This window comes from Marmota flaviventris, chromosome 3 (assembly GCF_047511675.1).
Source record: "Marmota flaviventris isolate mMarFla1 chromosome 3, mMarFla1.hap1, whole genome shotgun sequence".
In the NCBI taxonomy this organism is placed as follows: Eukaryota; Metazoa; Chordata; class Mammalia; order Rodentia; family Sciuridae; genus Marmota; species Marmota flaviventris.
Window position 1 is genome coordinate 96,556,993 of NC_092500.1, and position 72,089 is coordinate 96,629,081.

General features: G+C 41.6%; 2 protein-coding genes across 3 annotated transcripts; both read left to right on the forward strand.

Annotated features, from left to right (window-relative positions):
• Positions 1-5,463: 5,463 nt before the first annotated feature.
• Hebp1 (heme binding protein 1) lies at positions 5,464-41,103 on the forward strand. The gene is made up of 4 exons (XM_027955992.3): positions 5,464-5,629; positions 26,059-26,197; positions 28,773-28,953; positions 40,526-41,103. Exons 1-4 carry the CDS (start codon positions 5,552-5,554, stop codon positions 40,695-40,697), a joined length of 570 nt encoding a protein of 189 aa, XP_027811793.1. The 5' UTR covers positions 5,464-5,551; the 3' UTR covers positions 40,698-41,103.
• Positions 41,104-58,527: 17,424 nt separating this feature from the next.
• Positions 58,528-68,113, forward strand: Gprc5d (G protein-coupled receptor class C group 5 member D). Of its 2 annotated transcripts, XM_027955977.2 has the most exons (4): positions 58,528-58,632; positions 59,758-60,695; positions 66,718-66,785; positions 67,899-68,113. In XM_027955977.2, the coding sequence occupies exons 2-4, from the start codon at positions 59,801-59,803 to the stop codon at positions 67,968-67,970; spliced, it is 1,035 nt and encodes a 344-aa protein (XP_027811778.1). In that variant the 5' UTR covers positions 58,528-58,632; positions 59,758-59,800; the 3' UTR covers positions 67,971-68,113. The 2 variants fall into 2 exon arrangements, with proteins under 2 accessions (XP_027811778.1, XP_027811779.1); XM_027955978.2 differs by lacking the exon at positions 66,718-66,785 and having other exon boundaries at positions 67,899-67,981.
• The last annotated feature ends 3,976 nt before the right edge of the window (positions 68,114-72,089 follow it).

Consider the following 72,089-nt stretch of genomic DNA (forward strand, 5'->3'; position numbering starts at 1 on the left):
CTAGTGCAGTGTGCCTGTAGTTCCAGCTATTTGGAAGTCTGAGAAGTGGGGCCTCTTGAGACCAGGAGTTTGAGGCCAACCTGGGTAGCGTAGCAAGACACCATTTCATTGACCAAACTCTACTCAGGCTGTCATGAACTCTCTCTCAACTGGTCTCTGACTTTTGGACCTCTGAGTTCCATCTATGCAGTGTCTACTTTCAGCAAGAATTCTGTTAAGTCAGTTTAGCCAGAAAGCCAGAAACCCCTACCCTCAATATTTGATCACCCTCAATATCTATCGGGTTCCTTATCATTCACCATCCCCCAGGTGAGGTCTGGTTATCCTGGACTGTTTTCACCAAGTTTGGCCTGTTAGGTCAGTTAGCCAGAATCTTTCCTTATTCCTGATGTGTCCTCTGAATAATTTTTACCCTCTGACCTCTACTCAGCATCTGGGCTTTAAATTCCCACTCTTCCTTGTATTCAGAGTTGAGCCCCAACTCTCTTCCCCTCTTCAATGAGCCCTACACCGGTTGCAATAGGCTCCCCTTGAATAGCTTCCCTTACTTGCTAAAAATCTTCAGTAAGTGTCATGAATGTTTTTTCACAACAAGGCTCCATGACTTAGTCCTATTTGTGGATAAAGAATGTATAACATTGCACGTTCTCAATATAACATGCATTTTTGATTCGAGGGAAGAATAAAGGTAAAAATCAGGGTTAACCAAATGTGAACCCAAAGTAATGTTACATATGTATTTGAACCCAGGGCCTTGTGCATGCTGGGCAAGTGCTTGATTACTAAGCTACAAGCCCAATCCCAGCCCTCATCTTTCCTCCTCACACCAGTCTCAAACATAAACTCCCATAAAACCCTTCTGACTCAAGAAATTATGTTGGTTTAATGAACATTTCCTGCACAAAAGGAAGAAGGAATTATCTCATATATCAGAAAGAAAAATTAACCTTTAACGTGTCTTCCTGCAAAACAGTCCTCTCTTTTCAGTGGCTGAATATTCTCTCTGCCCCTGGCCAAGGCTGGGGACCAAGGTGACCTGGGAAATGCTGGGTGATAAGGTTTGAAGGGCAAGGGGTGGAATACAAAGAGAAGTACCCCCCACATCCTTGCCCACCCTATGGGAAGACAGTTAGGTAATCAGAAGACAGAGCCACCTCTATTCCATCCTTCTTCAGCTCCCTTGCTTTCTCTGTACCCCACCCATTCCAGGGTGCTTGGAAGCCCCAGAGCCTATATCCTGTACCTTCTGCTGTGTCTGTGATGTCCCTGGAAGTGCCTATGATCATGTGTCTCACTTTGTCTCTCTGTGGCCCCTCCCGACCAGGCCATACCTCTTCTTGTCAAGCCCTTCAGTATTGCTTGAAGACCCTTCCTTAGGTAAATATGACTAATTAAAACTCCTCAACCACCCATCAAAGATCAAAATTGCATCAACTTAAAGACCTTCATTGACTCTATTTTCTATTCTAGAATCAGGCAACACTTTGTTCTATAAAATAGAACAAGTGTTGCAATGAGCAAAGCAGAAAAGTTTGGTTTTATAGACAGAAAAGTGTTGAAGAAAACAGAAATAGGAAATGAAAATGAATTGGTCATCTTAAAATTACTTTCCTTATAAGGCAGAGGCAGGGAGATAGGACAATCGAAAAAGAAACGACTGGTTTAAATTAGATTAAAACTGGCCAGTTTGGGGAAGTTCTGTTGTTCTCTTCCTTATCCTGATTTCTCAAGTCAGAAAACAGCTTAGTTTCAGTTGACAACATAGAATTTAGCATGAATGACTCCATTTTGATTTTTACCAGTTCTTTTGGGGCCTGGTACTGGAGTTTAGTGCAAAAAAATGGCTTCCAGTAATTTTTATGTAACACATCTAAAAAAGAGAGAGAAAAATGTAAACTTCCCTTCACCCTCTTTCCCCACCTCTACCCACAGTACAAGGAATCAAACCCAGGGGTATTTTACCACTGAGATGCATCCCCAATCCTTTCTATTTATTACTTTTTTAAAAAATACTTTTAAGTTGTAGATGGACAAAATACCTTTATTTTATTTATTTTTATGTGGTGCTGATGATCGAACCCAGTGCCTCACACGTGCTAGGCAAGTGCTCTACCACTGAGTCACAACCCCAGCCCTCTATTTATTCTTTGAAACAGGGTCTCACTAAGTTGCTGAGGCTGGCCTCAAAACTGTAATCCTCCTACTTCAGCCTCCTGGAATTATGGGCATGCACTGCCACCTGCTTACCTTCATCATTTAAGAGGTTAGTTTATAAGAAAGAAGACAGATGAACTGGAGATACAATGTAACAGTGGCCCACTTTATGCTTTGAATATAGCACTTGCTGCTCTGCCATTGCAACTTATTTTTAAAATGGACATGTTTCTTTTTTTTTTAACCATACGATTTATTTTTATTTTTTTTTAGTCATACATGACAGCAGAATGTATTTTGACATATAATACATATATGGAATGTACATACATCAATCATATTGTCTATTCTATTCTATTGCACTTCCTATCCCCCCCTACTCCTCCCCTCCTCTCCCATCCTTTCTCACTATCCAATATCCAATTTAATGTGACACGCTTTTTTTTCTTTTTCTCATCACAACATCATATGTGTATTCTGTATAACAATGAGGTTCTCCTTCCATCTTTTGCGCAACTCCCCCTCTCCCTCTTTTTCCCTCCCATCTCTCTTCCCTATTTAGTGGTAGTCTTCTTCTCATGCTCTTCCTCCCTATCCCATTTTGAGTCACCCCCAAATGTCTTATCAGACATTACCTCTGAATGTCTTATCAGAGAAGACATTCGGCATTTGTTTTTTAGGGATTGGCTAACTTCACTTAGCATAATCTGCTCTAATGCCATCCATTTGCCTGCAAATGCCATGATCTTATTATTTTTTAGTGCTGAGTAATATTCCGTTGTGTATAAATGCCACATTTTTTTAATCCATTCATTTATTGAAGGGCATCTAGGTTGGTTCCACATTCTAGCTATTGTGAATTGTGCTGCTATAAACATTGATGTCGCTGTGTCCCTGTAGTATGCTCTTTTTTAGGTCTTTTGGGTATAGTCCGAGAAGGGGAATATCTGGGTCAAATGGTGGTTCCATTCCCAACTTTCCAAGGAATCTCCATACTGCTTTCCAAATTGGCTGCACCAATTTGCAGTCCCACCAGCAATGTATGAGTGTACCTTCCCCGCCCCCCATCCTCGCCAGCACCTATTGTTGTTTGACTTCATAATGGCTGCCATTCTTATTGGAGTGAGATGGTATCTTAGAGTAGTTTTAATTTGCATTTCTCTGATTGCTAGAGATGGTAAGCGTTTTTTCATGTATTTGTTGATTGATTGTATATCCTCTTCTGAGAAGTTTCTGTTCAAGTCCTTGGCCTAATTAAAATGGACATGTTTCTTTCTCTTCCTACCTCCCTGTTTCTTTCTAGGCTCTCCCCCTCCCTAATCTCATGGGAAACAGGATTATCTTTCTTCTCCATTTTAGGCAGATATATCTGTTCTTGTACACATCCATAGGAACCAAGTAATCCAGACTTGGGGATGGTACCAGAGGTTCTCAGAAATGACAAATATACAAGTGAATTACAACTCCAACAGGGAACACAGGGAATGTAGCCTTTGAATCACTTTTTTTTTTTTTTTTTTTGTACCAGGGATTGAACTCAGGGGCACTTAACCACTGATTCACATCCCCAGCACTTTTTAATATTCTATCTTTGAGACAAGGTCTCATTGGGCTACTTAGGACCTCGTTAAATTGCTGAGGCTGACTTTGAACTAGAAATCCTGCTGGGATCTTCCTGCCTCAGCCTCCCAAGCCGTACCCAGCTTTGAATCACCTCTTTAAAAGCTCCCTGTTCCTGCTGATGAGCAGAATCACAGCCTTTAGGACAGAAGTCCTAACAAAGCAATAAACCTTCTTTTTCCTTTTTTCTCAAAATCTTGTCCTCCTTATTGGATTGGCTTTAGGGACAAGGACCAAGCTTAGTGATAGAGTGCTTGCCTATCTCTAGTATGCTTGAGAACCTGGGTTCAATTCCCAGCCCCCACCCACGCATGCAAGTGCCCCCCCCCCCCCCCCCACACACACACACACTTGGGGAAGGGGTAGTTGGGTGTGGGGGACAGACAGACATGGCTGCAAGCAGAAAAAAGACTCAGACTCTTAAAAAGCAACATAACAATCTCTTATGAATTGTAAGCTAAATGCCATTTCATATTTTAAAGTCTCTGGATGCATTTTAAACCAATTGAATGTCATTGTTTACCAGGTAAACAATGTACTTGGCAGTACATGAAATAATAGTGCCTTTTACAATCAATGACTCTTTTTTTATTCAAAAAACTAAATAATTAAATGGTAATTTAGTAATTTATTTTACAGCAATGAACAAATATTTGTCAAAAAGTAAATCTTTTTATTCACAGTTAATAAAGTTACTGTTTTCACAAAGCTAGAAATCAGCAATTTCACCATTATTGATTGCCTCTGCTGGCTCAGGCTGGACTTGTGCTTTCTCCCAAGAGTCAGATACACAAGACAAGGTCCTTCAGCTAAGCTCAGAGTAGCCTCCACAAATTAGACTAAGAATTTTGTTAACAATTTCAAATGACTACAGATTTTATGTCACTTGGAGCAATGAGTTAAAAGTACATAAACAAACATCATATTCGCAGAATGTTAGAACAAACAGGATTACACAGTTTTTGTGAAAACACCGTGTTTGAAGTGTACTTACATAGAAGCCAAATATCAAGGGTGAGTCAGAGGGGTCACTGACCTGGTGGAGGGATCAATGTGCCTCAGAGGAGGAATATTCAAAGAATGATCGGAAAGCAATGTCAAATGTAGAGGTAGACATAGATCTGTAAAAAGCTGGGGTGACTGTGCAATCAAAGATTTTTGGACATTGACACCAGAGGCTTTGGTTTAAATCCTGGCCAAACTGCCCACTGGCTGGGAAACGTTATTTTGCCTCCTTTGTAAAATGGCTATAAAATGTTATTTTTAAAAGTAATGTGAGGAACTGAGATCATATTTGTAAAATACTGGGCAGGGAGCAGACAATGCAATAAATGGTAATAAAATTGTTTAGACGATTATATAAGAGAATATGCAAAGCTGCGCGGACAACTAACAGAATCTGTGATTAAAATAGATTGTAGGAAAGAATGCGGTAGGAAATTAGTGCAGCGGCTTTTCCAGTCATTTAGATGAGAGGTCAGGGGGCGGGAATTGTGTCCAACGCGGTATCTGTGGGTGCAGGTACAAGCAGCGCCCGGCTCTGCTCTGTCCGCCACTTCCAGGCAGCGCTGCACGCCCGCCCCGGTCTCCAGCAGGAGTGTCGTCCCGGTAGGCGGAGCCGCTGGCCCCGCCCCGCCCCACCCGCCCCCTGCCCGAGCGTCGTTCTGGTGGGCGGAGCGCTAGCGGCCCCGCCTCTCCCCTCCCAGCCACTGCCGCCGCTGGCCTGCGAGCCTTCTGCGGGTGGTGGCTGCTGAGGCCGGAAAGGCGCGGCGGCAACATGCTGGGCATGATCAGGAACTCGCTGTTCGGGAGCGTAGAGACTTGGCCTTGGCAGGTTCTGAGCACTGGGGGCAAGGTAAGCCCGTAGGGCTGCTGAGAACTTGAAGGAGGCCTGCGACTTCGCCTCATCCTGGCCCGGGCTGCAGGGTTTTCTGAGGACAGGTGGGATGGGACTGTGCCCCCCGAGTGTGCGTTCTGGTCTCTGCCGTGATTTGGCCCCCTACTACCCAGAGAAGGCGAGGAACTAAAGGTCCCGGGCAGCCAGACCAGGGGTCAGGGGAGAGGTTGATGGGCGGGGGGTGGGGGGGTATCCACCTTGGCGAGTTGGACACCGCCTGATGAAACATTTGTTCATTAAAACATTCTGAACATTTTTGTTTGTTGAGAGACACATCGTTGTAGAAATGGCTGCCCAAAAGCCCTTGCCGGCACTAAACTTCCAAGTACTAGAGAACTGAGTATTAAAGAATAAGTAAGGTCTGTACTGCATAGACCTGATGCATGATGGGTGGGGGTACACAGGGAAGGGAGCAGGCTAATTCTGATCTTCATAGGAGTGCCATGAACAAGGCCTCAGGGATGATTAAGAGTACACAAAATAGATTAGAGCATATGCAAAGGCCCAGAGCCATACTGTTGCTTTTGGACAACTGTTAAGAGTTGGCTGTGCGCGTTGGCACACACCTGTAATCCCTGCGGCTCCCGAGGCTGAGGCAGGAGGATGGCAGGTTCAAAGCCAGCAAGAGCAAGTTGCTAAGTAACTCAGTGAGACCCTGTCTCTAAATAAAATACTAAATAAGAATGGGGATGTGGCTCAGTGGTTGAGTGTCCCCGAGTTCAATCCCCAGTAGCCCCCTCTCCAAAAACAGGAACTGCTAGAATTGGATGAATAAAATGAATGAGGAATAATTGCTTTATTTCCCCAAATTTATATCAGTGGGACTGCCTCCCTGAAAACAAGGAGTGTGTTGCTTGATTATAATATCCTTTCAGACAGGCACTTTGTATAGTGAAGCTGTATATAACCTCCCAGCACACCATCTCACTTTTTTAAAGGACCATGTTACCTGGGGGCCAACTTCTGAAACAGTACAAGGGGCATCAAACAAAAGCCCTTCACTCAACTCTAGTCTGGACTGTTCAGCCAGCCAGAGGCTTGTCACTCATCCCCGTATCTAATTTTCCCCATCTATATGTAGACTGAGTAGTTTAAGGCCCAGTCAAGGTGACACATTCAGATGCCTGCAGCGCCCAGGCAGGTAATGGAAATGAACTAAACTGACTGTTTTTTACTATACAGCATGGTGGAAACAGAGGCAAACTCGAGAGAAAGCTCAGATTTGCATGTATAAAAGATGACTTTAACCAGTTGTTGCAATGCAGTAATGTGAAAAAGTATTCCTTTTTTTTTTTTTTTTTATTAGTGTTGGGGATTGAATGCAGGTTCTCATGCATTGTAGGCAACTGAGTTACAGGCCCAGTGTTGCCAGATTTTTAAGGAAAATCAGATATCCAAATTCTTTATGTGAAACCTCCCAATTTAATATTCATTAACTTAACAAATAACACATTTTTAAATGCCAGCGATGTGCCAGTCACTCTTCTAGGCTATCAGAATAAAGAGTAGACAAAACCAACAAAAATCCCTGCCTTCATGGAGTTTATGTTTTAGTGATTAATGATCAAATAAATAAGTAACTATATCCAATATCAGGTGGTAATCTGTACTATGAAAAAAAGCAAGCAGGGGCCCTTGGAGGTAGCTTTGGTGGTAGAACACTTACCATGCAGAAAGGCTCTGGGTTTCATCCCCAGCACCAAAAAAAAAAAAAAAAAAGCAAGCAGGGAAGGGGAGTAAGGAATCGGGAGCACTAGAAGTGATGCTTTGGCTTTGAGTCAGACTAACCATTAATAAGTGACTAAAAATGTTCGTAAACACTGCAAGGATCCTGCCTGGATCAGATCATGCCAGTGTCAAACCGGTCTGTGGTTTCAGCCCTGATAAGGTTCCTGTGGCTCCAATAGATCAGAATGTGTGTTACAAACCGCTCCCAGAGAGCCTTCTTTTCTATAATGAATGGGGCTCACTTGGTCTTTTTGGCTTAATGGTGATGCCCGTTCAGCGACTGAGCTGGTCTGTGGCCTGTACCTTCGATTCCTTTCTCACCCATTCCTAGCCCTGCTGTCTGTCAGTGTGAAGTCCAGGCTGAACCCTGTGAGTTATTTCCCAGTCTCAGCTGTCAGCTGACTCCCATCTTGGTTTGCCCAGTGTGTGTGTGTGTGTGTGTGTGAGGGGGGGGGGGTATAGTGAGAGACAGAAAGTCTCCAACACTAGATTTGGGCACTTGTAACTTTGGCTTCTCTTACACATGCCTCCATGGTTCTAGCTTCTACTCAGTGATCCAGATACTGAAGCCCAGGTAACAGGTAATCCTCTGTCTTTCTTAGGATGTTTACTAACCTCTGGGCTACCTCTCTGTCCTGTTTGGCATCTCAATTCTTCTGTTACCTATGTAACCAATTCCTTGCATTATAATGCTTCTGTTCTGAGTGCTCCAGTCATTCCTATTCCTATTAGAAGCTTATTAATAATGTCACCTGCCACTGATTTGTTACCTCTAGAGATAAATACATCTTTTTATAAGCATTTCCTGCCATGTTTGATGGGACCATGGGGCCATATGGGATATGATATATTATTCATACTGTTACCAGGCCGAAGCAAATCATTCGACCTGAAGGAATCCCAGTTTCTGCAGCTGGAATGGATATAAAAGTAGCTTTACCATCTACTCCCAGAGATACTATAATTTTTTTTAAAAATATGAAACTGTTTTATAAGCAAGTACTCTCTACATATAATAATTCAATTATGTCAGAACTTGCCTGTGCCCCACTGTTACAAGCAACTTAATCTCTGAAGCTAATCATGAGAGAAAGTAATAGTTCATGTCTTAATAGATGGTTTTGAGGTTTTAGAGAGATAATCAATTATAAATTGCTCCACAGCACACCTGGCCCTTGGTTGAGCACCATTACTGTTAGCTTCCCCCAGTTTTACAGGTAGTTTTAGGTCAGTTACTTAACATCTCGACCTCCCCGAACCCTTTCATTTCTCAATTCTGAAGATAAGCTGGTGTGGCAAATAATTAAATATTAAAGAGTCATGTAAACTTTTTTTTTCTAAATATTTTTTTAGTTTTCAAAGGACCTTTGTTTTATTTCTTTATATATGGTGCTGAGAATCGAACCCAGTGCCTCACACGTGCTAGGCAAGTGCTCTTCCACTGAGCTACAACCCCAGCCCATCTCCATGTAAACTTTTAATTTACAAAGCCAGTGTGTAATTATTTTGAAGACAGCCTCTGCCTGAAATTATGTCCCTTATTCTGGAAAGAGTTTGGGCCAGAAATTGTTGGCCACACTCCCTGGCAAATGGATGTTTCCCAATAGTGTGGGCTTCAGGCTCTCCAGATGCTCAGGCCAACTTCAGGCACACCGTCCGGCAGACCTTTTCAAGTGTCTCCTTCATTGCTTAGGGAATGTTATGGTTTGAATATAAGGTGTCCCCCAAAAGCTCCTGGGTTAATGCAGAAATATTTGGAAGTGAAATGATTAGATTGTGAGACCTGCAGTCCAATCAGTCCATGACTGGTTGGTAACTGAAGTCAGGTGGGGCATGGCTGGAGGAAGTGGGTCACCAGGTGTGTGACCTGAAGGTGCCTCTTCCCTGCAATCCCTTCCTTTTCCTTTTTCTCTCTCATATATTCATATTCTCTCTCTCTCTCTCTCTCTCTCTCTCTCTCTCTCTCTCTCTCTCTCTCTCTCTCCTCTCTGACCCTGCCATGAGTAGCCAGGCCACCCATCCACATCACCCCCAACCATGACTGCCACACTTTGGGTCCCAAACAATGAAATCATCCATCTATGGACCAAGACCTCTGAAACTGTGATCCCCAAATAAACTTTAACTCCTTGTCAGGTATTTTGATCACAGCCATGTAAAAGCTGACTAATACAGGTAGGGAGAAGGGTAGATAGCTTTCTGTGTGGGATTGGGTGGGTCTTATGAATGTTCAGAGCATGACTGATAATTAAAAACTTGGTCTTTATCAGATGTGCCCAGCCTGTGCAAATATGTTAGGACCCGATAGCCTGGGTTCAGTCCTGGTTCCACTGTTGGACTACCTCTCCAGTTGGCTCTAGAAATGAGTATTTAAAGCACTAAATTTCTCACAGACTTGATGGAAGAATTGAATGAATTAATTAATGTAAAGTGTTTAAACAATGCCAGACATAGAAAGTATTCCATTAGGATACTAATATTGGGTGCAGTGGCACACGCCTATAATCCCAGAAGCTTGGGAGGCTGAGGCAGGAGGTTTGAGAGTTCAAATCCAGCCTCAGCAAAAGTGAGGTGCTAAGCAATTCATTGAGACCCTGTCTCTAAATAAAATACAAAATACGGCTGGGGATGAGGCTCAGTAGATGAGTACCCCTGAGTTAAATCCCCGGTAACCACCCCCCCAAAAAAGGATACTATTATTAATAGTATAATGAGAAAGCAGGCTTCCATAGTCAACATGTATACCCCACATCAATAGCAACTGGGCACCCTGGCACCCGCCTGTAATCCCAGTGGCTCAGGAGGCTGAGGAGGGTTCACAAGTTCAAAGCCAACCTCATCAATTTAGTGAGGCCCTAAGCAACTCAGCAAGACCCTGTCTCTAAAAAGGGACGGGATGTAGCTCAGTGATTGAGCGCCCCTGGTTCAATCCCAAGTACCAAAAAAAAAAAAAGGAAAAAAGAAAAGAAATAGCAGGAGGCTGATGAGAAGGTATTCTGGGTGTGACTAGAAGGATAGAAAGAAGCTGGGTGGTGTCAGGATTATCCAGAATAGGCTAAGAACTCGGTGAACGAAGGCTTTTAGACAAGGAATGGGTGAACATGATTGGATTTATATAGATTGTTCTACATAGGTCCGTGGGCAGTTTCAACCCCATTTAGAATCTCCCTGTATACTGATGATTCCCCAAGTTACATCTTTTTGTTTATGCCAGCCTCCTGCGAGCTCCAGATCCCAGTATAACTAACTTCCCAATGGACACTTTGCTCATCCACCAGGAGGCATATGACTGGGCAGACGCATCAAGGCCCTGCAGTTCTAGACTAGTTAAATCTAACTTTTGTAATTCATAGAAAGGAGGGTCACTCAAATGGAGGAGGTGGTGTTGAAGAGCGTTCTTTAAGGATGGTGGTCTTACAGTGGGGGCCTTGGCAATCTGAGTTGAACCGGACCCTTTGTTGGCAGCCTTTCTTTCCTTGGTGTGGATTTATTGCCTAAAAGGCTGAGGGCCAAGATCACTTGTACATTCCCTAGAGCTCGTTCCTGCTCCAGGTCCCTTCCCTTGAGACTCACTGAGACTGACATATACTTGAAGAATCCTATGTTTATATCACAAAAGTCAGTTGAACTCATTTTTAAAATTTTTAATTTATTATTTTTAATTATACATGACAGTACAATGTATTTTGACATATTATACATATGTGAGGTATAATTTTCCCATTCTTTTTGTTTAATATTTATTTTTTAGTTTTCGGTGGACACAACATCTTTATTTTTATGTGGTGCTGAGGATCAAACCCAGCGCGCCGTGCATGCCAGGCCAGCGCGCTACCACTTAAGCCACATCCCCAGCCCAATTTTCCCATTCTTTTGGTTAAAGTTGAACTAATTGAGAGTAGATGAGTCTGGCATACTATCAGATCATCATCCTTGAACTAATGGCTAAAACTCCAGCTCCCTACAATAGCTGGTGAGTTCTTCTGAGCCAGAACCTCTGGCCTCTTGCTTTGCCATGGCTGGCTTAACAATCTTTGCTCCAGCCACGTATATCATTGTTTTTTGAGGTACGGGGTATTGAACTCAGGGGCACTTTGCCACTGAGCTACAACCACAGCCCTTTTGTATTTTGAACCAAGGTCATGCTAAGTTGTCTAGGCTGGTCTTGAACTTTAAATCCTCCTGCCTTGGCCTCCCTAGTAGCTGGGATTACAGGTGCACACCACCATGCCTGGCTGAACTTCTTGAATTCTTCACCATCATTATATTATCCTTGACCTCTCCTGTTTTGTTCGTTTAGTAATTTGTTTTAGTCAGCTTTTTTACCTCTGTGACCTAAAAGACCTGGCAAGAACAGTATTAGAGGAAGAAAAGTTTATTTGGTGCCCACAGTTTCAGAGGGCATTGCAGCCAGTTTCAGAGGTCTCTGTTTATAGACATCTGACTCTATTGCTGTGGGCCCAAGGTGATGCAGAACACCATGACAGAAGGAGGAAAGCAGCTCAGGATGTGACAACTGAGAAGCAGAAAGCTTCACTTACCGGGAACAAAACATATATCCCAATGACCCACCTCTTCCAGCCACATCCACCTGCCCAGTTACCACCCAGCTAATCCATTCCAGTGGACTAATGCACTGATTAGGTTAAGGCTCTCATAACCCAATCAGTTCACTCTATGATTTTTTTTGCATTGTCTCATACATGAGCTTCTGGGGGAATACCTCATATCTAAACTAACAAAACTGCTACCTGGAATCCATTCCCTAAGCAATCATCACTTACCACATCGTGTAATAATCAATTGTGTATTTCTTTTCACCACAGTCTTCATTATCATGTTAATCTCCAAGTTGTAGCATCTGGCAGAGGTTTTCAATGTATCTTCAGTGAATCAATGAAACCAGGACTGAACACACAGATGGGTGATCTATAAGCCCCTCAGAGTCAACAAGAGTTACCCATACATGTAAGCACACACATAAATGCCCCCATGCTAACCTAAGGAGTCCTATTCTGTGTTCCCACACTGCCCTGGCACTCCTCACCACTTCAGATAATAATCTTCTGTTTCGCTGGCTTCCTCCCTTATTAGACCCGGCTTTTCCTGGTGGTAGAAACTGTCTTTCATCTCTGTGTTGTAGTACCTGGCACCATGCTCAGAACATAGCAAATGCTCAATAACTGTTGATTGAATGCATAAAAGAAGGAAAGAAAGGCCAAAGGAAGGAGCCAGCTGGCTTTTCCTCCAGGAAGGTCCTGTTGTTGCTTCCCTGTTTGAAAAGAAGTAACTGCATGAAATAACTTGTAAGACCTTCATTCTGAGCTTGATACGGGCATACTGATGTCTCCCCAGATAAATAACACAGTGGCTAAAAGAGAGGTAAAATACTCACTTCACACCCAAGGGCAGTGGAGAGTCTTGCAACAAGCGTTAGTGGAGGCTGGGACTGGAATTCTACTTCCTGTTTTGCCATTTAGTAACCAAGCTAACTTGGGCAATTCAGTCTGTCTCATTCTTCATTTCCTTTTTGGTAAAATTAGTTAGATGAGGTGAACTTTAAAACCACTTGCAGTGCTGAAATTATGTGATTCACAGAGTAGCACTTCTGGAATTCAAAACACTACAAATGGCAAGATCAGTGGCATCTCAAACAAAGGGGGAGTTCTGGAATTCTCTGCTATGACAGAACTTAAAAGAGCAAAAGGCCCCAAGCTTACACAACAGTTTGCTACTGACGGCTCTTTGAAAGTGTAAGATGCAATGAATGGAGGGCATTGCAGCCATCTTTGGATTACCAGGCACAAGGCCCCAAAGTCAAGGCCGGCCGATTTGCTGCCTCTTGATTCTTGATCTGGTGCTTTCTCCCACCCATGTCTAGGAGAGTATAAGCATGAAATTGACACTCAGGGTTTGGTGTCAGGTGACCCTGACCTCTTTCTCACTATTCACCTTTAATTTTACATCACAAACATGATAGGTGTTTTTGCATTCCAGATATAGTTATAATATTAAATACATTTGTTTGAACTGCACAGGCCACTCACAGGCTCTCCTACCTAGTTGAGAATCTTCAGTCTAGGATACATAGGGAAGCCTGTTTGACCAACCTGAGGCAGCCAGGTGTTCTATCGTGTGTCTGTTTTTCCTAATCATTAGTAGAAGAGGAAGCTCCTTAATCAAATAAATACCTATTGAGCTTCTATCATATAAAGCTCTGTGGTATAGTTCCTGTCCGCATATACTTCATTGTAGATTTGTCAAACTGTAACAGTTTTCCATTAGCAGACTGTAAAATCAATATAGATCAACTTTTCTTCTTTAGTACAATAGAATAAAATTCACTCAAGCAGAGTCGGAGAAAACAGGACAGAGAAAAAGAATCAGAATACACCCCATCCCTAAGGGTAAAGTGTTGTTTTTGGTTTAGTTTAAGCATGTGTATATTCATGATAAGGCAAGATGTAGAAATATTTTTTTGGTGTGGACTGTGATTATTTTAAAGTTTACCTTACTAAATGTCCAGCAATACAAAATTATATCCTATGAGACACCACATGGCAAGGAAAAGGGGGCTGGGATTCTGAAGGAAAGCTGCATGAGTTGCCATGAATCCAGACACCAGGGAGAGGGTAGTGGATTTAGGACAGAAACTTAGTGCAGAGAGTGGTGGTGAGGAGGGTGAGGGAAGGGTTTGTGTGGGAAGAGAGTAGACCTGATCACTAAGGGCTTGGGAGGCTACCACACATGAGATAAGAGTTAGGGAGTAGAGGTGCTGGGGGGTGTATCTCAGTAGTGGAGCATATGGTTACATGTGTAAGGCCCTGGGCTTAATCCCTACAAAGAAAATGGCTTAAGGACATCTTTTTTCCCCCCATATAGGAGAGAAGACATGTGATACTAATCTTTCTGTGTCTGGCTTACTTACTTTAACCTGATGTCCTCCAGTTCCATCTGTTTTCCTTCAATGAAATGATTTCATTCTTTATGGATGAATAATACTCTATTATATTTCTTTATCCAATCATCGATTGACAGGCACCTAGACTTATTCCATATCTTAACTATTGTGAATTTTGCTGCAATAAATATAGGTGTACCAGTATCTCTTTTGTATGCTGACTTCATTTCTTTCAGATATATACCCGGGGCAGGTACAGCTGGATCATATGGTAGCTCTGTTTTTAGTTATTGAGGAAACTCCATACTGTTTTCCATAGTGGCTGTACTGATTAACATTCCCACCAACAGTATATAAGGATTCCTTTTTCTCCACATCCTCACCAGCATTATTTTTAATAATAGCAATTCAGACTGGTGTGAGGTACAATTTCAGTGTAGTATTGATTTGCATTTCCCTGATAGGTAAAGGAGTTAAACATTTTTATTTATTTATTGGCCATCACATTTTTCTTGAGAAGTTTCCATTCAAAGAGAATGATGTCTACTCTCACCACCCCTATTCAATAGAGCACTAGAAATTTTATCCAGCACAATTAGTTAAAAGAAGGAAATTAAAGGAATAAAAACACAAAAGGAAGAAATCGAATTATCACTGTTTCACATGATATAATCCTATAATTAGAAGATCCAAAAAGCTTCACCAGAAGACTGCTAAAGCTAACGAACAAATTTAGCAAAGTAGCAGGTTACAAAATAAACATACAGAAATCAGTAGCTTTCCTGTACACCAATAGTGAATCTACTGAGAACGAAATCAGGAAAATAATCCATAGTCACCTCAAAAAATTAAAATATCTAGGAATATCTAACCAAGGAGGTGGAAAACCTCTAAAATGAAAACTATAAAACGCTGAAGGAAGAAATTGAACAGCTGGGGTTGTACCTCAGTGGTAGAGCATTTGCCTTGCATGCTTGAGGCAATGGGTTCGATCCTCGGCACCACATAAAAATAAACAAATAAAATAAAGGCATTCTTTCCATCTACAACTACAAAAAAATAAAAATTAAAAATAAATTGAAGAAGATGTTTGAAGAAGGAAAGACCTTCCTTGTTCATAGATAGGCAGAATTAATATTGTTTAAGTGATAGTACCAAAAGCAATATACAGAGTCAGTGAAATCCCCATCAAAAAATCAATGAAATTCTCCACAGAACTTAAAAAAAAAAAAAAAGTCCTAAAATTCATTTGGAAGAATAAAAGACCCAGAATGGCCAAAGCAATTCTCAGCCAAAAAAAGCAGTGCTAGAGGCATCACAATCCCTGACTTCAAATTATACTACAGAGCTATAGTATCAAAACATTAATGGTACTGGCATAAAACAGACACATAGACCAGTGGTACAGAACAGAAGACACAGGGACAAATCGACCCAGAAGAGTTGTCTATCCTTGACAAAGATGCCAAAAACATACATTGGAGAAAAGACAGCATTTTTCACAAATGGTTCTGGAAAAACTGATTATCCATATACAGAGTAAAGAGACTAGATCCTTATCTCTTTTTTTTTTTTTTAATTTTTTATTGTGGGTTGTTCAAAACATTACAAATTTCTTGACATATCATATTCCACACTTTGATTCAAGTGGGTTATGAACTCCCACCTTCACCCCATACCCAGATTGCAGAATCACATCAGTTACACATCCATTGATTTACAAATTGCCATACTAGTGTCTGTTGTGCTCCGCTGCCTTTCCCGTCCTCCACCCTCCCCCCTCCCCACCTCTCCCCTCCCCTCCTCTCCTCTCTCTCTACCTCCTCCACTGTATAACCCTGAGGGTCTCCTTCCATTACCATGCAATTTCCCTTCTCTCTCCCTTTCCCTCCCACCTCTCATCCTGTTAAATGTTAATCTTCTTCTCCTGCTCTTCGTCCCTACTCTGTTCTTAGTTACTCTCCTTATATCAAAGAAGACATTTGGCATTTGTTTTTTAGGGATTGGCTGGCTTCACTTAGCATAATCTGCTCTAATGCCATCCATTTCCCTGTAAATTCTATGATTTTGTCATTTTTTAATGCAGAGTAATACTCCATTGTGTATAAATGCCACATTTTTTTTATCCATTCGTCTATTGAAGGGCATCTAGGTTGGTTCCACAGTCTTGCTATTGTGAACTGTGCTGCTATGAACATCGATGTAGCAGTGTCCCTGTAGCATGCCCTTTTTAGGTCTTTAGGGAATAGACCAAGAAGGGGAATAGCTGGGTCAAATGGTGGCTCCATTCCCAACTTTCCAAGAAATCTCCATACTGCTTTCCAAATTGGCTGCACCGATCTGCAGTCCCACCAGCAATGTACAAGTGTACCCTTTTCCCCACATCCTCGCCAGCACTTGTTGTTGTTTGACTTCTTAATGGCTGCCAATCTTACTGGAGTGAGATGGTATCTTAGGGTGGTTTTGATTTGCATTTCTCTGACAGCTAGAGATGTTGAGCATTTTTTCATGTACTTGTTGATTGACTGTATGTCCTCCTCTGAGAAGTGTCTGTTCAGGTCCTTGGCCCATTTGTTGATTGGGTTGTTTGTTCTCTTATTGTCTAATTTTTTGAGTTCTTTGTATACTCTGGATATTAGGGCTCTATCTGAAGTGTGAGGAGTAAAGATTTGTTCCCAGGGTGTAGGCTCCCTATTTACCTCTCTTATTGTTTCTTTTGCTGAGAAAAAACTTTTTAGTTTGATTAAGTCCCATTTGTTGATTCTAGTTATTAACTTTTGTGCTATGGGTGTCCTATTGAGGAATTTGGAGCCCGAACCCACCGACTGTAGATCGTAGCCAACTTTTTCTTCTATCAGACGGCGCGTCTCTGATTTGATATCAAGCTCCTTGATCCATTTTGAATTCACTTTTGTGCATGGCGAGAGAAAGGGATTCAGTTTCATTTTGTTGCATATGGATTTCCAGTTTTCCCAGCACCATTTGTTGAAGATGCTATCCTTCCTCCATTGCATGTTTTTAGCCCCTTTATCAAATATAAGAAAGTTGTAGTTTTGTGGATTGGTTTCTGTGTCCTCTATTCTGTACCATTGGTCCACCCGTCTGTTTTGGTACCAGTACCATGCTGTTTTTGTTACTATTGCTCTGTAGTATAGTTTGAAGTCTGGTATCGCTATACCGCCTGATTCACACTTCCTGCTTAGCATTGTTTTTGCTATTCTGGGTCTTTTATTTTTCCATATGAATTTCATGATTGCTTTCTCTATTTCTACAAGAAATGCCGTTGGGATTTTGATGGGCATTGCATTAAACCTATAGAGAACTTTTGGTAATATCGCCATTTTGATGATGTTAGTTCTGCCTATCCATGAACAGGGTATATTTTTCCATCTTCTAAGATCTTCTTCTATTTCTCTCTTTAAGGTTCTGTAGTTTTCATTGTATAAGTCTTTCACCTCTTTTGTTAGGTTGATTCCCAAGTATTTTATTTTTTTTGAAGATATTGTGAATGGAGTGGTTGTCCTCATTTCCATTTCAGAGGATTTGTCGCTGATATACAGGAATGCCTTTGATTTATGCGTGTTGATTTTATATCCTGCCACTTTGCTGAATTCATTTATTAGCTCTAATAGTTTCTTTGTAGAGCCTTTTGGGTCTGCTAGGTATAGAATCATATCATCTGCAAATAGTGATAATTTAAGTTCTTCTTTTCCTATTTTTATGCCTTTAATTTCTTTCGTCTGTCTAATTGCTCTGGCCAATGTTTCGAGAACTATGTTGAACAGAAGTGGAGAGAGAGGGCATCCCTGTCTTGTTCCAGATTTTAGAGGGAATGCCTTCAGTTTTTCTCCATTCAGAATGATGCTAGCCTGAGGCTTAGCATAGATTGCTTTTACAATATTGAGGTAGGTTCCTGTTATCCCTAGTTTTTCTAGAGCTTTGAACATAAAGGGATGCTGTACTTTGTCGAATGCTTTTTCCGCATCTATCGAGATGATCATATGGTTCTTATTTTTAAGTCTATTGATGTGGTGAATAACATTTATTGATTTCCGTATATTGAACCAGCCTTGCATCCCAGGGATGAATCCTACTTGATCATGGTGTACAATTTTTTTGATATGTTTTTGTATCCGATTCGCCAGAATTTTATTGAGGATTTTTGCATCTAGGTTCATTAGAGATATTGGTCTGTAGTTTTCTTTCTTTGAAGTGTCTTTGTCTGGTTTAGGTATCAGGGTGATGTTGGCCTCATAGAATGAATTTGGAAGTTCTCCCTCCTTTTCTATTTCCTGAAGTAGCTTGAAAAGTATTGGTATTAGTTCTTCTTTAAAGGTTTTGTAAAATTCTGCTGTATACCCATCTGGACCTGGGCTTTTCTTAGTTGGTAGTCTTTTTATGGTTTCTTCTATTTCCTCAATTGATATTGGTCTGTTTAGGTTTTCTATATCCTCCTGACTCAATCTGGGCAGATCATATGACTTAAGAAATTTATCTATGCCTTCACTATCTTCTAATTTGTTGGAGTATAAGGATTCAAAATAGTTTTTGATTATCTTCTGTATTTCTGAAGTGTCTGTTGTGATATTGCCTTTTTCATCCCGTATGCTAGTAATTTGAGTTCTCTCTCTTCTTCTCTTCGCTAGCATGGCTAAGGGTCTGTCGATTTTGTTTATTTTTTCAAAGAACCAACTTTTAGTTTTGTCAATTTTTTCAATTGTTTCTTTTGTTTCAATTTCATTAATTTCAGCTCTGATTTTAATTATTTCTTGCCTTCTACTTCTTTTGCTGTTGTTTTGCTCTTCTTTTTCAAGGATTTTGAGATGAAGTATGAGATCATTTATTTGTTGGTTTTTTCTTTTTTTAAGGAATGAACTCCAAGCAATGAATTTTCCTCTTAGAACTGCTTTCAATGTGTCCCATAGATTCCGATATGTTGTGTCTGTGTTTTCATTAATCTCTAAGAATTTTTTAATTTCCTCCTTGATATCTTCTATAACCCATTGATCATTCAGTAACCTATTGTTCATTCTCCAAGTGATGTATGCTTTTTCCTTCCTTCTTTTATTGTTGATTTTCAGTTTCATTCCATTATGATCAGATAAGATGCATGGTATTATCTCTACTCCTTTATATTGTCTAAGAGTTGCCCTGTGACATAATATATGATCTATTTTAGAGAAGGATCCATGTGCTGCTGAGAAAAAAGTGTAACTGCTTGATGTTGGGTGGTATACTCTATATATGTCAATTAGGTCTAGGTTATTAATAGTGTTATTGAGTTCTATAGTTTCCTTATTCAACTTTTGTTTGGAAGATCTGTCCAGTGGCGAGAGAGGTGTGTTGAAGTCTCCCATGATTATGGTATGGTGGTCTATTAGACTCTTGAACTTGAGAAGAGTTTGTTTGACGAACATAGCTGCACCATTGTTTGGGGCATAAATATTTATGATTGTTATGTCTTGTTGTTGTATGGTTCCCTTAAGCAGTATGTAGTGTCCCTCTTTATCTCTTTTGATTAACTTTGGCTTGAAATCTATTTTATTTGATATGAGTATGGACACTCCTGCTTGTTTCCGAAGTCCATATGAGTGATATGATTTTTCCCAACCTTTCACCTTCAGCCTATGTATGTCTTTTCCTATCAAATACGTCTCCTGTAGGCAGCATATTGTTGGGTCTTGTTTTGTGATCCATTCTACTAGCCTGTGTCTCTTAATTGGTGAGTTTAAGCCATTAACATTTAGGGTTATTATTGAGATATGGGTTGTTCTTCCAGCCATATTTGTTTATTTCTGTTACTAAACATGGTTTGTTTTCCTCTTTGATTATTTCCCCCCCCCCTTTACTGTCCTACCTCCCACTGTTGGTTTTCATTGTTATTTTCCATTTCCTCTTCCTGTAATGCTTTGGCGAGGATGTTTTGAAGAGATGGTTTTCTAGCTGCGAATTCTTTAAACTTTTGTTTATCGTGGAAGGTTTTAATTTCATCTTCCATCCTGAAGCTTAATTTCGCTGGATACACAATTCTTGGTTGGAACCCATTTTCTTTCAGTGTTTGAAATATGTTATTCCAGGATCTTCTAGCTTTCAGAGTCTGTGTTGAAAGATCAGCTGTTATCCTAATTGGCTTACCCCTAAATGTAATCTGCTTCCTTTCTCTTGTAGCTTTTAAAGTTCTCTCCTTATTCTGTATGTTGGGCATCTTCATTATAATGTGTCTAGGTGTGGATCTCTTATGATTTTGCACATTCGGCGTCCTGTAGGCTTCTAGGATTTGGGATTCTGTCTCATTCTTCAAGTCTGGGAAGTTTTCTTGTATTATTTCATTGAATAGACTTCTCATTCCTTTGGTTTGGACCTCTGTACCTTCCTGTATCCCAATGACTCTTAAGTTTGGTCTCTTAATGTTATTCCATATTTCTTGGATGTTCTGCTCATGGTTCCTTAACAGTCTTGCTGAGCTGTCTATGTTCTTTTCCAGTTGAAATACTTTGTCTTCATTGTCTGATGTTCTATCTTCTAAGTGTTCTACTCTGCTGGTAGTATTCTCCATTGAGTTTTTAAGTTGGTTTATTGCTTCCTGCATTTCTAGGATTTCTGTTTGTTTGTTTTTTATAACCTCTATCTCTCTGTATAGTTGATCCTTTGCTTCCTGGATTTGTTTGCGTAATTCGTTGTCGAAGTGATCTTTCATTGTCTGATTTTGCTGTTTAATGTCTTCCTTGATACTCCAGATCATTTGAAGCATGTATATCCTGAATTCTTTATCTGACATTCCATCTGCTGCAGCTGTTACCTCTTCTAAAGTTGTGTTGACCTGCATTGCTTGTGGTCCTTTCTTTCCTTGTCTTTTCATACTGCTTGCGTATCTTTCCTGCAGGTGCGGGCGGCGGCTCTGCTCTCTCCTTATTCCAATTGGGGTTTCGTGGCTACCACGCCGGCAGATCACTGGGCCTGTTCTGGGAGCTGGCGGCGGCTCTGTTCTGCCCCTGCTCCGATTGGGGTGACGAGTGTACCACGCCGGCAGGCCACCGGGCCTGATCCGCCGGTCGGTTGCAGGTTTGCCTACCCTGCAGGCGCGGGAGGCGGCTCTACTCTGCCCCTACTCCAAATGGGGTGACGTGTCTGTCGTACCGGCAGGCCACTGGGCCTGTCCCGCTGGTCGGTCGCAGATCTGCCCACCTTTCGGGCACGGGTGGAGGCTCTGCTCTGCCCCTACTCCAATTGGGGTGTCGTGACTACCCCGCCTGCAGGACGCTGGGCCTGTTCCTGGCACGGGCGGCGACTTTGCTCTGCCACTACTCCAATTAGGGTGGTGTTTGTACCACGCCGGCAGGCTCCTGGGCCTGATCCGCCGGTCTGTTGTAGGTCTGCCTACCTTGGAGGCGCGGGCGGCGGATCTGCCCTGCCCCTCCTACCACGCCTGCGGACCTCTGGGCCTGATCTGCAGGTTGATCACTGGTCTGCTCACCCTGCGGGCACGGGTGGTGGTTCCGCTCCGCCCCCACTCCAATTGGGGTCACGTGACCACCATACCTGCAGGGCCTGATCCGGGCGTGGCAGAAGGATCTGCTCTGCCCCTACTCCAGTTGGGGTGACGTGTGTACCACACTGGCAGGCCACTGGGCCTGACCCGCCAGGCTGTCACAGGTCTGTTTACCTTGCCAGCGCGAACAGCGGCTCTGCCCTGCCCCTCCTACCACGCCCATGTACCACTGGGTCGCGGGTCTGCCCACCTTGCGGGTGCGGGTGGCGGCTCCGCTCCGCCCCCTCTCCAATTGGGGTCACGCGGTCACCACGCTGGCGAGCCGCTGGGCCTGCTCTGGGCGCTGGCGGCGGCCCGGCTCCTCCCCTCTGGCTCGACGACAAATTGAGGAGACTCGGGTGACTGTGCCTCACCCCCCCTACCAGGAGACCAACTGCTTATGTCACCGCTGGTATTGATGAAGTTCTCTCCTCCACCGCTTTCTGCTGACATCAGATCTCTGCCATGTTGGTATCCTATGCGAATGGCAGCATTTCGTTCCCCTTGCCAGGCAACCAAAGCAATGGATGAGTCCTGACCGGCCCTCAGCAGGACCCGGACCGAGAAGCAGTTTCCGCGGGCTCCTAGCCCCGGGCCAGGGAAGTTCCGGGAGCCGGAACTCGGCCGCTCTGTGCTCTGTGTAAGCTCCTATAAGTGTAAGCTCCAAGAAGCAGTCCCCGCGGGCTCAGTTCCGGGAGCTGGAATTCGGCTGCTTAGTGCTTGGTGTATGCTCTGATAGGCGCAGGGTCCAAGAAGCAGCCTCCGCAGGCTCCGCAGCCCAGGGCCAGGGCGGTTCCGGGACTGTTCCGGGAGCCGGAACTCGGCCGCTCCGTGCTCTGTGTAAGCTCCTATAAGTGTAAGCTCCAAGAAGCAGTCCCCGCGGGCTCAGTTCCGGGAGCCGGAATTCGGTTGCTTAGTGCTTGGTGTATGCTCTGATAGGCGCAGGGTCCAAGAAGCAGCCTCCGCAGACTCCGCAGCCCTGGGCCAGGGCGGTTCTGGGACGGTTCCGGGAGCCGGAACTCGGCCGCTCTGTGCTCTGTGTAAGCTCCTATAAGTGTAAGCTCCAAGAAGCAGTCCCGCGGGCTCAGTTCCGGGAGCCGGAATTCGGCTGCTTAGTGCTTGGTGTATGCTCTGATAGGCGCAGGATCCAAGAAGCAGCCTCCGCAGGCTCCGCAGCCCTGGGCCAGGGCGGTTCCGGGACGGTTCCGGGAGCCGGAACTCGGCCGCCCCGCGCTCGGTGTTCGCTCCGATAGGATCAGGTTCTAAGAAGCACCCAGGTGCTGAACCCTAGCAATCTGTCTGCAAGCCGCAGGCGAATTGCAGCCTGAAATTACCTGATCTATGGCTGAATGAGCTGCGGTCAGTCGAAAACAGGGGTGGTGACGTCAGTTTACCAACATGGTGGCTGCTGGCCTCCTCTGTGGTCTGACCGGTGTGGAGAACTGAGATGGACCGCTTCCTTCCCCCGTCTCGAACCCAGAATTCAGCCCTGAGTACGGTGCTTGCGCGGCTGGCAGAAACTGCAGCGCTGTAACCCTGCGTCTCTATCCCAGCGCGCTCTGCAGACTTTAGCCGCGGGGCGATTTGCTGAATAAGCAGTGTTACCCTCCGTGCAACAAACCTCTCGCGTTTGAGTCCCCGTAGCCGATCCTCGTGCGATGGAAATCCTTCCTCCAGGTTCCGGAGCACCCCACTATTGCTGGAAATTCCTAACAAAATATCCTTTAGCCGTCCTGACTTGTCATACTCCCACACAGTGAAGCAGCACACGGGGACAATGCACTCCCCTCGCCGCCATCTTCCTTCTAGATCCTTATCTCTTATCCTGCACAAAAATCAACTCAATATGGATAAAAGACCTAGGAATTAGACCAGAAACCATGCAAATCCTAGAGAAAAACAGAGTCAACATTGCAGGATATAGACACAGGCAATGACTTTCTCAATAGGACCCCTAAAGCTCAGGAAATAATGCCATGAGCTAGTAAGTGGGACAGCATCAAATTAAAAAGTTTCTGCATAGCAAAGTAAACAAATAAGAATGTGATTGAAAACTTACAAAATGGAAGAAAATTTTACTAGCCACTCTTCAGACAGAAGATTAATATCCAGAATACATAAAGAATTCCAAACACTTTAAAACACAAAAAGCTCACAAGTAACCCAATGGGGAAATGAACTGAACACACATTTCTCAAAAAAAGAAATATACATGTCCAATAAACATATGAAAAAATTTTCAACTTCGTTAGCAGTTAGGGAAATGCAAGTCAAAACTAGACTGAGATTTCATCCCACTCCAGATCAGAGGGCAACCATCAAGAATACAAAAATAATAAATGTTGGAGAGGATGTGGAGAAAAGGGAACACATTAACACTATTGGTGGGATTGTAAAATAGTGCAATCACTATGGAAATCAATATGGAAGTTCCTCAAAAGACTAGGAATGGAATCACCATATGGCCCAGCTATACTTTTCCTTTGTATCTACCTATAGAATCAAAGTCAGCATACTATAGTAATACACGCATACCTATGTTTATAGCAGCATAATTCACAATAGCCAAACTATGGAACCAGCCATTGGTGGTGTCCATCAATGGATGAATGAATAAACAAAATGTAGTATATATACAATAGAGTTTTATTCAGCCATAAAGAAGAATGAAATTATAACATTTAAGAATGAAAGTATAACATTTGAGGTAAATGGATGGAACTTGAAGGTAAGCAAAATAAGCCAAATTCAGAAGGTCAAGGGTTGTATGTTTTCTCTCATATGTAGAAGCTGGAGCAGAAAAAGGGGGGAAAGGTGGTAATGGGAGATCTCATGAAAATCTAAGGGAGAGAGTAGAGTAAAAGAAAGGGACCTGGGGTGGGGAGGGTAGAGAGGAAAGGATAGAAAGGGAAGATACTTGGGGAATGATATTGACCAAATTATATTATTGTAATGTGTGCATGTACAAATATGTAACAACAAATTCCACCTGTGTGTATTATAATACAAAGAAAAATATGGAAAAAAGAGAAGAGTCTGTTCAGATCATTTGTCTTAATTGATTAGGTTATTTATTCTTTTATTGATAACTGCCTTGAGCTTTCTATATGTTCTGGATATTAATCCTGTGTCAGATGAATACCTAGTAAAAATTTTCTCCCATTCTGTAGGTTGTACCTTTATTCTGGTGTTTTCTTTACTTTTTAATTTGAGGTAATCCCATTTGTCAAATCTTGGTTTTATATCCTGAGCTAATTTTAGAGTTCTCTTCAGGATAGTGTTGCCTGGGCCTGTATCTTACTGTGTTTCCCCTATATTTTCTTCTAGTAGTTTCAAAGTTTCAGGTCTCACTTTAAAGTCTTTCATCCATTTTTTTTTTTTATGTGTGAATGAGAGATAGGGTTTATTAGGGAAGGGGAAGAGGACTGGGGGCAGGGGGAGAAGAGAGGGCAAGAGAGGGTCATAGGGAGAGTGGATATGATTAAAGAATGGAAATGTCGCAGTGAAATCCATTAATTTTTGCAATTAATTAACATGAGTTAATTTTTATAATAAAAATAATGCATTATTTTTTTAAAAAAGAGGGAAAGACGTCGTGTCCAGGAGTGTGGTGTGAACAGGACAGCTCTGATAATGGAATGGCTGATTTGGGGGCCTTTGACTTCTGTGGGACTGTTGTTAGTACTGTATTTTTTGTTTCCTCCCTTCCATGTTTTCCTTCTTTTTCTGGCTCTCCTGTTAGTCAGATGATAGATTCCTGGCTTAAGCCTCCTATTTTCTTTCTATTTTGGACTTCCTCACTTTACTTTCTGGCAGATTTCCTGTAATTTTATATTCCAAGGTTTCTATGGAATTTTTCATCTCTCTTATCAGATTGTTTTTATTTCCAAGAGTTGTTTTGATCTTTGAGTGTTCCATTTTTATAGTATCCATTGTTTTAGAATGCAGTTTGTTCTCTTATTTCCCTGAGAATATCAAATCTGAGAATTTTTTTGTTTGATTTTTGTTTTGGGGTTTGTTTGTTTGTTTGTTTGTTTTCAGCTTCTGGTATCTCTACATTCAAAGGAATCCAAGAATCTATTTCTGATGGTCCATCATACTCAGACCTGTCTCTTCTGTACTCTCACCATATCCATTATGGAAAGTTCTTTAGAATTTTGTACTTCTTATTATAACTGGCATAGACTGATACTTTATACCTCTCAATTACAATGTCTCCTAAATCTCTAGGAAGAAGTCTCCTATGAGGAAAGAGCCTGTGAAGGGGGGAAGTTTGCCACTGTGGAAGTGACAGAGAAGCCTGTAGATGAGGCTCTACGGGAAGCAATGCCCAAGGTCATGAAGTATGTGGGAGGTACCAATGACAAGGGTGAGTCTCCCTGTGGGATGTGGATCTGGTCTCAGAGGCAAGCACAGCATGATCTCACTTCATCAGGAGAAAACATAAGTGGGGGCTACAAGGCTCCCCTATCTATTTCAGTATCATGTGAGCTTCCTGTTGCTGCCTGAACAAGGGAGTTCAGCAGGAGCCACTCTCATGTCAGCCCAGCTATCCCTCACTATGAGGTTCCCTGTTCTGTATGAGTCAGTTCATGGGTTTTTCCTAATTTGTAGCCATAGGCTCCCCCCCCCCCTTTTTTTAACCTTACAGTGTTCATTGTGTCTTTGGAATGGTTGACTGAGTGAGGTATACCCAGGTAAGCCAAGCCCCAGTGCAAGGCAAGGCCAGCATCTGACTTGAGACCTCCATGGTGGCATCAGATTGGAAATACCAAACCAACTCCTGGTAGCTCAGACCCTGCTAGATACTGAGACCTAGTGACCTATGGGGATAATAGGTTCCAGACTTTGTTTTGGTAATAGAAGTGTCTGAGAATTCTTAGGATATTTCACACTTTTTTTTTTTTTAATACTGGGGATTGAACCCAGGGATACTTAACCACTGAGCCACATCACCAGTCATTTTTATATTTATTTAGAGAAAGGGTCTTTCTAGGTTGCTTAGGACCTCACTAAGTTGTTGAGGTTGGCTTTGAACTTGGGATCCTCCTGCCTCAGCCTCCCAAGTCTCTGGGATTACAAGAGTGTGCCACCCAGCCCAACTAGGTCACTCCACTTTTAAAAGACTTGGCAGTCCATGCTGGCTGACTCCTCATTTTCAAAATGATAGGTCTGAGTTTCATGTAAGGTCTACATATTTGAATATAAACCATATTTTAAAATGTTGAACTCTTAAGAAAACTTTCTAATTTGGTCAGCACTTTGGAATCACTGCAAACTAAATATGAGTCAGAAAGCAAGTGAAAAAAGAGATATTGGGTTTAATTTTTAGGTTGTTGCTCAAGCTGATAATTCAGAAAGAAAATGGTATTAACTGTAGTAACATTTTCTATGAACAAAGTAATCAGACCTTGGATTGGAAAATAAGTTGACAGAGAGGAGGTCAAGAAGAAATATTTTTTCCTTAGTATTTTCATAGTATCTTCTTAGATGAATATATGAACAAAAATTATAACATTTATTCTAAAAAATCCTGAAAATAAGTAGTATCTCTAATGATCACATTCTAGAGCAATCATTGTTGTCTTTTGAAGATATTTTTAGGGCTTTTTATTTTTTATTTATTTATTTTTTTAATATTTATTTTTTAGTTTTCGGCGGACACAACATCTTTGTTTGTATGTGGTGCTGAGGATCGAACCCGGGCCGCACAAGTGCCAGGCGAGCGCGCTACCGCTTGAGCCACATCCCCAGCCCACAGAACCCAGGGCCTCACATGTATGAGGCAAGAGCTCAATCACTGAGCCACAATCCCAGCCCCTTAATGTAATCTTAATAATCTTACAATAGTATATTTTACTTCTGTTAAATTATTATTTCATGATTACTTTCTACTATTTCTAAATAGTTTTCTTAATCACACAGTTTCTCATAGCTACATTATATTGTATCATGTGCCCATGATTTACTTAGATATATTCCTGGGGTTTTTGGGGGGTAGGTGGATACTAGGGATTGAACTGAGGGGCACTTGACCACTAAGTCACATTCCCAGCCCTATTTTGTATTTTATTTAAAGACAGGGTCTTGCTGAGTTGCTTAGCACCTCACTTTTGCTGAGGCTGGCTTTGAACTCAAAATCCTCCTGTCTCAACCTCCCAAGCTGCTGGGATTCCTAGGGTTTTCAGGGGTTTTTTTGTGGGGGGACGGTTTGAACAGAATTATAAATTCTGCTTCTGAATATCCTGTTATGTATAGCCTTTTCCATATTTTGGGTTATTTTCTAAAAGTAATGTTTAGATAGGAAGTAATTAAATATTGATATGTCTATAGTCTAGAGACATACTGCCAAATAATCTTTTTTAAGAATTGTACCACCATATTCCTACCTCCAATATATATAAAAATAAAAGTTGTTTGCATTTGTGTAACTATATAGTTTAGTGCCTGAATTATTTGTTCTTAATTTCTTTTTTTATTCTAATTTGTTATATATAACAGCAGAATGCATTACAATTCATACTACACATGTAGAGCATAATTTTTCATATCTCTTGTTGTACATAAAGTATATTCACTCCATTCATGTCTTCATACATGTACTTAGGTTAATGATGTCTATCACATTCCGCCATCTTTCTAATTTCTTTTTTTTAAAATATCATAGTCTTTTTAGTTCTTTTTTAAATTTTATTTATATATCTATTTTAGTTGTTGATGGACCTTTATTTTTTATTTATATATGGTGCTGAGAATCAAACCCAGTGCCTCACATATTCAAGGCAAGTGCTGTACTACTGAGCCACAACCCCAACCCTGTTCTTAATTTCAAGAACAAAAAATATTAGCATGAAAGAAAAATGACACTAGTTAGTGTGTTTTCCATTGCCCTGAGCAAGCTCTGTCTCTAATACCTACTTCATTCTGTGTTTTTATGTTCTCAGGAATTGGAATGGGGATGACAGTCCCTATTTCCTTTGCTGTATTCCCCAATGAAGATGGCTCTTTACAGAAGAAATTAAAAGTCTGGTTCCGGATCCCAAACCAGTTTCAAAGCAACCCACCAATTCCCAATGATGAAAGCATCAAGATTGAGGAGCGGGAAAGCATCACTGTCTACTCCACGTAAGGAAACTTTTCTGAAGGCATCCAAGGGCAGCACTTGATTTCCATTGCCACTCCTTAGATTATCTCCAGTTAGCACTTGTATTGGCTTTTTGTTGTTGCTGAATTAATTCAAGTAAGAAATATTGAAGCTTAACAATTATTCATGTTAATTTCCTCAGGTTGCAGCACACAGACATTTGTAATTTCTCTGAATACTTGCATTGGCCAGTTGCCAAACTGGTGGGTAACACTAGCTGCGTTCTAAGATACTCAGAATATCTAAGTCAAGCTGTGGTTTGGGGTCACGTATGCATGGGAAATATGAAAAGCTGGAGAATACCTGATTTTCACCCCACACTCCCTTTGAATGCCAGAAGGGCAAAGAACATTTGCCAGAGCTGGGCTTCCATATCCATAGTTGTTCATAGTCTGTGGCATGCATTCATGCTATTGTCATTTTGATCCTATTTCCAAGACCTCATTCAGAGTCATGTTCCCTTGACTGTAGAATGTAGCAGAAACAAATGGTTGCATATTTGTTGTTTGTATTGTTTTTGGCAGTGCCGGGGATTGAACTCCAAGCTTGATGCATGCTGAGCACGCAATGTACCTCTGAGCTATGCCCACAGCCCTGTTACATGTATTTATCCCTGAGCCCCAATCATTACCCAGTAAACAAGTCTCTTCTAAATGGTTAGTAACTCCCCACTTGTTAAAATCCTCCTGTGTGATTGGCACGGGACCAGGTACAAGAGAAGAACAGGATTTTGACCAGTGGTAACCGTGGGTTGGTTCTTTTCTACAACAACCTCATGAAAAATAACTACATATAATCTTGCACTGGACACAGTTTTGGTCCACTCCCAGGACCTCCAAACTTGGTTATTTGGCTTACCTACTCCAACTTTGAGGCTGACCTTGGGCCAGCTTTCCCTGGAGATAGCGCAATGCTTTGAACCTTCCTACTGTGGCATCCTTAGGCCACAGAGCCTCCCAGAGGACAGTGGACACAATGCAACTGCACAGCTGGCCTGGGAGCCTCCAACTCCTGTTTCCCTCTAATCCAGACCTGGTTCAGACTTCCCAGCCTTCAATGTAGAAGCTGCAGAGAAAGCAGACTCTGATTAAGCAGTGTCTTTTCTCTGGGTAGGAAAGTGAATCACCTAGGGTACAATTTTATTTTATTTTATTTTATTTTATTTTATTTTATTTTATTTTATTTGTGCTGAGGATCAAACCCAGCTATATCCTCAGCCATAGGATACAAAATTTAAAGAAGCATTCAGTCTCATAGTCTTCCAAGTGCAGGGTAGGCACTAAAAGTGAGCACCTCCTTGTCTTGCACCTTGAATATCTGCTGGTCTCATCCTTATTTCTGCTCTGTCTTTCCCATTCTCTTTCCTGTGCTTTGCGAGACAGCCTGGTACAATATAACAAGCTAGTATTTTATAGTGAGATTCTTAGCTCTGCTCCTTAGTAGCAGGATGACACTTGGGAAGTTATTAGGCCCCTTTAAGGCCAGTTTCCATGGGGCTAGGGTTGTAGCTCAGAGGTAGAGAGCTTGCCTTGTACGTGTGAGGCACTGGGTTCAATCCTCAGCACCACATAAAAATAAATAAATAAAATAAAGATATTGTGTCCATTTACAACTAAAAAATATTTTTTTAAAAAAACTTAAGTTTCCACATCTGCTAAGCACTGATAATATAATTTATTTTGTAAGATTATTGTTAAAGAATGTCTTTCAGTATTTACTAAGATATTATTTATAAATTAGTTAGTGTTTATAATCTGTAGTAGGTTTCAGTAATTATTCTTTTCTCATTGCCTCTTGTTTCATTAGGAGTGAGGTTGACCCAAATTAGTTCACTTAAGACTTCCTACTGATGAGGCTAATTTCTCATTATTTGTTAGACCAGAGCCACAGTGAAGAGTTGACACAATTCTTTTCTTTTCTTTTTTTTTGAGAGAGAGGTAGAGAGAAATTTTTAATATTTATTTTTCAGTTTTCGGTTGGCACAACTTCTTTATTTTATTTTAATGAGGTGTGAAGGATCGAACTCAGCGCCCCGCGCATGCCAGGCAAGCGCGTTACCGCTTGAGCCATATCCCTAGCCCTACTTCTTTTAACTTTTTAGTATGGGAATTTTCAACTTATAGAAAATAAGACAATGAAGCCATACGTACCCAGCACTCACCATTGAAAATTAACTCAGTGGCAGTTTTGTGTCATGTGTTGACATGATACCACCTTGGATTAATTTTAGGCAAATTTCAAACATTATATTATTTCATTCATAAATATTTTAGTGTGACTAGTGAAGATTTTTTTAAAAATATAATCATAATCCCTTACTACTCCTAAAAATTTAATAGGAATTTGTTAATGTTTTAATAACATAGAATAGACAGTGTTAGGACTTCTCCCATTATCTTACAGTTTGTTTTGACAGTTTGAATCTGGATCCAAGTAATATCCATCCATTGCAAGTGGTTGGTATATTTTACCCCCTCTTGGTTCTAGAGATTGAACCTAGGGGCACTTTACCACTGAGCTATATCCCAGACCTTTTCAATTCTTATTTTGAGATAGGATCTTGCTAAGTTGGCCAGGATGACCTTGAATTTGTGATCCTTCTGCCTCAGCCTCCTGAATAGCTGTGATTACAGGCATGTGCTACTGCACTTGGCCTGTTAGTGTGTGTGTGTGTGTGTGTGTGTGTGTGTGTTTTTAAATAACTTTATTTTATTTTATTTTATTTTTTTATGTGGTGCTAAAGATTGAATCCAATGCCTTTCCCATGCTAGGCAAGTGCTCTACCACTGACCCACAAACCCAGTCCCCTATTGGTATGTTTTTGAACTTTTACAATCCATGGCTTTTCTCACCATGGTGCTTGTTCATTTTTCCTTGTAATTTATGAATCATTTGTCCTATTTCCCACAGTCAAGATTTTGCTGACTTTATTTCTGTGGCACTTTTACATGTCCCTCTGCCTCCTTTGGTTGCCTATAAATTAAAGCATCTGAAACTAGAGATGTGTTCAGATTCAGGTTTTAGGATTCAGGGCAAGAATATTTCCTAGGTGGTGATGTACATTCCCATCAAGGTCACAGTGTCTGGTTACCTCTGTTCTTGTGATTTAGTGACCAGAGTTAAGGTAGGTGTCTTATTCATTAGAGCTTGCAAATTGGTAATGTTCTGTTTCCTTCTTCATTTATTAGCTGAAATACTTAAATAATGAGAAGCTTCCCTTATCTCTTGTTTGGTTTTGCAAAGGTAGAGTCATACAGAAAAAGCAAGATCAGTGCTTGGTATACCTTCTTTTATTTGCCAGACTTTGGAATAATAATTTAATTCCTTGACCTCCTCCAAAGATGAGGTGGTCATCGTCTTTGTTTTTTGAGTAGCAACAGAAACACATGAATTTAAACATGCCTGATGTGTTTCCTTTCTTTGAAAATTTTTTTATTGATGCTCATATTGTCCCTTGGGCCAGTACAGCCTCTTTAAGTTGATTTCTCAGTCCTTTTGACATGACTCTAATAGTCTTTGGTCACTTTCTATTTTCAAGCACTATTTTTTATTCTAGAGGAAGAATTAGCCATTTCTCTAAGAAATCCTATTCCTATGATGGAAAACATATAAATTTAAAAGATAGATTAAAGTCAGGTTTCTGTAAGTTTCCTTTTAATTCTCTGAAATCTCACCAGATGAAAGTATCAAATATGGTATTTAACTTACAAATATGGTATTTAGCCTGGCTCTGTGAATTTTTTAAAAAATGTTTTAATAGCATATAGCTGTTCCTCAACCAGCCACTTGATGTCACTGCACAATCAAATGTGCATTTAAAAGTACCCTGTGGTAATGTGTGCTATTTCTGATTCTGTTGAAAGGAGCATTGAGATGGTAGAAGGCAACAGTACTATTTCAAATACAAAAGTATAATTTCAAAGGATGCAGTGATGATGCTCCTTGGTGGTCTAGTGGTTAGGTTTTGGCACTTCTCAAATAAAGCAGTGATGTGTTTCATGACAAAATTAATTCTAAGATAAAAGTTTTACATCCGAATTAAGTCTTCTTTTTTTATGGTCTTGTGAAGAAATATCCACAAAGGGGATCGCACACTTATTGGCAGTATTAATTGCCAGTGTTTTTTTATTTGAGGGTGTTTTTGTTTGTTTGTTTGTATTTTGATAAATAGAATGCTGTGGGGGTAGGGGACCACTATCAGCATATTCTTAGTAGTCTTAGGAGGTAATAGAATTATCCTTGCACTTAGACCAGGGTTGATATTCCAGACCACTGACCTTCCTCTGTGTTCTCTAAAAGCCACTGATATTAGAGCTTGGCCTCCAGTACTGGGTTCTCCACGAGATCCACAGGGGAAAGGTTGGATAGTTTTATTAAAACTTTCACCATTTTAATGAAATATTTGCATATGAAGGAAAGAGCTGGAAACCAGAAGGTCATTGCCAGGGTGACCAGTGCTCCAATCCACTCACCATACCCACAGGACCACTGGCAGTAACCAAGCCTTGCTTTGCCTTATTTTCCTCATCTGTAAGGTGTGGGTAAGAGTGCCTAGCTCATATGGTTGTTGTAAACAGGAGATAGGACTATATCTATAAATGCCCACACAATACTGGGCATGAGGTAGACACTCAGTAAATCCTAGCCTAATCTCTTCTTCTTGACTTTATCTGCATCTGAGAATTAAAAAGTTTTATTAGAAAAAAACAACAACAACAACAACAAAATCAAAGTTACTATAGATACACTTGGGTTTAAATTTCAACTCTATTACCTATTAGTTTCACAACTTTGGGAAGGTGCTGAAGGAACATTAGAGAAGAAGCAACATCTGCCCTTGGAAGTAGGAAAGACATTCTAGTGGGAAAACAGACAAAAAGCAAATGTCTCCAGATACTGAAGGACTGCATTTTTCCAGAGATAAGAACTGGTATCCACAGACCAACATTATGGGGAAACATATTTCTACTCAAAGATAAAAGCACTGTGGCACAAGGTTCCTGACAGTAAAATGGACTGATGACAAGGTCGTGAAGTCCTCTCCCCCAGAGGGGTTCACATACCATCTGGAGGGGCACGTGATGTTGTGCTATGTAATGATGCAGATGAGTGGATGCTTAGTTCAGCTGAACAAGTGTTTATTGAGAATCTCTGATATTTAAGTCTCCTCACCTCTAAAAGCCTTGCCAATGATAAGATTCCATATCTAAAATTTAATTAAGCACCGTTTCATTTCCCACCGTGACCCAATCTGAGTTCCCCAGCCAAACTCGGCTTTCCTCCCCTAGTCTGATTCCTGTCCATGATCCCTGTCCTACCAACAGTCCCCTCCACCCCTGCCTACCTGGTGCAGATGTTCTCACTCCTTCACCTTCTACATGCATTGATTGGCCCAGTCCTACCACCTCCCAGCCTTACCTTTATAGCCATACTGTCACAAGTCTCTTTCACCTCTTGCCTGAATGATTATCATGGCCTCCTGATTGGCTCTGGTTTTCCCACCACTGCCTCCTCCAAATTACCCTTTTATCATTACCCACCCCACCCTAAAGCACAGGACCATTCACATCACCTCTACCTGCTTGGACTCTGAGCCCCATGGAAGTCTGCTGAGCTCTGGTTGTGGACATGTCCCTAATCATGATAGATGTCAGGGATTGGACCAAAGTCCAAGTTACTAGGGAGTTCCTCCATTCCCAGGAGGAGGGGTATGGGAAAATCTTGGGTCTCCCCATATATGACCAGGCGGTGACACCCAGTGAAAGTACCTTGTCATGGCATTTACCGCCCTCTACAACATGGCCCCATGTTGGTACTTCATTCCAAATAAGGAAATGCACACTTTATTGTGTCATTAAGCTACAGCTTAAATATAAATGTAAATAGCTGAAGGCAATGTGAAGTCGATGATCCTTGGTCTCCTCTTCATGTAAAAATAAAATGAAACCCAAGTATATAAACAACTGTATTCATACAGGGCATATAACTATAAATATAGGGCATCATATACTGCTCTATTAAAGGCATAAAATGTGGTGCCCAGCAGTAATCCCAGTGAATTCAGGAGGCCGATCCCTGAGGATCCCAACCTTCACCCAACTGCAGCCACTTCTAGACCTTTGCTCACACATCCGACTTTTCTCATTCCACTCCCAGTCTTTGCCTAAGTTCTAAGAGAATAGGAACTTTGTCATATTGTTCCCTGCCAGCATCAAAAAGAGATGCTTACTCTTGTCTTCCGTAATCACTCCCTTTATCTAGTAACTCAGAACCAACTATTTCCTATTCTTCTCTCCACAGTCTTCTGTATGTACCTTCTACCTCCATTGTAGAGTTTCTTTCTGTCCAGGGTTATCTATGTGTGTTTCTGCCCTAACCAATACAGTTGGACCTCACAATGATAAAAAATATATATATATCCTTCATCATCTTTCTGCTCTTATGGTGTCTGGTTGGTGCTTTGTGCTCAGTGATGGTCCATGTGGTAAGAACTGGTTTGATCTGGTTGAACAAAATTCTGCACTGTTAGTCCTTTTTCCTACTGATGGACTCACAGCTGCTACTCCGATACTCCTTTTGCCTAGCACACAGCTACATGCACCAGAGATCCTACACAAACTGGTGTTGACCTGTGGTTTGTTGATGTTTTAGACAACAGTGGATGGTCAAGCACAGTAAGTCCATTCCTCTTTCTTCCTCACTGCGTGACAGCACCAGACACTCCCTGAAGGATAAATAACACACAATGAATTTTTGCCACCTTGGACCAAAAGCCTGCCTCTCAGCCTCCTCCATACTACCTAAAGTACTCTCCTCCTCCCCGTCTTCCAATTCTCTCAGTCTTTTAGTCAGCTCCTTTTGTTTTTCTGGAATTGTGCGTGTGTGTGTGTGTGTGTGTGTGTGTCCTTTGTTCCCATGGTAACCAAATTCTTTGTTCTGACATTGGGTAAAATAAAATACAGTGCCCTAGAGAACTTCTTTGAAGATGGGAGTTAGAAACTTATTAACAGGCTTACAAAAATAATATGCATACTTTCTGTTTACTTCCTTTTAGGAGCTCAAACCACATTATGAGCATTCCTTAACTCACACTCAGGCATGCTTGTGAACTCAGGAGCTGTGGGCACTGTGTTGTTTTCCTCCGTGTCCAGCCTGGAAGCTGAGGCAGGGAGGAATGAGGCACCTTTTCTTGGATCACCAGCTGAGTCACCATAGACCAGCTCCCCTCATGTTCCAAGGCAATGTCCCTGAATAGGGTCTGGTTTTTTGGCTTGTTTCTGTGGCTCTGTGATTGGGGTCAGGGTGAGTTGGTTATATGATCAGAGAAGACAACACATGGATGTTTCCATGACTCTCCCAACTTTGTTTGCTTTCTAGTAAAATGTTTCCATGATGAAGCAGTAGGGAACTTTTAATCTTCATTATGAGCATCTTGGTCTGCCTTGGAACAAATGGAAAGAAAGAGGGGCAGTTCCAGTAGTGAATTTTTGGAATCCCTTAGTGAGATATTCTCCTGATTAACTTCAGCCGGATTTCCTCCTTCTCAGACAACCCTTCTCAATGTCCTTGCCACATCCTCTTTATCCACCCACCACTGAGGTATTAGGATTCCCAGGAGAAACCTTCTGACCCTCTGCAACATCAGTACCTGCATCACCCCTTACCATGACTGCAGCCAATGCCTATGTGGTGAGGATGCCCAATTTCTGTCACCAGATCCATCACTTTCCCAGTGGATATCTCTGACTCCAATTCTTTCCTGAGTCTAAGATTTTTAGTGTCAGACCACACATTTAGTACTCAGTTAATAACTCACATGAATGTATTTCACAGAGGCACCTTAACGTCATCATGCCCCCAGACCAGACCGTTAGTGCCCCATCCCCGCTGCTCCTTTCCAGAGTCACTCTGCAGCCTTTAATCCCTATTCCAGTTAGAGGCGTCTGCTTCCAACCAGGGGCTTACCTATAGCCCAGGAGAACCCTCTCCTCTCCCTCTCTTACCTCCCCTTCATGTCCAATCACCTTTCAAATCTGCCTTGCCCAGGCCTTCATCGCCTCATAATGGCTATTCCTGGCCCCCAGTGTCCTCCCACCCCAGTCCCCCACCATTTCCACCGTCTCTCCACTGCCACCAGAGGAATCTTTCTAAATTGCAACCTGCTCATATCGGTCCCTTGCCTTAAAACCCTTTTGTGGGTTCTTCTTGGCATCTGGGATTAGGAATTTGAAGAAGTTGCATGAGGTTCCCCTATATGGCTCTGGTCAACCCAGGCTTCCTGTTCTAGCTCCCAACACTGTCCTCTTGGTACGTGCTCAGAGGGTTATTAGGTGAATGAGTGGGTGAATTCGGCAGCATACTGACGTATTTAAACACTTAACTCAGGAGTAGGTCTTTTTTTTTTTTTAGAATTTTTTTTTAATATTTATTTATTTATTTATTTTTTAGTTTTCGGCAGACACAACATCTTTTGTTTGTATGTGGTGCTGAGGATCGAACCCAGGCCGCACACATGCCAGGCGAGCGTGCTACCGCTTGAGCCACATCCCCAGCCCAGGAGTAGGTCTTAAGTGCTATCTTTAGGTCTGTCAACCTGAAGACAATCTCTTTTTATTGTTTTGTCTTAGATTTGTTTATTTTGCCAAGGGCACTGTGTTAGATGTGCTGGGTACATCAGTGGATAGAAAGTGACAAAGATCCCTGCCATCATTGAGCCTCTAGTCTACCAGGGGGCATAAAACAATGAACATGCTTGGGCTGGGGATGTGGCTCAAGTGGTAGCGCGCTCGCCTGGCATGCGTGCGGCCCGGGTTCGATCCTCAGCACCACACATAAACAAAGATGTTGTGTCCACCGAAAACTAAAAAATAAATATTAAAAATTCTCTCTCTCTCTCTCTCTTAAAAAAAAAAAAAAAAAAACAATGAACATGCTACAGTTTAGATTTTGAATGGCCCATATGTTAAAAGGACAGTCCCCAGCTTGGTGCTGTTGAGAGGTGGCAGAACCTTTAGGAGGAGGTGCCTACTGGGAAACCTTCAGGTCACTGGGGATGTCCCCTGCAAGGAGATTGTAGGACCCTACTTCTTCCTTTTTTCCCCTTTTGTCACCTGGCTATGAGTTGAGCAGTGTGCTCTCCCTGCCATGACCATCCAGCACCCCCCAGAGAGACCTAAAGAGCAATGGGCTGGCTGCCTGATGGTGAACTAGACCCTCCAAAACCTGGAGCCAAATAAACCTCTATTTTAAGTTAATTTTCCCAGGTATTTTGCTATAGCAACAAAAAGCTGACTAACAGAACATAATAAGTAAATCTTATTGATATGTACTGGAAAGAAAAGGGAAGGAGGGGAAAATGAGGGAAGGAGGAAATGAAAAAGATTGGAAGGGGGGAGGTTTTATAAGGTTAAATAGGGTTTTGAGAGTAGACCTGAGAAAGTGAGAATTGTTAAATGAGCCAGTTCATGATACTACTTTAGATTACCATCATGTCCCTCACCTGCAGAATCAGGATTGAAAGCCTGTCCTGAGAGAATTGCAAAGTATAACAGGCCCTCTGTATTGGCTGGTTCTGCATCTTCAGATTCAACCAACTGTATGTCAAAACTGTTTGGGGAAAATTTTTCATCTGTACTGAATATTCACAGACTTTTGTCTTGCTATTATTCCCTAAACATAACAGTACTTACCATGCATTAGGTATTATAAATAGTCTAGAGATTATATGGGAGGATGTGCATACGATATATGCAAATACTGTGCCATTTTATATAAGGGACTTGAGCATTCACAGATTTTGGTACCCTAAGGGGGTCCTGGAACTCATCCCCATGGATACCAAGAAATAGTTAACAATAAAAGCTGCAGTGTGCTGTGAGTTTACTATCTTATAAGCTCTGGGTTGAGCAGTTTGCTGTCTTCTCTCCTTTTATCTTCTGAATCAGTGCTATCGTCATTCATATTTAACAAAGGATCTTAAGGGTCAAGAAGTTAAGAATTTTCACAAGACCATGAGTGGAAGTGGCAGAGCTAGAATTTGAGCATCCACATTAGCCATTTTGCCTCCAACTGATGAATGGCCACATTTGAGGACCAGTCCTTTTGGGCATTTCCAAAATAAGTAGTTTGAAGAGCCTTTTCACAGTTGGGTATCATTCACTGGCAGGGCCTTCAGGTAGCTTCAACACTTTTTCTCACCTCCAGCATCTTATTTGCTTCAGACAGGTGGTTCTCAATCTAACGATGTTCTGAATGAGAAACTTTGGCATCTTGCAGACTTTTATTGCTAGAAAAAAAAAAAACTTTCTGAATCTTCCTTCTCTGTCTACAAATCCAATTTCCCTTTTCTTGAGCCCCAATGAAACTGGAGTTCAACTTTCTTCATCTCCTTATACTCCTTCGTCAATATATTTGAAGAACCAAGCCTCGTCTGCTTGAAATTGGTCTCGGCTCCATCTCTCTTCTGTAGCTCTTGTCTAGACATTATAATAACCAATCCCTCACAGATGAATCCTGGGTGTTTTTCACATCAGCGACCCTGTAATCAACATGCTGAATGCTTGCTGAGCATGACTAACCACTTATAAAAGAGCAAAGCATGATTCAGAGAACTCCACCAAAAATAATGCGTTATTTGGCCTCGTCTTAGCCTGGTACAAATTCAGACTTTTGAGTCATAAAGCTCATTAGAAATGCCATGTATTGACTCTAATAAAGATTTTAGTGCAACCAGATTTAGAGTGGTATAGTTAGGGTAGGCTACAGGATGAATTTGGGTTCAGAGGCAGATGACGTCAGGGACATAATAATCTCTTGAAAACGAAGGCCTTATTACTTTTGTCCCCAGCTTCTGCCATCAAGAAAAACACCTGATTTGGGAGATGTCTCAACCTAATAGAAAAAGCAGGCTTTCGTGATCTGAACAGAAGGGATTTATTAAAAGGGGTTTTCTTATTTGGGGTATGTGTAAAACTGACATAGATCCCTCCTAAAACTTGCTTGGGCCCCCTGCCTTCATTAGCCCTGATTTAATGAAGCTGTCACATATCCCTGCTGGATGAGTTCCATCACTATAGTTGCTCTGCTTTGAAAGCAACAGTAGCTACTACCTTTAACAGCAGCTCCACCCTAGCTCCCTGATGTCCTCCTTCCTACTAGTGACAGAGGCCAGAAGAGGAGCAGCTAGAGCAGTAGAGGGAGCTAGAGAGAAGGGTGAAGGGTGGCCCTGGGACAGTTAGCTCACCACCTCTTTGGGAAATTGCAGATAAGGGAAGCTGGCATTTAGCATGGGGCTAACATGTTTGAGGCCCTGCATTATAGTTCTTCACCTCTGTTGTTGCATGTAACACTCATGACTGTGGAGGAAAAAGAAAATATATTATAGATTTTACAGATGAGGAAGCTGAGTCTCAGAGAGGTCCAGTTCTCCTATCTAGGAAGTGACGGATATAGTCTTACTACACTGAATGCTTGTCACAATGACCTTGGCTATGGCCCCCCTCTCCCCACTAAGGTCACATCCTTTCTTACCAGCCCTTGCTCTTGTATCCTCAGGCAGTTTGGTGGTTATGCCAAGGAAGCTGACTACGTAGCTCATGCCACCCAGCTGTGTGCTGCCCTGGAGGGCACAGCCACTTACCGAAATGACATCTACTTCTGCACTGGATATGACCCTCCCATGAAGCCCTACGGACGTCGCAATGAGGTCTGGCTCGTGAAGACCTGAGTGACTCATGGCATCGAGAGCTTCCTGGAAGTGTGCCTCTGCGTTCCCTGACTTGGGATCAGGAGGGGCCAATGCTTCTCAAGTTCCAGCTCTCCTTCAAAGCCAGTCACTGCCAGTTTTCTGAAATAAGTGCAGTCCGTATACTGAGGTTCTTTTTCTCGTGGTGGGGAATAATACAGCCAAGATAGGCAATATGGTTCTTGTTAATTTAGAATTTTCTGTGGCAGATCAGAAAAACTCCAGCAGTACTTTCTCAGCCATATGGGCCACTAAAAACTGATTTTTAAACATCACTGAATTTGTATTTCTGTTAATGAGGGAATATGTGAATTGTTCACGATCTTTCAGCTTGATTCTTATAACAGCTTGTCTAAAAATAAACCAAATATAAAGATCTCTGACTTAAGCAGTTGAGACGAATCTTAAGTATAATTATTTCCAAGGTTCTGCAGTCTTACAGATAATATAGTTATTAGTACTGTTGACAGTGTTTTTCACAGCAGGAATCCTGTGTTTGGAGTTCCAAAGTCCTTCCGAATGTTAACACAAAGACCTTGGGGAAGGGGATGTTCACCGTGTGCTTGGCTGTCTTTAAACTGGTGTTTACCAGGACCATCATGGAGCACGTAATATGCCCCTAAGGTGAGCATCACTGTGGCCCATGGAGGGTCCCAGAAGTCACAGAAGCAGACCAAGGAGAAAAATCACTTGCAATCACAAACAACTCTGGGGGCAGGGAGTTTGCCAGGAGGACCTATTTGGGATGATGAGATACAAAAAAGGCTGTGGTTCAATTTTCTTAACTAAAAGGAACAGAAATGACATGCAGTTTGGCTGCAGAGAAGGAAAGAGGAGGCGAGGCTGTGAGCGGGAAGTGCAGAAAGCTAGGCTGGATCAGGGCTGTGGGTGAGTGTGTGCACATGGAAGAGGTTGGTGGGTCACAAGGCATGTAGAGGGTGCTCCGCTCCTCCCAAGGCATACCAGAGTCTGAAGCTGTCCCCCACCCTATCTAGGACAAATGGAAAGGTTTTCCAGGAGAATCTCCACCTCAGATCCACCTGTGGCCCAACTGGGTTGGGTCCAACTGGGTTACTACCTGAGAAGTGAGGGCTCAGTGGGGTGCTTAGTAGGGAAAGAGAAAACAGCCTTCTCACCACAGAGGCTCTCACTGGACAGGAGTGAGGTTTCCCAAGGAGTGGAATGAGAGCTGCACATAACTTTTCCTAGATATCTTCCTGGGTCTCTTCTAAAGGCAAGTCATGGCCGTTTCTGAAGATCAGCCTTGATTGTCTGCCAGATATCATGCTGGACACCATGCATGCACCCCCCTACCCATATGTTCCATGCTCAGTCTCTAGGGAAAGGGAGGTACCATTAGATCCCCACAAAGAGATGAGGAGACTGGAGCTCCCATGGGTTTTCACACTGAACTCAGGGCCAAGACAAAAGGACACCACAGGGACCTTAGCACATGTCAAACAGTTTAGATTTTGTCCTGAGAAAAATGAACAGTACTTGAGTGAGTTTGAACAGGACATGATACCATCATGTCTTAGCAGGGAAATTCTGTCCATGGCATGGAAAATAGATGGGAAGGGGATGTGTCAGGAGGCAAAGAGACAAGTCGCAATGCTAGGTAAAAGATGATAGTGGCCTAAACTGGGATGGTGGTGGTGGAGATGGAACAACATGGACAGTTTGGAACAAGAGAGGATCACCAGGACTCGGTGAATGATGGGTGAATGAGATCAGGGAGAAAGTTTTGATGAGGATCAGAGCGTATTACCCTCAAGTATGTCATTTTGTCACATTGATTATTTTGAGCTAAAGGCAATTGAAAATAGAGACCAGAAGGTTTCTCTGCTCTCCCCTTTTCTACCTAAAGCAGAGTACATTTTTCCTGAGAAATCTGCTCTTCTTGTACCAGGAAGAGAACATTCATGTCACCAGGGACGAGGGGGGGTCAATGACAAGATGAGTCTGTACAAACAGTACTCAGGGGTTACTTTTATAAGGTAGAAAAGTTCTTAAAAAGTAACCTTATCTTCCATAAGTCATCCAGTAAACTTCCTAGTCTCTTTCCCATGATTTACCACCCCGAGCTCCAGCCCCTTTCTCCTTTGCCCTATCATGTCTCCACATTTGCTGTTCTTTGTTAAAATGGTATGGAAGCCCTGGGTCTAGCTCCTGCTTCAGGGTTTTCACTTCTTCTGGGAAGCCCTCTCCCATACCACATAAAAATATTCATATCAGATAAAGTGTGTATGCTTTTTCTCCTGCTAGTCTCCTTGGTCAGTTCAACCCACAGGCCCCAGCCATAGAATTTAGGAAGGTCACGTACAACATCCAGGATTTGGGCTTGGGCGTGTGAGTGGGTAGTGTCACCCCTCAAGGTAAAAACAGGTGGGAAGCAGCTTGGCTAGGGGATAGTGTCCAGAGGATGTATTTAGTTTGCAAAGCCTTCAAGTGAGGCTACCTAGGGGACGGCTGGGAGTGTGAGTCTGATGGTTAAACAAGGAACCTAACTCAGTAACTGTGTTTGGATGCCATGAGAGAGATGGAGTGGGTAAATAGGAACTCAGAGAAAGGCTGTGGAGGAGGAAGGAACAGAACATTTGAAGAAGAGCAGAGAAAAAGAGTCTGACAATGACAAAAAAGAAGTGGTAGAGGAGACATGTCAGAAAATGGAAAAAGAAACCCGCCATTGTGAGAGTGCTCTGACCCAGTCCTGAGTCATCCGGTGTCCTCCTTCACCTAACTCCTACAAGAGCCCCTCCCTGGCCTTTACACTTGCACTCCTGCCTCCCTTTTTCTACACAACATCCAGAAAGATCTTTGCTTTAAAACTCTTTTTTTTTTTTTCACTTAGACTGAGATTCAGACTCCACTTTGAGACCTGTAAGGCCTTGTGTGATCTGGCCCCTGACTTTTCTCCACGCTCCCTCATTTCTAGGCTCTCTTTCTGTCCTCCAGCCTTGGACACACTGAGCCCTGCTTGACCCTAGTAGCTGCAGTAGCTATTATGTCTGCCTGATTCCCTTTTTGTCCCCTTTTCAACGGCTGGGTCTTCTCATCCTAATAGTCCTAACTTGACCCCCTTCTCAAAGAGGCCTGCAATGGCCTCTCTGTCTAAAGTACCACCTCCCTATGGTGTTCTGTCACAGCATTTTTTATTGTTTTTCTTTATAACACAAATCATCACTTGTAATGTTTTGGACTTATTCACGTCCTTTTCTCACACCAGGTAAGTTTGGTGAAAAAGAGATTCATATCTGCTTTGTTCTCCATTAAATGGCCATCACCTACCTCAGGGATTTATCATTTAGGAGTAAATTAAGCTGTAAGTAACAGAATACTTAGACATCAGTAGCTGAAACCAATAATGTCTTCTTTCCTCTCATAGCAAAAAATCCAGAGGTAGGTTCTGTGACTCAATGCTGGCACCTCTGAAATTGTTCTCTTTCCCATGGGGCTGCAAGATGACTGGTGCACACCTGCTATCACAGTCAGTGTTCAAGGCCAGAAAAGGGGAAGAGGAGAAGATGCTGTATCAGTTGCATCCATCCCATTTTACAAGAAAACACAAACTTCCCCAAAGTTCCCAAAGCAGCAGGAGGCAAAGCGTCCTTATGGAATCAGTTCTATGTTCAGTTCTATAAACCAGTTCCTATATTTCACGGGTCAGAACTGACACATAGGGCCCCCTATAGCCAGAAGAAAACTGGGGAAAGTGTGTGTGTGGCTGTCCAACTTCTGTCATGAAAGCAGCGAGGGAGAAGGATGTTCAGAATGGCTTTGGGGTAGCTGGTCAACAGTGTTTTCTGGAAGGGGACAAAGAGTAGGTGTGTGTGCCTGGGGTCAAGAGTGTGGGAAGGTGGGAGGTGGGAGACATCTGGGAGTTGGGGTGAGGCCAGACTGCAGAAGATCCTACAGACTTGGATTCTGCATCTGGCTTCTGAGCCAATGGATACTGGTTCAGAGGCACTTTCCTACCTGCTCTCCCAGTGTCTCCTGCTCCCACCCCGCTCTCCTCTCTTCACCTTTGAAAAGCCAAAAGAATGGAGGATGGTCAAGGGAAAGAAGGGAGAAGTGATTTCAGCCACCTGCCCCACACGGAGGACATAGCAGGTGACTGGATAATGGTGATATTATAAATGGAGGGGGAAAGAGACAGGACCTAAGGAGATGAAATAAGTTCATCGTTATTCTGAATTTAATAGTGACAAACAGAACTAGAGACCAGAGTTTCTAATTGCCAATCTATGGGCTGGCAGAGCAGTCTTGTTTCCTGATTCCCCCCTCCCACACTCCTAATCAGTATCTTTCCCAAAATAGAAGCTGATGAAGGCCTCATCTCATTCTTCTTTCCCTAGGGTCTGGAGTAAAACTTTAGAATGCTGTACAACTAAGTTGGAAACTAGTCAACAGGAGACTGCAGACCAACAAATACCTAATCTACACTCTAGGCCTAGTGCCCAAGGTCACAGCCTCAAGGCTGAAGCCTCTCCAGAACTGATTCTGTAAGGATGCTTTGCCTCCTGCCAGAAGCCACCTTCCTGTGGCATTAATATTCCCTTGCATTTTTGTGAGCTCCACCCAGTAAAATTTGTTCTGCCTGAACCACGGTGCAATACCACATTCTTAGGCTTCTATGAGTGTTTAAGACCCTGGGATGATTGTTATAAACACAGGGGAACCCTAGGCTAAGTTCAGGGAGCTGGTTGGTCATCACTTGTTTCAGGAAGATCTTTTTCATTTACACTTGGCTTCTCCACTCTTGAGTAATGTTACTTTGATCTTGAGCACAGTAATTAAAGTTTCATAGCATGCCACATTGACAGGTATTTATTTGGTTGAATGCCATGGATTTTGCCTTTGAATTTATACTCTTGACTAGCTCTCGGCTTTTCCCTTAGAAATATTTTGTTTCTATAGCAACAATTATTCTGCCGGAATTTCATGCACCAACCCAAACAACATAGCCATCAATGCAAAATTAAGAACCAAACCAGGTGAGGTCAATGCAGAGTGGACTGCAGTGTGGTGACAATTGGTAAAACCACCTCTTATCTCTTCTTTATCATCAATCAACTAGACTCTCATCAAAAAGTCATTTTGTAGCTGCTCAGACCCCAGCTTCTTCCTATATGATGATTCTTCCTCTCTCCAGGGTTCCTTGTCCTCCAGTGGCATTGGGATAATTGCTGTTACCCGTAGGGTTCTCCCACCCCATTCCCTTCTGCATGCCTTCGTTCAATCTGCTCCTATACCTAGAATCCTCTCCCCATTCCTCAAGTCCAGTGCTAGCATCTTCGAATTCTTCCCTGATCCTTGCAGTAATACCTTTATTTTCTGTGATTTATGACCCCCACTTAATATCCATTGCTTAAGGAGATGTACATAGAAGATGCTCAGTTTTATTCATGTAGATTGGTTAGAATTTTAAAAATAAGAGCTATCAATAGCTAGCATTGAGCATTCACCATGTCAGTCACTCTGCAAACCAGTTACATGAATTACCTATGTTACCAGTCACTACTTCTGTGACTTTTACCCCTCTCACAGATGAACTAGGCAGCTCAGGGAGGTTCATCAGTAGCTCCAGTCCATCAGATGATTTGTGACAGAGCCAGACTTTGAACTGTGGCAGTTTTAACTCCAGAGCCCAGGCTCTTGGCCATTCTGCAGTGCAACACTATATACTCGGTTCAGTGTCTGCTTTCCCTGGCTGGCACGAAAGGCAGAGGGTGTACATCCCCAGTGAGTGTGCTGGGTGGATGCTTCCTCCTCCCTGTAGTATTTACTCTGTGGCTCAGCCAAAGTGCTGATAATATAATCCCTGTGTCCCCAGAGTTTATGCCACTGCCTGGGATGGAGAGGAAGAACTCCATGCACTCAAGACTCCAGAAGCAGCACAGACACCCAGGAGCAACCTCTCTGCCACTTATCCAATCAGCAGCCTCATCTTGTGCCTCTGCCTCTGCCTGTTGATTAAAATTCAGCTAATAGTCCTTGCCCCTCCCTCCTTTTGCTGAGAGCCATAGCCAAGTAGGAATGACGCTTGGCATTTTTGGTTGAAAGGTGACGCCAGCAAGCCATTGAGATGATATGATTATATTAAGATCTGCATTCAATTGGATATTAGACCCCTGCTGTCCGCCTCAGCCTGCTAGTTTGGAGCTCTAGTGGGACTCCCGGAGAGTTTCCATTGGTTGGGGAAATGTGGTAGGAGAGATTTCCGGAGGAGGGATTTTCCTGTTGGAGTAGTGTGGCCCGGGAGAATGCCGCATGTGTGGTTCGGCATTTTTCCCGGGAGCGTGCGTGGCATTGGCGGGAGTTTCAGAAATAAAGTTTGTTCCTGCTTGAGTGGCTCATGATTTTGTGCCCAGCCAGACTGCGGCATTAAAATCACGAGCCACTCTAGCAGGAAAATCCCTCCTCCGGAAATCCCTCCTACCTCATTTCCCCAACCAATGGGAACTCTCCGGGAGTCCCGCTAGAGCTCCAAACTAGCAGGCTGAGGTGGACAGCAGGGGTCTAATATCCAATTGAATGCAGATCTTAACATAATCATATCATCTCAATGGCTTGCTGGCATCACCTTTCAACCAAAAATGCCATGCGTCATTCCTACTTGGCTATGGCTCTCAGCATCCTTTGAGTCCTTTCTTATAGGTTATCAGATTGTGGATTCATCCAGGTGTTTTTCAGGTGGACCGAGTGTATTGTATGGAGACAGGTAGTGACAACACTAGAGGTGGAGTCTAGCAAATTCTCAATTGTTCTAAGAATCAAATGAAACCTGCAGCACTTGGAGTATTCATAAGGCCCCATGGAGGAAGTGGGGTCAATTTAATCCTCAGGTGAAGCTTATTGGCTACTGGAAAACACCATCTTGACTTTTTCCCCCTCCAGGGGATTAGGTATCCCATCTAAGTTTAGTCTTGTCACCTGTACTGGGAACCAGGTCCCTATCTCCTACTTTTTCATCTATTCTGTCCTTGAGGTTTCAATATCTCCCCCATCCCTGGTTCTTTCCTCTCAACAAGAAATCACACTCATGTCTCTCCAATTAGAACCAAAAAAAGAAAGTAAGAAATAAATCCCCCAGGAGATCTTTCCAGTACACTCCAGCCCTCTCATTACCTTCATAAATTACCTTACAGATTACTTTACACACAAAGCTCTTGTATCCTTTTCTTTCATTTATTCCATTTGTTGATATTTACTTTCTGAAATCAATCATCATTCAAGGTCCAGCACACACTGGTCTTTATCAGGTTGCATGGCTACTCCATATCATTTGACCCAGATCTCTCATTCTCCCTTCTGCTCCTCCTTTTATACCTGTGAATTGTAAGAGAAAGGTATAAAATGCAGAAATAAATCTAAAATCGCCAGAAGCATATGTCCAATGACCTACTTTGACTTACTTGCACAACTAAGTCACATATCGTAAAGTTACCATGGCCAAAACTGAACTCTTGATTCTCACCCTCCCAACCCCCAAAACCTTTTACCCCTCCATCTTCCTTGTCTCTAAATCATACCACCATTTACCTACTGCTCAAACCAAAAAACTGGAGATCAGTCTGAGAAAGATTAATCTCCCTTGTTTGTTGATGCCCTATGGTGTCCTTCTCCCCTGGTACCTACAGTCTGAGACCAGATGTTCCTCCAGTCACAAGACCATCTTTCCCTTGGAAAGTCCCATTTCTTCTTGATCATCCAGCAAGTTTTCTGACTTCTCCTAACTTCTCTTATGTAAAATGGAAGGATGGGTGGTGGGCAAGAGTGAGGACCCCCTCCTGGAACACAAACCCCAACAAAGCTTCCAGGCAGAAGTGAGAATATGGGATACCACATGCATTTGACCAATCCTCGCTTAAAATTCTTCCCTGTGTTTGTTTGTTTGTTTGTTTTGTTTTGTTTGGCATCAGAAATTGAATCCAGGGGTGTTCAACCAATGAGCCATATCCCCAGCCCTTTTTATGTTTTATTTTGAGACAGGCTCTCACTAAGTTACTTAAGGCCTTGCTAAGTTTCTGAAGCTGGCTTTGAACTTGCAATCCTCCTACTTCAACCTCCTGAGTCACTGGGATTATAGGCATGCCCCATCATGCCCGGCAACTTCTTCCCTGTTAACCATACTTTAGCCTGTACCTTGTTTATTGTATTTGGTTCCTTCCTCTGGCTTAACACAATCTTGATTCCTTATCATTCATTTACTTCACAAACCTTTATGGGGACCATCTGCATACCAAGCCCTGTTACAGGCAAGTAGATATATCAGAGAAAAAATAACATCCTCACTCCTGTAGAGTAGGGGAGATGGCTAGTGAATAATAAGTATATAAATGGCATATTACATTATGGTTTAGAAAGTAATAACTGTGAGGACAAATTTAAAAGCAGAGCAGGATAAAGAGAACAGGCAGTGTTGCGGAGTGCAGTGTGAGAGGAAGGTGTGAAGTCTTTGCTAATGTGGTCAGGGAAGGCCTCATAGAGAAGGAAGGCTGGAAGGTAGGGCCTGAGTTAGCCAGAGAGATATCTGGGGAAGCACATTCCTGGCGGAGGAAACCACCAGTGCACAGGTTCTTTTTTTTTTTATTATTGGTTGTTCAAAGCATTACAAAGCTCTTGACATATCATATTTCATACATTTGATTCAAGTGGGTTATGAACTCCCATTTTTACCCCGTATACAGATTGCAGAATCACATCGGTTACACATCCACGTTTTTACATATTGCCATACTAGTGACTGTTGTATTCTGCTATCTTTCCTATCCTCTACTATCCCCCCTCCCCTCCCCTCCCATCTTCGCTCTCTACCTCATCTGCTGTTGTTCAATTCTCTCCCTTGTTTCCCCCCCCTTTCCCCTCACAACCTCTTATATGTAATCTTGTGTAACATTGAGGGTCTCCTACCATTTCCATATGCTTAGAAGAGTGATATTATCAAACTCAACTTAAAAACAAATCCCCCTGACTGCTGTACTGATGACTCACTATAAAGGGGTGCAAGCTTGCCAGGTGTGATGGTGCACTCCTGTGATCCCCGAGACTCAGGAGGCTGAGGTAGGAAGGTTGCAAGTTCAAGTCCAGCCTGGACAACAACTATGGAAACCCTGTCTGAAAAGAAAAAATAAAGGGGCTGGGGTTGTGGCTCAAAGGTTGAGTGATCACCTAGCATGTATGAATCACGGGATTTGATCCTCAGTACCACATAAAAAATAAAATAAAATAAAGATATTATGTCCATCTATAACTAAAAAATAAATAGTAAAGAAAAAAGAAAAACAGCTGGGGATCTAGCTCACAGTTAGAGAGCCCCTGGTTCAATCCCCAGTACCGACAAAAAAGTTTTTGAAGAGGTGCAGGTTTGGGATTGGACAGATCAGAAGCAGATGAGCATTCAGGAGCTGTGTAGTAAAGCAGATGAGAGATGACAAGAGATGAGGGCCACCGAGACCCTGATGGTGATGCTGAAGTGGTGGGAAGTGATCAGAATGCATTTATATCTGGAAGGCAGACTGACAAGATCTCCTGATAGACTATATGTGGGCTGTGAAAGACCTCTGGAATCAAGGGGACTCCAAAACTTTTGGTTTCAGCAACTAGAGGATGGATTTGCTCTCAACTGAGATGTGAAGGGCTCCTGGTGGAGCAGGTTTGGGGCTATCAGGACCGTTTGTCTTCATTCTATGTCCCATAACCAAGAAGACCCATATTCCACCTCCAAAGTGTCTCTTGAATCTCACCAGCTCTCTCCACCACCCCCACCCAACCCTGGAGAACTAACAGCCACTGTTACGTCTCTCCTGGACCAAAGAGGGTCTCCTGCTTTTTACCCTGGTCTTTTCTACTCTGTTCCCAATACCTGGTGTCCCTTAGTACATTTGACAGTCTACAGCCAAACTGATCCTTTCACAACATAAGCTGGATCATGTCACTTCCCTGCTTGATGTTCCTTCTTGGTATTTTTGCATCAGACTACATTTCTGGGGTCTCTAGTCCCTGAATCATCAAGGCCTACTTCCAACTCCTCTGTCATCCTTTGCTGTTCCCCTTCTTGCTGCAGATACAAAGGACTTCAGTTTCTCATACACACTATGCTCTTTGGCATCTTAGCGCTCCCATTTACCTTGACCTCCCCACCTGGAATGCTCTTCCTCCCACTCTGCATGTTTTCCTATCCTTTGGGTCTCAGCTTGAATGGTGCCTTCTAAGAGAGACCTTCCTAACCCACCCTAACCCACCCTAATAAAGGGACCCAACTCCATTATCCTCTGCCACAATATCTGTTATAGCACTTTCCACTTTCAATAATTATATAAGTATGTTTTATTTGCTGTTCTGTTAGCTGCTCTCCCACCAAACTGTAAGCTCACTGGGGACAAAAACCATGTCTGCTTTGTTCATCACTGAACTTATAGCATTTAGTATAATGAGTATTATGAACATTCCTGAAAGATGTGTTGAATACATGAATGAATATTAAATACAATGCAATTTGTAAATTAAATGTAGCAAATTAAATTACTTTCAGAATAATATTCATACTCCTTAATATAGCACACCAGGCCCTGGGTAATCAGACAGGGGACCCTCCTCCCCTCTCACTATTCCTGCTCCCAGGACTTGCCTACCTGCATTTGGAAAAGAGGCTGTGGCCGGCCTCACCTTGACCTTTGTGCAGGCTGTTTTCTCCTCTGGATCACTCTTACCCCTCACTTCATGTAGCTTACACATCTCTTCCTCTGAAAGGTCTTCTCTGAGCCCCTTTTCTGTGCACCTACAGGACATTTGCTGAAAAGCTACTGATATCTTCCTTACTTGCTTACCCCCTTCCCTGTCCCAGTTGATAAGCAACTTGAGTTTGGGTAGTGGGACCTGAGTCTTGTTCACTGTGGTAGCTCAAGTGCAACAAGAACCTAGCACAAAATAGATGCTCAAAAAAGTCATTAAAAGAATGAATGGGCAAATGAATGAATTAACACTCACAATACATGTCTAGGAAGAAGGTCTAAGAGTAAATAAATGAACTACTCTAATATGTAAATCTAACACTTGAATTTAATATAACAGTTTGTATGTTGATAATTGCAGTTTAAAAGACCTTCAAAATTGTTAGCATTAAATAGTCTTATTTAACCTTTGATACAGTTTATGCTTTCAAAACCCTGTAACTGAGTTCAGAACAAATGATCAATAAAATCATTGATAATTTTCACTTATGTAAATATAGCATGGGGAAGAAGAAACATTTAAGTTCAAAGAGATGAAGAAACTTTACCAAGATCAGAGAGCCAGTTAGTAGCAGAGGTCCAAACCCAAGTCAGACTCCACTGCTCATTTGATGACACTAGTATTTTCAAACTTTTCTTTTGTTCCAAGCCCAGTCAGAAATACATTTTACACTCAAAAATTTTATGGAACAATATTTACTATTCCTACCAATGGTAAAGTTAATGCATAGAAAAATTAACATCAAACATTATTTTATAGATACTTATATATTTTATAAAAAATCCAAAATACAGTCTTAGCCATTTTGGTTTGTGTAAGTGCACTGTATGATGTTTGTACAATGATGAAAGTGCCTATGGGTTCATTTCTCAAAATGTATCCGTGCTTAAGTTGATTCCAGATTCTAACACCAAACAAAAATTTAGACATAATTTTTACTTAGAGAATGAACCTGTTTATAAATTTATTCCAATGGAATACCTGGGGACAAGTCAATATACATGTATGTATAGGACATTGTTCAACCTAGTTCTTTCCTTTTGAAAATCCAATCCAAGCTGTTACCCCAAAATTCATACACGCACATTGTGATTGTTAACAATAGCAATATATTAGTAATGTCAGCAGCCCTGGAAGTCTTTCTTGAATATTAATCCAAAAATATGCATAATGCTTTTAATCATTCTTCAGTACAATTAATGACAGTCACTATTCTCTTCTTTCTTCATGAAGTTTAATTAAATGACTGATTCAGAATTTTGAAAAGGAAAGATATTTTCTTTCAAGCTTCAGATTTTCTTCTAAAAAATAATCATTGTGACCTTGAGAAAAAAGTAAAATATAACAATATCTCTAATTTTATTTCATTCAAACTGATTTTACAATGTTCCCTTCTATAGGTTGCAACAGTGTTGGGAACACAGAAAAGTTATAATTATTACATTTATAGGGACAATTTTAAGACTTTGGAATGCACATCCTTTCGGAGGAATGCTGGTGTCTCTGGGTTTATCTGACCCTATAGGGCTATGTGCCTTTGGCTCTGACAAACTCTGTAGAAATAAAAAGTTAGCATGTAGAAAACCTATAACAATGCAAATAATTATTTCACAAGAGATGTACATGATTCTGTTCCACAGAGATTCAACTAAACAACTGGAACAAAAGGGTCAGTCCTACATGGCTTTCCATGCATATGGCTGTTGCTTTCATGGCAATAGCTGGAAGTCTGGGCTTCAGGCTCAGGTGGTATGTTGACCAGAAAACCTACATGTGGTTTCTTGTGTGGCTTGTAATTTTCAGAGCACAGCAGCTGTGTCTCTGGAGAGAGCATTTGGTAACCAAGTATTCCAAGAGACCAAAACAGATGCTGCAAAGCTAATTTTGACCTCGCCTTGGAATTCACACATCATACTCCCACTGCATTTTATGGGCTACAAGAGACTCACTAAAGCCATCCTAGGTTCAAGTGGAGGGGAATTAGACCCCACCTCTTGATGGGAAGAATGTCAGATAATTATAGCCATCTTTTAAAACTTTCAGGACTTTTGGAATCCTCAAATGTGTTTTGACATATTAAAATGAATCATACTTTTCTCCCCTAATTTAAATTTTGATGAAGAATGCTCCCAAATCAGCTAAATATGCAATTTATTACCCAGATACTATGTCCAAAAATATTTATCAAGTGAGATCATTTTTCAGTTCAAAAAAATGTAAATCTTATTTCTGAATCTGTATGCTTTTCCTAGCATAGTATTTTCCCTCATGGCAACCAGGAATTTGACTATTATGGTAAGTGGATGTGGTCAGCTCTGACATCTGAACAAATGATTTCTACAAGTTTTGTTTACTAGAATCTTACTTGATTTCAATAAACCCATAAAGTTCAATAGAATTTCTTTTGGTGTCAACGTCTGATGACAAATAAACCATGAGTGTTAGTGATTTTTAAATAGTTTTTAATTCTCTGACATGTTTTTGGTCATATTTGTTACCCACACTTGAAGTTTCCTTACAGTGTTTTTTAGTTTATAATTCCCAAGACAATAATATATATACATTTTTTTTCTTTTCTTTTTTTTTTTTTTTGTACCAGGGATTGAATTCAGGGGCACCCGATCCACATCCCCAGCCCTATTTTGTATTTTATTAAGAGACAGGGTCTCACTGAGTTGCTTAGCACCTTGCTTTTTGCTGATGCTGGCTTTGAACTCGCAATCCTCCTGCCTCAGCCTCCTGTGCTGCTGGGATTACAGGCATGCACCACCACACCCGGCAATAATATATTTTTATAGCTAGGAAAGTATAGCTAATCTAGTTGTGTATAAAATTAAATTTAAGCAATGCAACAAAATCTCTGTCAAAATTGTCTTTTCACTCAGATCTGATCAGACTATAAGGATTGGAAACCTGAATCATTAGTGCTTTCTCCAGATTTAACTATGAAATCTTTACCAGACTATAACTGTATTAAAAACATTGTCTCTTTTCAACTAACTATAATACGGATTTGCTGAGATATTATGGTATACTATTTAATTTATCTGATGATTTATCATTTTATCATCAAAATTCATATGTACCATTCCATACATCCTGGAAGAATAATTTTTGGCAGCTACATAACCTGTTTTTATTTTTGCCACCTGTTACACAACTAAATAGATAATTATAAGGCACTTACATCGATAGTGGCTGACAACTTAGAAATTATTAATAAATGTATATGATTTTCCTTTGGAAATATTGAGATGCTCTTTGAAAGAATATCATATTTTCCCCAGGTGTGTTTTTATTTTGGAGGTTTTATGCTTTCAAGAATTTTATTATAAATGACATTGAGTCTGTCATTTTTGTTAAGCCTTGCATATTTTATAAAATCACATCTAAATAATCTTCACTATAAGGTCCTATATCTACTTTTTCCTTTTTAGAATGTAACTCAAATAAAATTTAAAATTTCACTAGAGTCAACATTTTTTTCAGCAGTGTCAGATGTATACCTCCAGTTGCAACAGTTGAACTTGAACATAACTCTATCTATTTCATTCATCTGCTTTCTCCCAATAATAAAAAAAAAATCTGTATAAGAAAATGTATACCAGTTCACTTGAAATGGTATAATAGTCACAAACCAGAGGGGGAAATGTAGAATAACTTCTTTTTAAAAAAAATACCCTGACATTTATAAATGACACTCATTTGAGAGTCTTGACAATTTGCTAGTCCAGTCCAGTTGCTCTAGGACTTCACAGCTAACTGCACATTATATAATTAATACAATTAGACTATACAATGTATGCAACCTTTATACAATTGATCAAATTATCTGTCATATACCAAAAAAATAAAAATTGAATGAGATGTCCAGAGCATCATAATTTCTGGGGCCCAATGTAAAATGAAAATGTGAAGCCCTGCCTGAAGGTAGGTAAATCAGTTCCCCTTTCCAAGGGCCCACAGACTTAATCATGGCACACAGGTGAGTCCAGTGAGGGGCAGCAACAGTCATAGGTAGTAGCAGAAATGGGGAGGCCTGGTGACCCAGGGCACTAAGTGGTGGCATAGATTGGGTGGTCAACAGCCTGTCTCTGAGAGGCAAGGAGGCCATGGGAGACAGGACTGTGTTTGAGTGAAAGCTCTAAGACATGCTGAATGCTTTGGCCCATCCCACTTCATTTACCGAATACAAATTCAAAGATAAAATTACAAAGAATTTCAATATGGTGACCACCATTGAACTCTAAGCACAGGGCCCTACTGAGTGGGGGCTCTGTATAACAACACTGGTTGCACCCCATGAAGCCAGCCCTGGGGATATCAGTGTGTGAAAGAACAGAGGTCCCTTCCTGGCCAAGATCTCCCTCGTCCTTGCCTGTCCCCACACAGCCAGGCATAGCTGCAGGATGAAGGATACAATGTACTCTCATATTTTAGTACTTTCTTCTTTCTTTCTGATCATGACCCATGAGTCTCATCTAAAGGCTCATGTCTCTCTAAGGGCCTGTCCTATGAGGTGGATGTGTCAGGAGAGGCAGCCTGGTACGGAGGCAAGAATGTGGATAGGAGCCAGACAACCCTGGCTGTCCTCTCTAACATCCTATGCCTTCAACTCTCCTGGCCTCTGCTTCATTATGATGAAATTCCTCGCTATAATGTTGGTTTCCTCATTATTAATGAAAGGGCTAGGCTAGATGAGCTCTAACATTCCTTCCAGTTCTATTTCTGTGACAGAGAGACAATACAAATAGGTGTTTGGCAAAAGGAGTTTGGCCTCTTGGCTGTTTTACCTCCATTTTTAAAGGACTCATTGTAACCAATGTATTTTGATTCATCAAAGCCATATCTGAGCTGTTGGTTCTGATGTTGCTGCATAGAAGCCAAAAGAAAGGAGGTGTGAGTAATTTGGATGTGTGTAGGCAAAATGGGCCCTCATATCCTTCAGGTCTAGCAGCAGATGCATTAATTCTATCACCTTAGATTATAAAACAACAGTAATTAATACCTGAGCCAGGTCCTTTTATCTAAGGTGCTCAAAGGGCTTTGTGGTCATTAACCCACTAATTCACCTGCCTCAAGCCATCTGGAGGTCAGGAAGAATCTCTTACAATAAAGAGGGATGACCTGACTAACAAGCAGGAAGTGGGTATGAGGTGAAGGGGGTCACCAAAATAGTTCTCTTGGAAGATGGAAAACCCTCCTGTTGGTCTACCGACAGAAATTTAACCACTCACTAGGCTCTTGACATGAATTCTCATGGATGTCACATCTCCTCCTCCTGGAAATCCCTTGACCTTTCATGCAAGCTGTAGACTTACAGCTTCAGACAGACAACAGTGATGCCCAAAGCAAAGAAGGAGAAGCACTCCCATCCCTAAAATTTTCTTCTCTTAAAGAAGTAAAAAAAAAAGCTTTTTCAAGTTAAGGAGTCTCTAAAGAGAGAAGAGCACTTCAGAATGAGTTGATCACGGTTCTAAGGTCCTGACTTCTTTACAGGTGGTTTCCACTAAAAAGCATCTAATGAAAAACCAAAAGTGCTCAAAAGTATCTTCTGGCAGGTGCTTTTATCATTAGAATCATTTAGTTCACCATTCAGTTAGAATGGTTAGTCACCTAAGAGGTTCTCTGCATGGGGCCAGGTGCTATAGGTGCAAAAAATGTGAAAACTGACCCTCTTCCAAGCAGCTATTAATCTAACCAATTAAAGGAGATTCATACAAATAAAGTAAGTTGCTAAATTTATTATTTATAATTATTCATTTATTTCTACTTGTCATTTCCTAATTAATGTTATTGATAAATTAACAACAGAAAATAGGATTTCTATAATTTTGAATGGTATCGACCCCAAGTCTTGTACAGTCCTGGTGGAAGGTGATCAGTGAGTGCTAGAATGACCAGGGAAGGAAGGAAGAGCCTAGGAGATAAGATGAACTGGACCTTAGAGGTAGGGAAAGCATTTGGATCAGAATCAGGGCCAAAGGGACGAAGACAGCGACATCTAAGTGGAGTTGAGCAGATGGGAGCTTATTTCTTTGGGATGCTTTGGGAAAACCAACCTGGCTAAATCCTCAGGTCTGGAATTCAGAAACAAATATGAAAGGTAGAGCCAGGTCATAAAGTACCTTGAAACCAAACGAAACAAGCACTGACTTGGGGTCTTCAGAGTCGTGTCAAAATGCAGACATTCAGAAAAAGAAGCATACTTGCTTCTAAATTTAGAAAGGTACACTTGGTACAGGCTAGATACTATACTATGTGCTTTATCATATGTCACCACAGGAAAAAAAGAAATATGTAATTTCAGTATTGGCTGGTGACCTTTAATTGTGAATTCTTTCATCTCAGGACCTAGGAATGTCCCCATGGAGTGAGACCCAGAGCAAGAAAGACTTATGGAGGTGAGGAGGGAAGGATGGAGGGAAATTATAGACAAAGCCTTGAGCAGTATTAGGAATGGCTGGTCCAGGTAAGGGCCCATCCTTGATGGACCTCCACGGCCATAGGAAGGATTTCCAAGAGAGAAAAAGAGAGTAGTATAGGCAAAATAAATTTCCCCTAATTCACAAATTTACCTACCATTAGCCATTTGCGTGCCAGAGGTAGAAAAAGTTACTCTTCCTTCTGGTCCAGTAATAATAATCTTGTTACTGTTGAATGGATGCTCTTTTGCATCTTATGATTAAAATCAAGAGGTAAGGAAATCTCTGGAAATGGCTCTAGAGAATAGGTTAGAAGAAGAATAAAGTCTCCTCGTACGAGGCCAGTTGAGGGCCTCCTGTGGCTTCCTGAATACACTGGAATATATGTGAAGAAGCAGTTTCCTACATTCACACCCCCTTCAGGGAGTGTGGGTCCTCATATAAGTCACCATGTATCAAGACTGCATGGACTCCATGCTGTCTTGAGACCAAGTTGCCCCTGGTCGACAGTAGAATGAAAAATAATTGTTCTCACCAAAGAGATCTGTGTAGAAAAGTTGCTGTGAAACTGGAATAGGTGTGTCTTTCTGTCCTTCCGGTTCTTTTTATAGGCACTGTAGGAACCTGAGTGAGGGCCTACAGTCCTTCCGCCCATTTGGGAAGAGATTAAAGAAGCTGAGGTTGTCTCCTTCTTACTCATTTGCAGTAACAACCTCACCACCACTACAGCCTCAGCTTCCAGAGGGGACACAGAGGAGGTAAGTCGGAATTAAGGGGTCATACCATCTACTATAAACCAGAAGCACTGTGGCCATCTGGTTGGGGAATAACTGAAGAATAGGGCTAGCAATATTTGATTGCAAGGTGTCTTTTGTTTTGTTTTTCCCCCAAATGAATATGAAGGGTTTTTTTCCCCCTAGGTCACCTCAGTCAAGACATGGGCTTTGGAACTAAACTATTCAAAAAATTATTTGAAAGAAGGGACAATTTTGTGTAATTCTTTGATGAACAAATAGCAGGTGTTTAATAATAATCTGGTGCATTGGATTGACTTGAACTGAAAGAACAAACAGTCATTAAAATTACTGAGGGAAATCATCCACCTGTCTCCTTCAAGCAGTGCATCAGTGTTTAGAATAATCCAATGATGCATTAAGCCCATTCTATCCCATCGTTCCAGATGTGGAACACCAATAAAAACTTAAATTGAGCAACAAATATTAACCTATTTTAATGCACCTGTGCTATTGAACTATTTGCACAATTAAAAACTTGGGTCTTAAAAGGGTTTGTGTTGGCAGTCTTTGTTAGGGAACCTGATATAGCTGGAATTCCATCAGTCAGGCAAATTGTCACATACCATATTTCATGAAAAAGACCCCATATTTATGTTCAAAAAGCCTTAGAAATTGTGATGCAAAAATTGATGAATGATCTGGAGCCTCCAAGTGTAGTCTGTTCTGCTTTTCCCAGAGAAGGATGGAGCTAAGATAGTTTTGAGAGGTTTAGATTGGCTTTCTCATCTCCTTTCTTAACATCCTCTAAACAACTGTCACAGCGATAGGGGGTAATATTTGTGACAGCATTTCCCATCCCTATAGACCATATTGGTATGTATCTGATTCATACCAATATGCCCATCCCCATCCACCACCATCCACCGCCAAGGAAGCTTAGCATTTAGAAAAGTATCAGGAATCAAACAAAATATAATTGGAGTCCTCTCCAGTGTCTGCATGACAATTTGGTATAGCCATTTTTTTCATATGCCCGTGCGTCTTCATTTGGAATGTGAGACTCTATGGTGCCCTCTATAGGACCCCCAATGTAAATACATGTGAAATCTTAAGTTTGTCCCATCTTTTTTTTTCCCCCCCTCGCAGGGGACCAGAAGACCATTCTTGTGAGGTCCTCATATAAGTCACCATGTATCAAGACTGCATGGACTCCAGTGGAGACTATTATTTCCTCTGTGACAATGAGGGGCCATGGGGCATTGTTCTGGAGTCCTTGGCAATAATTGGCATAATAGTCACGGTGATTCTACTCTTGGCATTTCTCTTCCTCTTGAGAAAGGTTCGAGACTGCAGCCAGTGGAATGTTCTCCCCACACAGATCCTCTTCCTCCTGGGTGTGCTGGGACTCTTTGGACTTGCTTTCGCCTTCATCATCCAGCTCAATGAAAAAACTGCTCCTGTACGCTTTTTTCTCTTTGGGGTTCTCTTTGCCCTCTGTTTCTCATGCCTCTTGGCTCATGCCTCCAACCTGGTGAAGCTGGTCCGGGGTAGAGTTTCCTTCTGTTGGACAACGATTCTGGGCATTGCTATTGCTCTCAGTCTGTTGCAGGTCATTATTGCCATTGAGTATGTGACTCTCATGACAAGTAGATGCATGATGTTTTTGCACATGACACCCTGTCAGCTCAATGTGGACTTTGTTGTCCTCCTGGTCTATGTCCTCTTCCTGATGGCCCTCACATTTTTTGTCTCCAAAGCCACATTCTGTGGCCCATGTGAGAACTGGAAGCAGCATGGAAAGTTTATCTTCGTCACTATACTCATCTCCACCATTATCTGGGTGGTGTGGATCTCCATGCTGTTGAAAGGCAACCCACAGCTCCAGCGACAGCCCCAGTGGGACGACGCAGTCATCTGCATTGGCCTGGTCACCAATGCGTGGGTTTTCCTGCTGTTGTACATCATACCTGAGCTCTGCATTCTCTGCAGATCCTATAAGCAGGACTGCCCTTCACAAGGCAACGCCTGCGCAGTCCCAGTCTACCAGCGCAACTTCCGAGCGGAGACCCAGGAGCACTCCAGAGGTACTTCCCGCGGTCTTGGGGGCAGGGAGGGTCTTTGGGAGAAATAGGAGAGAAACAGAGCAACAGGAAGAACCCAGAGGGATCCAAAGGGAATGGTTAGCTTTTTGGTGGGTGATTTCGTTGTTCAGATATAGAGATTAAGACTACCAGAATCATGGTTAAATTTTTATGAAAACTTCGTTCTTTCAAACTTATAACTTCATGAGGAGAGAAACAAGACCCTAACACATCAAAGGCCCTAAATAATGAAGGTGTCACTCTGAGTGCTCGACCTGGGTAAAGCAAGGCACCCTCTATAAAACGAGTTAACCAGATCCAGATGAGGCTTGGACTATGCAGTCGTATAACATCAAATGCTAAGTCCAGATGTGTTGGCTGTGGAGGACAAAAATCAATCCTGGCAAGAGTGATTTGCATTTTTAAAATTTGAGTCTCAAAGCTAGTTTGCCCAAACATAATCTTAAACTGACTTGTTGGACTTACCACTCATAAAAGTCACAAAACCCTGTAGCTTCTGGATTTCTACTTTTCAAAACATTTGCTGTTTACAGTCTTTCAAGGTTCACAGAAAGCAATAGGAAGAGGCATTTAATCTAAATTCCGAGAAAAGGTTCAGATGTATGATCATTAGTAGACATAAAGCAAGTTGCTTATGCAACATTTTTATAACAATTTTATAGTCATATTTTTATCGTTATGTAATACCAAGACATCTGAATGTTTTGTTAAGGAATAAAATTTATTATCCGTGACAACAAAGATGCTTGGTCCCTAGCAACATGAGGGAAATAGTGGCTAAATTTAATTATCTGGAAATATATCAAAACTCATCAATTCCTTTTCTGAAAGATCTGGCCTATTTTTCATAATCCAATATCATAGTTTTGCATAATTTTGTGTCTTAATAGGCAACTGATTTCTCACATTTTATTTCTAATGTATAATGATGTTATTTTATATACACATATATATAGCATACATAATGTTCTCCAGGCTCAAAAAATCAACATTCGCTTTCCTTTTAAGTGCATATATTTTTTTGAGCTGTAATCTATGGCTAATTGCATATTCAAACTAAATCCTGTTTAGATAAATGCACCCATTAATTCTTTTCTGTTCAATTGACCAAAAGTCGGAAACGGACACTATACATCCTTCCTATAAATTTTTTCACTGCTTGCTGATGATGCATAATCAGATCACGGGGGTTTCTGGCAGAATTGCAGAGCCCAGCTTTCTTGAAAATTCTTTTCATAGTTCTTACCAGAAGATAAAAGTTGTTGTGTTTGCTTTTGTTGTTGCGTGTTTCCAGGAAATGAAAGTTGGAGAGAAAGTTCCTATAGTTTCACAATAACCCAAAACACCCTCTTAATGTTCAATATTCCATCCCCAAAACACTGGGCACATGTTTAAAATGCTCTAAGGAGTGTCTTGGTTGAAGAGTGAGGGCTTGCAAATTTCCTGACACTAACCTATTACCCAACAAAGTTAGAAAACCAGAAAATAGCCTGTCATTATAGTCATTGCCAAAATAGTTTGATATTTGGGTAGGTGCAGGGAGGAGTGCCTATCAATCGTGTAAAATATATATTGCTCTCCACGACTTCAGGGTCACCTGGAAATAAGTGCAAAGATAAAAAATTCAAAGAATAATTAAAACTCAATCAAAAGTGCAGGATTACAGCTGGCTAGGAAATACATACAAACAGACTAATTAAGATCATAGTAACATTAACTTGAAAAATCCTGAGTGTTACCCTGGGTCATGAACCCACATTGAGAAAGCAGCTGTTTCTATTTGCTGAAAACAATCTCAGGTCTATGTAAACAGACATGCAGCTGGCAAGAACAACGTGCCCTCATCCACAGCACTGGTCAGCAAGAATACCCATTTCAGGCCTGGGATCCACTAATGAGAAGTGTGGGGAACTTAGGGAGGCTCTATGGAAAACCACAAGGATGATTAAAGGGTTACAGCAAAAGACTGTGTAGAAGGGTTAAGAGGAGGAAACTGACAGGGCAGTGTTGAGCTTGATGTGTTTCTGTCATGGACTACCCAAGTCCCCCACTCCCTTCTGTACTAAAGCACAACATTCTGCTCTTGCCCATGGGGTGTGCAGTTAGTTGTCATTTGACTCTTCTGACTAATGCTGTTTGTAGCTGTGGCTACAGCTGCATAATTATTTGATTTACCTCTGAGTTTATGAGGCCAGGATTATTCAGCTGAAAGAAAAGTAAGTCAAGGGGTGATCAGCAGAGAATTTCCTAAATACAAAGACCCCTCTCCAAGAGACTGTTGTCTGTTGTTTTCCATATTCACTTAAAACGATGGGTGGAAATGGGTTTGAGCAAGATGTGAGGGCCTTAGACTAAATATGAAAATAAGAGATGGTAAATATTTTGCTGAAACACATCAGCAAAGGGGATTAAGGACTCCATTTCCCTGGAAGTCTTTCAAAAGATTAGACTTATCTCTCTGAAGTGGTTTATGGACTTAGATAGAAAAACATCTGGTTGGTGAGTGGCAATGCAATCAGGCATGTCACTACAGAACACCAACAAATGGACCTAAGTATTCTTTGCCCTACATTATAAATGCCTTCCTAAAAACTGCATTGATTGAACTTTTAGATCAGTTGCTCTTCATCAGAGTCTTGAGCCAAAAATATAGATACATCCTTTCACAGCATTTCACAAGCTCAACATATTAGAAACAGGAAGCTTTAACTAGAAGATACCTGAGAGTAAGGCAAAGAGTTTGTGTGTGTATAAATGAAGTATTTAAAGTGCAAGATAAAAAATGAATAAGTCATTTCAAAATTATGTTAATGTTTAATTAGGTCATTTATGAACTAACTAAATGCATATGGGAGTATGCACTTTTTTAAACACACCCTTTATTAATTACATTAGTTAATGGATATGTTACTTGTTTTGTACTTGAAGATGGTGAATTTTGGGATAGTTCTGATTCTGAATAAAGCAGAGCTAACCTCCAAAAATAAATGAACAAATTACTTCATTAACTAAATCTGTTGCTCTCCTCACTGAGTTACAAAGATCTTAAATACAGAATATCAAATATTTTATGTGGAAAGAAAGCTCCTTTTCTAATTATTGCCATCTTTTTTTTTCTGTTTTAGATCAATTAGAATATTGTCATATCAAGCTTGCTAAAAGCAAGACCCATCCATAGTCAACGGAATTACATATGGGCATTTCTTTTTACTTACTTTATTTTTTTATATGATTTATTTATTTATTTATAACAGGGATTGAACCCAGGGTACTCATCCAATGAGCCACATCACCAGCCCTTTTTGTTTTTTTATTTTGCGACAGGATCTAAGTTGCTAGGGCTGGCCTTGAACTTGTGATCCTTCTGCCTCAGCCTCCCAAGCCACTGGGATTACAGGTGTGCACCACCACACCTGGCCACATGGGCATTTTACTATGCAGTGTTTGAATGTTTACAGACAAAAATAGTATGGTTCTTTTTGAAGGCACTACAAAAAAAGAAAAAACTAATGAGATTACATAATGTAAAAGTGAGTCAATGAGTATAAAATGAGGTGAACCAAGAAAAAAATTCCTGAAAAACAAAGCCCTTCAGGTTCTTTTTCCTAGAAAATATTGACTTTTGTTGGGTGTAGTCCATTTTGACAGTTCTTAACACTGTGTTCAAGGCACACACACCTTACTAAAAGAGACCCATTAGAATGGTTCCATGTAATACCATTTTTGTTTGTCCTTTGACAGGTATTTCTTTCTCAGGAGTTACAGTGATCTTTAAAAGTTTATTTGTTAGAAGCTAAGAGTAGAGTGGTCCAAAGGTGGAGAGAGAGAGAGGCACAGGTGGACGGAGGCTGACCAGTGCCATCTAAGCTACAGTTAGACAGGAGCAAAGAGCTCCAGTGTGCTGTGGCATGTTGAGGGGCGCTGCACACTGTACATTCTTTTAAAACATTAGAAGGAGCCAGGCATGGTGGCACATGCCTGTAATCCCAGTGGCTTCAGGGGCTTAGGCAGGAGGATCAAGAGTTCAAAGACAGCCTTGGCAACTTAGCAAGGCCCTAAGCAACTGAGACCCTGTCTCTAAATAAAATACAAAAGGGGCTGGGGATGTGGCTCAGTGGTTAAGCACCCCTGGGTTCAATCCCCAGTTGAAAGGAAGAAAGGAGGGAGGGAGGGAGGGAGGGAGGAAGGAAGGAAGGAAAGCACTAGAAGAGAGGACTTAAATATTTTCACATAAAAAAAAGGAGACACATCTTTCCCTGGATTTGAACACTATGCCTTGTGGGCAATGCAAAGGATCACATGGCATCCACAATATGTACAAGTCTCGCATGTCAATAAAATAAATTTTAAAAAAGAGTTGAAGGTTGCAGAGAGAGAACTAGCTTACATCAGGGAAGAAGACAGTGGGTCATGGACAGGTAAGGTGAGGATGATGACATTCCTAATACCTGAGCAGCAGAGGGCAGCAGAAAGAGCTCAGAGTCAGACCTCACACACCCTGGCTTCCAGACTCAGTCAGCTCTGCCTCTTACCACCTTTGAGATCATACAAGGTCCTTAGCCTCTAGGAGACCCAGGCTCTGTTTTTTTGTTTGTTTGTTTGTATTTTGTTTTAATGGTAGTTATAATGTCCCTTCCTGCCTCCCCCACATGTAAATGTCAGGTCTTACTGAACTCATGTTTGCCACCATGAGGAAGTTGTAGGTTTGATATAAATACTCAGCCTTTCGGTCAATTCCTGAACAATAACTGGCTGAAAAAATTAGGCTTTTCTAATTTATGGTCTAGTCTGATGAGAATGTCGGGTTAAATTTGGTTACCAAGGGAGTGAGTTTGAAGGAGTATTATTATGCCACAAGGAACAAAGTTAAACCAAGGATCCAGTTTGTTCTGCATTGGAGGAAACATGAGTATTTCATCCTTCACAGCACCCAGTCCTCCAAAAACTATGTTAATAGAAGAAGGTCGTCAGAGCGTCAGCCATAACTATAGCAGCAACACCAGTAATATCCAAAGGACGGTTCAGACAGGGATTTCTTTGTATCATGCTCTGATCCAAAGGTTATATATATATATATATATATATATATATATATATATATATATATATATTAATTGATGGAATCCTCAAAACAACCCTATGATTTACCATTATGATTATCATTTTTTTTCCAGTGAAAGGTTAAAGAAACTTATCCCTAGGTGACAGAGGTGAGGGACTGTTCCAGAATCCATCTACTCAGCACGACAGCTCCTGAGTGTGGTCACAATGACACAGTCACGTGTGTGACCATCAAGGCACAAATGTGGTGCTGGGGCTGTAACTCAGTGACAGAGTGCTTGCCCAGCATGTGTGAGGCACTGGGTTCAAGCCTTAGCACCACATAAAAATAAAATAATAAAATAAGGGCATGCTGTCCATCTATAACTACAAGAAAACAATTTTAAAGGAAAAAAAATGTGTATGGAGTAAGTTCCTGGCTTGGAGAAACACAGGTTTATCTTCACAGAGCTTACAGTCTGGTTGAGACTGACATTAAGCAAATAAGTGTGTGCGTGTAGTTATTCTGTGACAGTATGGAATTGTCTTTAGGGATCTTTTTTTATGATGTCCAGCTTTGAGAAATGAATCTAAGCTGCAAGCGAATAAACCCTAAAGATACTATTGCAAGAGTGAGATGCCCATGGTTATGCAGTTAATGCTAAGTGAGCAAACACTCTCACCCAGGGCTAGTGCTTTCTCTAGAAAGTGAGAGAATTCTTCAGCCCTTCAGTTTCTAAACTCTGATGTGCTTCTCCTGAACACATGTACGCTATCCGTATACAGCCTTCCTCATAAACTTCTAAAGCATCCTTTTAAATCATCAAATTTTTCCAATATCAGCCTCAGTGGAGTATTCCTTTTAAAGGGTCAGGAACCCCTTTGCAGGGCTTCTCACAGCTCACGTGCTATTTCCACACGAATCCCTGACACTAACCCAGCCCTTCCCTCGTTTGGCTTTCAGCCCGAGACAGTGACGGAGCTGAGGAGGATATAGCATTAACTTCATGTGGTACTCCCATCCCGAGGCAGGTAAATGTGCTCGTCTCACTCACCTAGAGGGACACAATAAGCACTCCTTCCTTAGGAGAGCCTTCAGACCTCACCTCCAGTGGCTGTGCCCTGAGAGAGGAAAGGCAGAGCAGGATCATCCCCAAAGGTACATGGAGCTAGAGCCATCTGGATTCAAGGGTGGCACGAGAGAGGCAAGGTACCCTTTTAACCCATTCCCAAGCCTCTGCAAGCCTCCACCACAGCCATCAAGAGACATGGTATATTCTGAGGCAGGGGGATGTCCCTGGAAAGAACAGGGGACTTAAAGGGCTTGTATGAGGATGAAGAGGAGCAGGTTGACTGAGTTTGATGTTGGGGTCAGTAGAGGATTGTAAATATGCATGAGTGTCGGGTCCGTTTTTAGTATCAGTTGTCTAAATCTATCCCCTGAGTCCCACCAACTGCCTCTCTGAATCACCGTCTAGCTCTGGCAGCCCAGGCTGCCCCCCAAGAACTGGGCTAGGTCTGTCACCATCATCTGGATGGCCAGATGGATGAACCAATTTTAATCCTTTCAGGCGAAAACAGAGGGAGCATTACTGAGTGGATTGGATGTAACTCAGATTTGTGCTGTGATCGCTCGAAGACATTCAAAGGCAGACAGCCAAAAATACTGCACTGGCACACAATTCTTGCATTATGGGGATCAGAGGCAACAGAAATCCAAGAGTGAAAGTCATGCTTGTTCAGTGAACTTGACCAGGCAACCAGCTAAGCTAATCCCTCTGGTCTGTTATCTGAGGCTTTGCCGTTTCCTGCAAGGACGCGTGGAGCAGGACGCGGCTATCTATCATTTGCTGTAATTAACCCTCAGGAGGGCATTTACACAATGAGAAAATCTTTATTATCCCCTGTAAGAGTTTCTTGGATGAGTTTCAATTTCCAGCAATCAGCTATTCAAGAATCTTACAAAAAGATTCTTATTAATGGCTGCGAGGGTAGCCTGATACAAGTAGGCTCAGTATTTATTTCTCCCTCTTTTTTATTAACAAAGAATTAAGTGATGGTGAGATGATAATATTTCAGGCATCATTCACATTTTCATCCCCTATTTGGCTCAGAAAGTTGACGATGGTGTTTCTTCCTTTCCAGACTGTTGATCTCACACAGGAGTATTTAATCCCACGGGCTACTCTAAGCCCCCAGCAAGATGCAGGATTATAAAGTCTACAGGAAACATGAGCAGTGAAAACCCAGGAGGCAGTCCTGGTTAACGTAGCCCTGGCTGCGCACTGGAGAGATCAACGAGTTGTGCTGCCCACCGAGGCCCGTCCTTCCTTCTCTGTTTCCTTGACCTTTACATCCATCGGGACCCTTCATCAGAAGACTGCCCTTTCAAGCAAAATTACAATCTTGCTGGCCACTGTACCTCAGCTGTGTGTCTCTTTCTTCATTCGTGAAACTGAAAACATCCATTTCTTAGCAATGCTGGAAAGAAGTGGTGCCTTGTTAATGGTCTAAAGAAATTAGGGCCATTCTAATGCAACAAAGTATAGGTGTTAATGGCAACCAACTGCTGGATTAGTCCTCTAGTTGATCATTTTTAATCATGCTAAGAAACACATGACAAAATTTACCATCTTAACCACATTTAGATGTTCAGTTCAGTAGCATTAACTACATTCACATTGTCGTATAAAAGGTCTCTAGAATTTTTTTCATTTAGCAAAATTGAAATCTTATAGCCCCAGGCCCTGGCCACCACCATCTGCTTTCTGTTTCTATGAGTTTGATTTAGATGTCTCACATAATAGAATCATCTAGTATTTGTCTTTTTAAAAAATTTTTCTGCTTTCTCTTTACGAAAGTTTACGTATTTCTTATAGAAAATACAGGTAAGTTAAAAAATGCAATTCATACTCCTCTGTGTCAAAAGTAAACATTAACATTTGTAAGAATTTCTTACTAACAACTGATGATTATTCTACTACTCTAATCTAAAAATTATTCAACTCAGAAATTAGCATTGCTGTTAAAAAGTTCAGGCAGTGAAATCAGATTGGTTAGTTCCAAATCCTGATTTCACTTTGGGCAAGCAACTAATTTCCTTGCTGTCTCATTTTCCCACAGTTTCTAAGGTTTCAACCCACGGTCAGCCAGCTTCTTTACTCTGGGCCTGGAAGTGAGGCACAGCATCATGGCAAAAGATTGTGGCAGAACAAAGTAGCTCAGGGGCTGGGACTGTAGCTCAGTGGTAGAGCACTTGCCTTGACTATGTGAGGTACTGGGTTTGATCCTCAGCACCACATAAAAATAAACAAATAAATAAAGATATTTAAAAAAATAAAAGAAAAGAAAGAAAGAAAGCATCTCAGAACATGGCAGCCAGGAAGCAGAGAGAGAGGGGGAAAGGGTTCACAGGGAAGATCAGTATTTGTCTTTTGTGACTGGTTTATTTCACTTACCATGATTTCCTTAAAGTTCATCAATGACATAGTATGTAACAGGATTTCCTTCTTTTTTAAGGTTACATAGTATTCCACTGTATGGGTATACCACATTTTCTTTATTTTTATGTTGATGGATATTGAGTTGCTTCCACCCTCATGGCTACTTTGAATAATGTTGCAGTGAACATGAGTGTTCAAATATCTCTTTGAAATCCCCTTTTCAATTTTTTTTTTTTTGGATATATACTCAGAAATTGGATTGCCACATCATATGGTAATTTTATTTTTAATTTTTTGAGGAATCTTCAAACTGTTTATCTTTGTGACTACACCATTGTATATTCCCACCAATAGTGAACAGTGTTCCAATCTCTCCACATCCTCACCTGCATTCTTTATTTCCTGGGTGTTTTTGTTTCTGTTTCTATAGTGGCCATCCTAATGAGTTTGAGGCATTTAGTCATTTTTCATAAAGAAACCCCAAAGGGTTGAGGGGTATAGCTCAGTGGTAGACCACTAGTCTAGCATGCACTAGGCCCTGAGTTGGAACCCTAGCACTACCAAAAATAAAGAGAAACACAAAATATGATTGACTTGGAATTTTCTATAAAAGTGATAGCAGAATCCCCACCTGGACAATGTGAATAACATAGACATTACCATGGACAGTAGGTTGATAGGCTTCTCCCATGGTGCTACCACCCTGAAACAGCTAATATGGCAGCAGACAGTGACCTGCTTTGATGAACCAGTAATAGCAAAGGTAAAGCCACTCCATGTGATGCTCGTAAAGGATGTTAAGTGGTGAACATAAAAAGCCAAGTCTGCCTGTCTTGATGTTTCTAATGAGCTGGTGCCTCCGTGCTAATTGTCTAGCCTTCATTCCTCACGCAGCCCCACATCCTTCCCAGGTTTCATCTGACCTTAAGTTCTCATTTGTTATTTATATCAGGACCAAAGTCAGAGGTGCACCTCCAGAAAGGTTCTTGGGGGTCCAATTTAGCCTTCTTATTTTTCATAGAAGACAGAACCTTGGAAAAATGGAATGACTTACCAAAGCCACACAGCAATTAGTGGTGGGCCAGGTTTTCTGACCCCCCCCCCCACCAGGCCAGTCTTCATCTCCCTCTGTGAGGCTTCTCTGCTCCTACATTTCTGTATTAGCAATTTAGGTATGCCCCCCTTGGGAACCAAAGGAGATAGTGATTGTTGAGTGCCTGCTGTGTGAAGGCATTGTGAAAAATAACTAAGGCTCCATATGTGTAACAGCCTTTTTAAAGAACAGTAGACGGCAGGGATTATTCAATAGCAACAAATATTTCCTGAGCATGGGCAAGGTTCCAGGAGTCACTGTAGGACTCATCCCTAGACAAGGCAGACAGCACTGCCTTGGCCAAGCTCTTGCGTCTGTGTCAGAGATAACACAATGGAGACGCTTTCAGGAACACAGCTTCCTTGTCTTACAGATGCAGAAAAGGGATAATATGTCTTCTTAGTCGCCAAACAAAGCCAGAATCCACATTCTCAGTTCTATTCAAATGCTCATCCTCTACACAACAGAACAACATTGTCATACATTTTTCTGCTACATTGACATTAGCTGCTCTTAAAAAAAAAAAATGTGCCCTAAGTAATGATACCAGCACAATCCCAGGACCTAGGCAAATGACCAAAGCACTTGACCCTCAGCCTTTATAGGTAATGAAAAATTGAAAGAAAATTTTCAGCATTAATCCATTATGTTCCATCATCCCATTTATGGAACATCTGAAAACTTACATTAAGCAACACATATATCATTGATGATGATTTTGAGATAAATGTTTTTAGAGTTCTAGTCTTTCAAGAAGAGTAATGCCTAGTAACAATATTCATTAATATCATTGATATTAGTGATAATAAATTATGTAAGCTCTAGGTTCTAATTTCTATTTGAATACACCTGTGTCGATTTTACTGCAATATTAACAGAACTGAAATCCTGGGGTTTCATGGGTTAAGTAAAACCCTGACCTGTATAAATTAAGTGGTCTTAATCAGCCAATTTAGAAACAAACCATACAACCTTATGTCTGCTCTTGGATAAAACCAGTATCATCAGTCCTCTTGAGTTTTATTCCAATAATTATGACAATGATTCCTTCAGCAAATTTTGTTTTTCAAGCAGGAGATGTTTCTGTGCAGTTGGCTGACAGAGTTTTAAAACCTACTGAAGCATATCCAATGGCCTAATATCATCTCTCAAAATGTTTTTTCCAGATTAGTGAAGCTAAAATTGAACCAAATTGCCTCTGAAGTTTACAGCACAGTTTTACCTAATTTTTGACGATGTATTGATTAGATCTGGGATATTGTAGTTTGCAAGTGTCTCATTCAGACTGTTTCACAAATGGTGCTTTATTGTAAGGTTACCTACAGGGAGGAGAAAAACTCTTAGGGCATTCAGTTCCGCCACTCAACTGGCCTAGCAGAGATGAATACTGTGGGGCACTAGGAGGAACTTGCTGTCCCCCTCCCCTTCCCCACAGGCCCCCTCAGCCACTTGGACATGCTCCTTACTGTCTCTGCTTTCCTCTGTGGGTGTTTTCACTCACTACCCACAGACTGATTCTCTCCCTAGATGTCAGATTCCTGAGAGGGACTTGGATTGGTCCAACTGATCACTGTCCCTGATTGGGACCTCCTGTGCATCTTCCCATTTAACTGACAACCAGCCTATGGACTGCCTGATCTGGCACCCACCATTAGTACATTCATCTGTGTCTGGCTTGGTCCCGTGAACCTGCAGACTTGGTCATGTATGTCTGCTTTCTGTGGGAAGCGCTGGGCAGTCAAATATCCTCTGGGCAGTGGGGAAAAGCACAGCATGCACTTTGACCAAAACAAGGAGAGA

Bases quoted from the DNA above. Each gene is read 5' to 3' on its own strand.
- Hebp1 (XM_027955992.3), top strand. From the start codon at position 5,552: ATGCTGGGCATGATCAGGAACTCGCTGTTCGGGAGCGTAGAGACTTGG. The intron at 5,630-26,058 runs GTAAGCCCGTAG...CTAAATCTCTAG, and splicing joins TTCTGAGCACTGGGGGCAAG to GAAGAAGTCTCCTATGAGGA. The intron at 26,198-28,772 runs GTGAGTCTCCCT...TTATGTTCTCAG, and splicing joins GGGAGGTACCAATGACAAGG to GAATTGGAATGGGGATGACA.
- Gprc5d (XM_027955977.2), top strand. From the start codon at position 59,801: ATGTATCAAGACTGCATGGACTCCAGTGGAGACTATTATTTCCTCTGT. The intron at 60,696-66,717 runs GTACTTCCCGCG...TTTGGCTTTCAG, and splicing joins GACCCAGGAGCACTCCAGAG to CCCGAGACAGTGACGGAGCT. The intron at 66,786-67,898 runs GTAAATGTGCTC...CTTCCTTTCCAG, and splicing joins GTACTCCCATCCCGAGGCAG to ACTGTTGATCTCACACAGGA.